The sequence below is a fragment of the Alexandromys fortis genome, unplaced genomic scaffold (genome assembly GCF_014885135.2).
Source record: "Alexandromys fortis isolate MF-2015 unplaced genomic scaffold, M_Fortis_MF-2015_v1.1 scaffold_39, whole genome shotgun sequence".
In the NCBI taxonomy this organism is placed as follows: domain Eukaryota; kingdom Metazoa; phylum Chordata; class Mammalia; order Rodentia; family Cricetidae; genus Alexandromys; species Alexandromys fortis.
The window spans coordinates 5494933-5567021 of record NW_026067918.1 but is presented as its reverse complement, the minus strand read 5'-3'; the positions used below and the strand labels follow the sequence as shown (position 1 = coordinate 5567021).

At 43.6% G+C, this 72089-nt stretch overlaps 1 long non-coding RNA gene across 3 annotated transcripts; it reads left to right on the top strand.

The window, feature by feature from the left end:
- The first annotated feature begins 24804 nt into the window (after positions 1–24804).
- On the top strand, positions 24805–45146 carry LOC126500459 (uncharacterized). 3 transcript variants are annotated; one of them, XR_007591351.1, is made up of 4 exons: positions 24805–24890; positions 39014–39257; positions 41387–41582; positions 43460–45146. It is a non-coding gene; the product is annotated as an uncharacterized lncRNA (long non-coding RNA). The 3 variants fall into 3 exon arrangements; XR_007591350.1 differs by lacking the exon at positions 24805–24890 and adding an exon at positions 36241–36466 and having other exon boundaries at positions 41387–41577; XR_007591349.1 differs by lacking the exon at positions 24805–24890 and adding an exon at positions 36241–36466.
- Positions 45147–72089: the final 26943 nt, after the last annotated feature.

The following is a 72089-nucleotide window of genomic DNA, read 5'->3' as shown; positions in this document are numbered from 1 at the left end:
CAGGCTGCCCAGGAGTGGACAAGGAGTTGTTTACCTTCTCTGTCCCTGGGACACCCCCTATGACTTCCAGGCTTTCTCTCTACTCCAAGAACACCTTCCTCCCAGCTTTTGCTGTACCACCTAATCCTTTGCCCCACCCCAGACCTACGCTTTGCCAATGTCCCCACCCTGCCTGGAGGCAAACACTGGCTTGCATCTGTCTACTTGGTGTACATTAATATTCACCTAAGTCCCAGGGGTCCCCCTGGAATGAGGCATCAGCAAGTCTGGCTCCCTTGCCGTCCACTCTCAGATAGGCTTTCAGGGGATGGGGTGAGCCCTTGGGGTAGGCTGGGTGGTGCCCTGAACACACTAGCTACAGTCAGAACTGTTGTACTCTCTGGGCTGGGGGGGGCGTGCCTTCAGCTATTTTAAGGCCAGTCTGGTGAATGCTGGGTTCCCTTCGTTTACCTAGGCTTTCGATATTTTCCCTGGCAGACACCAAGGTGGTCACAGAATGTGGGGAACCAGGCAAGGGAAAAAATGAGCGCTCTGTGATGACGCCCCTGGTAGCTGCTGCTAAATTCCATGGAAAAGCTGGGGGCTTGCTATCTTGGCCTATGGGTGTCTCCTGAAACTGGTAGCTGCATTGGCCCCTGCTCAAGTCCAGAGACATGGAAAAAAGCAATTCGTCTGCAAAGTTGGTGCTCAGCCTGCCTGGTAGCCCAGCTCCACCCCTTCCCATGGAATGCCTTTGCCCACCGTGAATGCCCCTTTATTGTCAGCGGGCGATACTGGCTTTTCAAAAATACTATGGAGGCCTTGTATCCCACATGCCTGCGGCATGAAGGACCTGTTTCCCTTGCAAGGATGCTGGCTGAAAAACTCACCTAGAAATCTGGAGAAAATATCTTTAGTGGTCAGCTGGGGAAGCCGGCAATAACTGCCTTCTCTTTCTTAGTCCATTGGCCACAAGTGGCCAAAGGGATCGTTGTTGTAAGAGAAAGAGGCGTCTTCAATACTTCAGCAAATCTCCTCAGCCTGTCAAGAAGATAGAATTAGTTACCTTCCATGAGTGCTTTGCAAGAAGGGTGTCCTTCTGACTTGATGCATGGTTGGCCTTCTTGGCTAACCCTTCCTCGTTAGGGCCTCAGTGGAAAGTAAGTGTTTCCATGAGACTAAACTTGGATACATGGTTAAATATCAGCCAATTGCATGGACCACACATTTGCTACACACTTAGATGAGACACTCTTGAGCACACACGATGACCTTCAGCCTAGATAACAGGACTGCTTGGAGGGAGGGGTCTTTGCATTTGCCTTATAGAGGTCAGAGGAGGTAATTTGATAATTTTTTCTTCCTGTACACTAATTCTCTTGAGCGTTTGGTCATCTGCTTGTAACTTCATCCTTTGGGGAAAAAGAAGCCATGTACAAACTTGAAGACTTTGTATTCATTTGACTACACATTCATAATGGTCCCTAGTCACATCTAAGGAATAAATATTTTAACTCTTTTCACATCCAGTTATAAAGGCCACACCCCTAAACAGTTCTGTATCTCTGTGTCTCTGTGTATCTGTCTCTGTCTTTCTCCCTCCCACCCAGCACCCCCCTTTGTGTGTGTGTGTGTGTGTGTGTGTGTGTGTGTGTGGTTGCTTTGAAAGCAGTAGAACCATATGGACTGACTCAAGATCTCCCAACTCTTCCGGTCATAGGAAATGCCCAGGGGCTTATTAAAAGCATTAAGTACCCTCTACTCACAGAAACTAAATCAGATCCTTCGACAAAGACATGGAAAGCTACTTGAACACAGCCAGACATATTTTGGCAGGAAAAGGCAACATTCCAGATTTGGATGTGGGACTCAGGGTCAGTGTACTTCAGAGTCATGGGAAAGTGATAGACAACCCTCATGGGGTAGATATCCGAAAAGGATACTGAGCTGGGCTAACCCCTCCCTTGGAAAAATTTCACAGGATCCTGGATGGTGCTTTTCCACGCATACATTAGACATGCTTGCTACACAGGAATCGGGAACCTGGTAGAGAAGTCAGTTGATTGAGAGCAGAAGCTTGAAGCAGAAACCCACATGGCTCTTTTGCTTCCCATTCATGGAATACACAGCCCTGTAGCTGTTACAGCAAAGGTGCCCCCCCCCCCCCAAATCACATCAGGTTGTGTAGCACAACCTATGTGCCTGACACTTTGGTAGCTGGCCAACCTATATGTCTCATGGTGGTGACCTAGGGTAGGTCATTTTTGAGGCTCCTCAGAATGAAGTAATTTGTAAAAGTCCAGCCATTCTGTCAGGAGGAAAGCCAGGACTGGAATTTGGTTCTCTTGGGTTCTCTAATCCAGAGGGTCACGGGTTTGCAAATGCATCAGATGTGTTTTTCAGAGTGGCGTAGAGAAAGTCACAGGGTGAATGCAGCTCACTGTGGTGAGTTGGTGGGCACGTTTTTACCTTCAGACGAATAACATACTATTTGAGGGGAGACAGATCCATCGGTGAAGTGCTCACTGTGCACACACGAGGGCCAGAGTGCCGTTCCCAGCACAGGTGCTCATATATTTCCAGTGCTTAAGAAGTAGAGACAGGAGGATCCTTGGGGCTCGCTGGCCAGCTAGTCTGCCTGGAATCTTCCAAGTTTAGTGAGAGACCCAGACCAAAATAAAAGTGACAACAGCCTGAAGAAGACCCCGATGTTGATCTTTGGCCTCCTAATGCATATGCCGATGCCCCCCCCCCCCACTCTTCCTCCCATGCAGAAAAAGCCGCAGGATAAACACAGAGAGAGTTATTTTTGACATTTTTACCTTAGCACAGAGGAAAGCTAGCTCTAATGCTAAAGCTTAAAATAGGGTCTATAAAGCACTTTTTGTTGTCAGCTGGCTAATCCCGAGCCTCAGAAATCTCCCTTGATTTCTGTTTTGCATTTGCTTACTTGAAAACTTTGAGGAATACCGTGTTCTGTTCAGTCACCAACATTCTCCTCTCAGCTTGTACACTTAACAGGACATGCCATGAAAAACATTCAGGGCTTGAAAAGGGCATGGTATCAAAACACCTAAAGCAAACATCCTTTGAATATGCAAGAGCAATTTAGGGGAAAAGAAAACACACTTGTAAACCCAAATAAGCACAAAACCACAAAAAGAAGGGAGAGGACTTCTGTTGCAAATGGCTCCTTCACGAATCTCTCTTTCCTTCCTTCCTCAGGTAAGCGTGGTGGGGCCCTCGGAGATACGTGGGAGCAGTTGCAAGGGGCCCCTGTACCACACTGTTCCCCAAGCTGCAGCATTTGTGCCAAGCAAGAAATCTATAATGTTTCACATACTGTGCTGCCGACGTGTAGAGCCGCTTGCTACAGCTGAACATAACTGTGAACCTTTGCCATTCATCCCATGAAAGGAGACGTCATGGAAGATGATGGTAGGCTTCTGTGGGAGGGCTAGCACCTTGTGACCGGCTTCTTTTTTATTTACTTGCTTTGTTTGTTTGTTTGTTTGTTTGTTTGTTTTGAGCTAGGGTGTCTCTGTGTAGCCTTGGCTATCCTGGAATGCTCTTTGTAGACCAGACTGGTCTGCAACTCACAGAGGTCCATCAGCCTCTGCCTCCCAAATGCTGGAATGAAAGGTGTTTGGCACTACTGTCCGGCTTGCTTTTAATAATTTTTAAGAGGATGTAGAAGTATGGCTCGGGCTGGAGAGACAGCTCAGTGGTTAAGAACATTGGCTACTCTTCCAGAGGACCCAGGTTCAGTTCCCAGCACTCCTACGGCAGCTCACAACCCTCTCGAACTCCAGTGCTAGGACTTCCAACATCTTCTTCTGACCTCTGAAGGTGCTGTCCTCAGGTCACATCCATGACTTAGTCCCCTTCCCATGAAAGAAAAAAATGTTAAAAAAGGAAAACAAACAAACAAATAGAAAAACCCCAAAGCCAAGGATGCTGGTCGTAACTTGGGACTGGGGCTGCAGCTGAGTTGCTCCGTGTTTGTCTAGAACACACAGAGTTCTGGGCTCCATCCCTAGCACTGTACAAACTTGGCATGGTGGCACCTGCCTGTAATCCTGGCTCTTGGGAGGCAGAATGGTAGGCTTGGGATACTTAAGACTGTTTCCAAAACCAAACAAAGCAGAAAAAATAACCTTTAGTGTATAGTATGGAGCCACTCCTACGTGCCCAATGAAGAACTGTCCCACCCAAAATACCGAAGGTGTCAAAGCCTGGGTGAACTTACAGCAGGCAGACTGTTCCATGCATTTCACCTTCAAAAGAGCTGTCATGGCATATCGTTGTCAGTCCCATTTTATAGAGAATATTTACGGCTAAGGAAATTAGCTATAATTGTTTCAGTTTCGGGCACACTCAAATTTCTTACTTAAGATGTTTTAGGTCCTGTGGTCATCGCAAGCATTTGCAGTGTCTGGGGAATGGTTCCCTTAAATGTCAGGATGAAAGTGGCTCCACATAAGCCGACCGATCCAACCCCCATTCTATTGTGGAGTCAGGCCGGTTAACAGCTGGTGACTGGAGCGTGGGCCCCAGATATATACTGTCTCTGAAAGTAACGAAAAGTTGACCTAACCATGAGATAACAGCCAGAGAGACAGAGTCGGACTCTATGCTGATTGAGAAATATTTTTTCCATGCGTGATCGCTAGGCTGTTTTCCCACATCCTGAGTTCTTCCTGGGGTCTGATAGTGATGTGGCATACGCGATTGAGAAAACAGGGGCTTGGGTGCCACGAGACCCAGACAGAGGCAGTCCCCCTACCACAACGTTAGACAGAATTAGGTCATAGAATTCCAAGAGTGTTCGGTCCTTTGGAAGACAGCGTCTATTTTTGTTTCTTCTGTTTTGATAAATGCCAAATTCCTTGTCAAAGTGTTTATGACTAGACAGAAAATCAGATTGTGTCTTCTGAGTCATTTCTTTGCTTCTGGCCTGGATGTTTGATTTAAATTTTGGAAAACCAGTGGTGTGTGTGCGTGTGTGTGTGTGTGTGTGTGTGTGTGTGTGTGTACATGTGGAAGTCAAAGAACAACTTTGGGGAGTTGGTTTTCTCTTTCTCCAATGAGATCCGGGAACTGGGACTTGAACTCAGGTCCAGGAGTTGGTTTTCTCTTTCTCTAATGAGATCCAGGAACTGGGACTTGAACTTAGGTCCTCAGCCTGTGTGGCAAGCACTCTTACCTACTGAAAAATGTTGCTGGCCCAGAGCTAGAGGCTTGACCATGTCCTTTTCTCATGCGCTATCAATTTCTATCTGGATATTCTCTATTATTTTTGATTTTTGCGTAGTACTTTCTGTTCGCATTCCTCCCTCTCTTTTATTTCTTATACTCCCCTCTGCCCATGTAAAACTAAAGATTCATGAGAATGGTCTAAATAATTTAACCCCTCACTGGGCAAATCTGTGTATTTGTTCCAAAAGGGGTAGGGCAAAGACATCCTCAGTACAATGAGAGACGGACTTTGAAGTCTTTTGTAAATGGGAGTTTCCTAAAAGTTCTTGAAACATAAAAAGAGGGCATAACCAAGGTCAAATCCAAATATCAATTTTTTTCTTCCTCACAATAAAAAAACCCTTCCTGTCTTCAATAGCTACTTGCTTTACCCTCCTATGAATAAATATTTTAATAAATTGCTATTATTTAAAATAATTGAACTGTGACTCTCACAGACATTAGTTGTTGGCTGAGGTTTCTGTCCCGCCCAGTCTCACAGTCATTCAGTCCCAAAGAAATACACAGAGATCTACATTAATCATAAACTGGTTGGTCTGCAACTTAGGCTTCCTATTAATTAATTGTTACATTGTAACCCATAATTCTTGTCTGTGTTACCACGTGGCTTGGTACCTTTCATCAGTGGGGCATTCTCATCTGCATCCACATCTGGGTGATGACTGCAAACTGAGCTTTCCTCTTCCCAGAATTCTCCTGTTCTCATTGCTCTGCCTCTACTTCCTGCCTGGCTACTGGCCAATCGATGTTTTATTAAAAATAATACAAGTGACAGGATAAAAGATTATTCTCCCACAGCATTTGGTTATCATGGATATGGGGTCAGTTTGTTTGTTACTGTGAGACATACCAAAGTGTCGCCTCTACCCAAGTTGAACTTGACATGTTGTCTGATTATCCTTACATGCAGATGTAGCAATTATGTGTTACCTTCAAGTTTAGAGGCTTAAGATGGTACCTGTTCATCATCTTATGGCCCGCATAAGCAAGGATTCTGACATTGGCACCCTTGGTCCCAAGTGAAAAGATTTATTACAAGGCTAAAGTCAGGGTCTAGGGTCCTAGTCCCATCTGTGGCCTCAACTGAAGAAAGATCCACTTCTGAGCTCATCCCTGTTGGCAGCTGCCATTCTGTGACAGTTCTGGTCAGTGGGTCCTGCTGTCTCACCAACCTACTGCTTGGAGCCACCTTGTTCCCTGCCATGTGGCTCTTCACACTGTAGATTGCTTCATGGAAAAGGAACTCTGGGAAAGCAGTTGAGAGAACTTGCTAACAATATGGAAGGTATGGCCAATTGGCCTGCGTAGTGGGAGGCGAGAGCCGCTTGTTGGTTAGAAAACCACGATTTGATTTCAAGTCTTGGAAGGCTAGCTGCTTCAGGTATAATGCCCCTGTTTGTGATGAAGGATGGAGGTTTCCTCAACCTCCCCAACATCATATTGATAGTCTTTGCCTTAGAAAATATTTCAGATCTAAAAAAAAAAATCAATGAATTATTTATGTACTCTCACCTGTTTTATGTATCTGTCAGTGCTAAATAATGATACTCGGAAGTGATTTGCCTTTGAAGAAGCTACATAATAAAGCTCCACCAGGAGTAAGAGATGCCTTTGTGACCCTCTCCTCTGTGGAGACCAGGAGTGGGTACCATTACGCTCAGAGTTAGGCAGGGTGTTTAAATCCTCCTTTGCCCCTCCCATCTACATTTGTATAACCTAAGGAATAAAGAGCCTGGCTTTTTTATTTTATTAATATTTGAACAAAGGACAAGAGAAGAGTAATATTTTGTGGCACATGAAATAAAAGGAACTTTAAGCTTTAGTTCCAATCAAATGATATCGGAACACAACCCCATCCATCTGCTTCCACCCTGTTCCCTTCATATGTGGATACCTAATTTCCAATGTGCTGGTATTTGGTGGTGGTGGTGGGGTGCTTCCATCGCTTGTAAGATAAGGATGGGGCCCTTGTGAGCAGTGCTACCGTACTTATAACAAACCCTCCAAAGTTGGTTCTTCCCGTTTGCAATGTGAGGATATAGAGAAGCTAGCACCTGGGAAAAAGCAGGCTATGGCAGCTGTAGCAGCTACTGACTCCTTCTTCTTGGACCAATAGGCCACCAGAGCTATGAGAAGGCAATTTATATTGTTTATATATCATCCAGTCTCTGGCATTCTTTCCAAGAATCTCAAATAGAGCAAGCTATTGTTTGTGGCTACTTCAACTAAAATGGCTACATCAAACGGTTGCCATAGAGACTGTATGTCTCAAAAGCCTGAAATTGTTACTACTTGGCCCTTCTAGAGAAGGATCCTCTATCCCTGACCTAAAGGAAAATTAACATCATTGTACCATATTAGAGAATCAGATTGGGGTGTTGGGAGAGCAAAATGCTTTGTGGTCACCTCCAGGACAGATAGAAGAAAGTCTTTCAAAGAAGGAGGAAAAAATAAAAAAAATGTGGTATTTCAAAGGCCAGGTGCTGTTCATCTTTTCTTTTGAGACAGGGTCTCTCATGGACTTGGAACTTACCAAGATGACAAGGCTTGCTGGCTAGTTAGATCTACCTGTCCCTACATCCCCAGCACTGGAATCCCAGGTGTGCACCATCGTCTGCCCTTTGGGGATCCAGGTTAGGTCTTCTTGCTTGTACAGCAAGTGTTCTCCAACTGAGTCTTCTCTCCAGCCACTCTCCTCAATGGGTTTCAGTCGGTTAGGGGGTCATCGGTGCAGGCAGTCATGGTGACCCACAGAGCATCATAAAAATGTAATAGAGTCAACAGTGGTGACAGGGCCATGAGAACAGGACATGTATTTCTTTGGCTAATTGGTAAAAATGTAGCTATAACAAATAGTCTAGCCCAAAGGTTCTCAACTTTCCTAATGCTGCAACTCTTTAATAAAGTTCTTCATGCCATGGTGACCCCCAACCATAACATTATTTTTGTTGCTACTTCATAACTGTAATTTCGCTCCTGGTGACCCCCAAACATAAAGGTATTTTTGTTGCTACATCATAACTGTAATAACTTCTTGATTGGGGGTCAGATGAGATGGTGTGCATTCAGGGTGGTATGGTTGTAGTTTTGTGGCTACTTTATAACTGTAATTTTGCTACTGTTAAGAATCAGAATATAGCCAGGTGATGGTGGCACATGCCTTTAATCCTGGCACTTGGGAGGCAGAGGCAGGTGAATCTCTGTGAGTTCAAGGCCACCCTGGTCTACAGAGTGAGGTTCAGGATAGCCAGGACTGTTTCACAGAGAAACCCTGTCTCAAAAAAAAGACAAAACAACAACAACAACAAAAAGAATCATAATGTAGATTTCTGTGCTTTCTGATGGTCTTAGATAACCCCTGTGAAAAGGTCTGCCGATCCTTTTTGCCACCCACAGGTTTATAACTGCCATTCTAGGCTGTCAGATGAGTCAAAGCTGAGATGGATCTGAGATCTGGGGCTGACTCAACACTGGGTACAGCATTAATGAGCCCAAGGACGCTTATCTGAACCGAATATGACAGGTCGAATCTTTGCTTTCAAGTGATGGGCCCATCAAAAGAGTAGCTAACACTGAGAGAAGGTTCTCTGAGAAGAGGTGAGAACACGTATTTGTAGTTCAGAATAAAAGCAGCCGAGAGGGAGGCATGCACTCTGTCAGCCCACAGAGATAGGACGGCCTGGCGCTTTACTATGTTAAAACGAGAAGGTCTGACCGGACCATGAATCAATCTTTGACCAAAATCCCATCCCATACCCCAGTTCAAACTCAAACAACATGGACTCACTCTGCCTCTGGCTCTAGGAGTATCTGGCCTAGCAACCAACACCCTCCAGCTTACGACCCAGCTCCTTCTTGACAGCCTGAGCCGATAGTTTCTGGAACTCGCTAGGAAAGGGGTCTCTGGACACAGTGCGTGGGGAGGTGCGGCATAGAGGTAATGGTTTTCACCGGATGCCTTTTTATATTTTATTTAGGTTAAGTTCTTCTCAGCAGGGTGATTTCTTAGTTAGAGTCGCCCAGCCAGGCAGCCCTCTAGCTCAGACCCCTCCTCTGCCTTCTAAGGTTTCATGAGGGAACTTGTCCAGCCTTATTTCCTGAGTTCTAATATTTAAATAGTATGCCGTGGATTTCAATGGGAGGAAAAGACATGTAATTTAATCATCTTTATTAGATTTTGCCTGTGGACGGGGAGAAGAGGAGGAAGAAGAAGGGACATGGGTCCTCCCTTAACTTTTCTTTTCTTTTTTTTTACCTTTCTCCCGGTAGTCAAGGAAGGAGGAAAATGGGTGCCCCCCCCAACCTTCTTTTTAAGAATGAAGATGCTAAACGGCAACATTGAGTCAGAGAAAGAAGTCCATAGGCGGCAGCGTGTTTCAAGGTCTGATGGAGCCATTCAAATGGATTATACGGTTACTTTGTTGGTGACCTGGACGCTGGGCATGATGGTTCTAAAGCCCCTTGCCCTCTTTACTACAACAGAAGCTGCATGCAGACTGAACTCAGCAAGCCTAGTGACCAGCATGCCTAACCTGTGGTCCGTGGGCTGCATGTCCCTTAGGACAGCTGTGAATGCATCTTTTTCCGGAGACTGGGAGCTCTATTCTTTTTTTCTTCTTCTGTTTCTGTGTGTAAGAAATTGTTGGCCTGTTTTGATTGCCCCATAACACATAGAATAGTGTTTGCTGCATGAATTTTGGGGCGGCAGAAGGGGGATTGATTTAAGAATATTGATGCTGTCTCTAAACGGGTGATGGGGAGGTGTTCTCCTAAAGAACTCTTGCCAGCACAGCCCATGTATAGGCAGATTTTGGCCCTCACAGTGTTAAAAAATACTTGAACCGGGAGTCCTATTTATATATCAGATATCTTCATTAACTAATTATATGAGCAGGAAAGTATTCTTGTAGCAATTATAATATGTTTGATGAAAAGTTGTCCATGGTCCTATAGATAGCCTACTTATTTTATATCTATGAAGATGGGATTCTAAGAAAACCCAACAGACAGCCCTAATTTTGACAGTTTCTTACACTATCTCTACAGAGGGTTACGATGTCCTGGCCAGAGTTAGCAGGACACTTGTCTCCAGATCCAAAGGAAACTGGAAACCTAGCAGCCTCCTGTCCACCCCTAGACACCTTGGCAGTGCTACAGTACAGTTTGCCTACAGAGCCCAGTGGCTCTGTGTCCTCGTTTGCCGTCCGGTAGCTATGATAAAAGACCCTGGCAAAAGCAACGTGGGGACAAATGGTTTATTTAGCTCCCAACTCCAGGTTACAGTCCATTGTTGTGGAGGAGCCGAAGCAGAAACTTGTAGCTGCTGGTCATCCACAGTCAAGGGAGGAGAGAATGAGTGTGTGCTTTCCTGGACCCAGTTAGGTTTCCCTACTCTTATGCAGCCCAGAACCTCGTACCAGCAATCGGGGCACCCACTATCAGGCTGACTCTTCCCACGTCAGTGAAGACATGGCAGTCCCTCACAGACATGCCCACAGGGCAGCCTGTTCAAGATGGTCGCTCGCTGGGACTGCGGTGGTTAGGTTGAGAATTAAAACTCACCATCACAGTCTGGGATATGGTCTTTGATTTTAAAAAATACTCAAATGGCAAATTCAAAGACAAATCACTCCATAAATCTTAGGAGAGCTCTCCCTCTCATTTCCAGAACACTGTGTGACAGCCTGTCCCTTAAAGATTTGGGTCTTGTGCTGGACTCCACCTGCTTCCCCTATTTTCCTAGGGTCTGAGGCAGATTAGGTTAATGTTGTTTTGGTTAGGAATGGGAAGGGAATGGGATTTTGATCAAAGATTGGTCAATGTATCTTGGTATATTTGAATATTTGATTTACTGACCTAAATATATATGTGTGTGTATAATATTTGAACACAAAATTAATTTATTCTTTCTGTCCTTAGAGAAAAATTCTATTCAAAACTCTTCTACTAAGGAGGAAGTGCTTTTTTTTTTTTTTATACCTCTAGTGTTTGATTCACACCTTGTTGGAAAGAACCAGGAATGATGGTACAAACTGGTAACTCTACCACCAGCCAGTGAACACAGGTTGACCTCTGGGACTTGCTGGTCTGCCTGTCTAGCCTACACGGCAAGCTCCAAGGCAGGGAGAGACACCGTTCCAAAAGCAGTGGATGGTGCCTCAGGAGCATCACCCAAGGTTGATACTCAGCCTTCACATGCACCTGTGCACACATACCACACACAAGTGCACATTAAAAACATACACAAACAACCACAACTACAAAAGAGATTAAATGTGAAATAAGACACAGGGACTTGACCTGAATGAAACTTCAGGGATCTCCATTGTGTTCCAGCAGAGATGACATGGCTCTGGTTGATACCAAGGGAAGTGGAGCATGTCCCAGGCTTAGTCCTATGGATGTACTGAAAAAACCCTTTTATCCTTTCAAAGGTGAATAGTGCAAGTTGCCTTTATGTGCTCATTCTGCCTGTGTCTTACAAACTGATATAATCATGAAGGACTTGTTTGCCATGTTAAAAAGAAAGCTTCGGTAATCAGGATGAATTTTCTCTGTTCGTTTAATTGTAGCTAGGATGCACCCACGGCCTGGCACTATGCAAGGTCTGGCTTAGATTAGCCCCTGGCTGAGAGGCTGAGCTAGTTTAGTGCCTGCAATTATGTCTGCCCCTGATGGCATGCTGCTGTCTGCAGGACATGCCCATCTAGTTGTTTTTCTCAGATAGAAGCCCTGACTGTATTGGGCCATCTATATTTTCTTGCCCCAAGCCTCTTATGATGCAAATTGGTGAGACAACTGGCTGGGATTAGAGATGTGATCTATGACCTTGAAACAGCTTGAAGTTGATTGACATTGAGGGGGTCCATCCTAGGAAAATTCTAAGTACAGAAATGTATGATCGCCCTCCCCTCAACTGTATCAATGTGGTCCCACTACTACCAGAATCAGAAAGACAAACAAATAAACAAGCAAACCTTTTAAAGGTGCAGTGCTTTTCTTGGGGTGCTGCCCAGCCTTGGGGTTCAGGGTAACAGTGTTCGTGCTGTGAGAGGACTGAGAGACCAGCCTGGGATTCCATTCTGCAGAGACTGGTTGGCTGCCTGTTAAAACAAACCACTGTGTAGTTATAAATAAGAGTGTGATGGGGCTGTAGGTAAAGTGCTTGCTATGTAAGCGTGAGGACCTGAGTTTGATATGTAGCATTCATGTTTAAAGACCAGAACAAAGCAAAACATAGTGTAGCAGTGTAATTCACCTGTAAGTCCAGCCTTGGCCAGGTGGAGACAGAACTGGCCACCCAGGTTAACTGAATCATTGTGCACCTGCTTCAGTGAGAGACCCTGCTCATTGGTTTCCTAGCTTCCCTAATCTGGAATAATCACACAAAAACTATATTATTTAAAACACTGCTTGGCCTATTGGCTTAGGATTCTTATTAACTAACTCTTATATCTTAAATTAACCCATTTCTATTATTCTGTATATTGCTACAAGGCCATGGCTTACCAGGTAAAGCTTTCTGTGTCTGTCTCCTTTGGCAACTATATAGTATCTCTCTGACTCTGCCTACTTTCTCTCTATATCTCTGTTCATATTTCCCGCCTGACTTTACTTTACTAAGCCACTGTCTGAAAGAGCTTTTTAAATAATCAACGGTAATAAAACATATTCATAGCACACAGAGGGGAATCCCACATCATGAAATTGCCACAGACTAAACTTAATAGTAGAAAAGAATGTATGAGGACCCTTCCTCTTATATTTCTTGGTTTCTGCAAGTCTGAAACTATACCAAAATAAACTGCTTTTAAAAAGTAAGATTTAGAAGGTTGAGGTAGACATTCATTGTTGACCTCTGGCCTCTGCATGAAGAAGCGTACACACTACTACACATGTGCGCACTCCCACACACATACACACCCAAATAAGAGTGGGTGATGGGCAGTGGTGCCCACCTCTAATCCCAGAATTTGGGAGGCAGAGGCAGGCAGATCTATGAGTTCGAGACCAGCCTGGTCTACAAAGCTAGTTGCAAGACAGCCGACACTGTTACAAAGAGAAACTTTGTCTTGAACCCTGCCTCCCCTCAAGAAAAAAAAAAAAAAAGTAAGTGGCTATATTAGTACATTGGTAAGGGGATGGGTTTTTTTCCTTTGCTGTTAAGACAGCCACAGTCCCAGATTTGGGTTTATGTTACTGCTTGACCCCAGAGAACCACAGAAGAAATGATACATTGAAGATAAATCGATCCCAAACAATTTGAAGGTATATGTTATGAAATCCTTCTTGCTAATGCGAGTATGGATGTTTTCTATCAGCAGAGAGAGGCATATGTCACGGCTTCTTTGAAGTCACTCCGCTTTCAGTGCTTTCAGGGTTACAAACGATACGTGCTAGGCAGCTGCTATGCTTTCCTATTTGGGGATTCGGGGGGGTCTACAGAGGGAGGGCTGGCTGCTCATCATCACTGAGGACCATTTCTCTCATCCTGAGTTGGGGAATTTCGCTGGGAAGCCACAGGAGGCTGGAGGTGCAGCGGGTGAAACAGGAAACAGGAGGAAGTGCACAGTGGGATGATGCCCAGGAGGGCTCCCAGAGAGTAAGCAATCCCATCAGCGGGGGCAGGTGGAAGTCTCCCCGGTGCCTAGGTGACTCTGGCACAGCCTTACAAAGGGAAGGGAGGAAAGGTGATTTCCGCAAGTCTCCAGCATCCCCTCCTGCCTGCATCCCTCCTTTCCCTGGCTGCTGTTTGCAAGAAATAACTGAAAGAAGGATGTATCAAAGCCCAAGAAGAAAGAACCCCTGCCAGTCTCCCCCATGACCCTCAACTCCAATCCTGCCTGGGCTGTTTTTCTTTAACATAACTGACTGAGGTGCAGGTCCCATATCAAAGGACAGAGGAATAACACCAGGTCCTCCTGGACTCGTGGGGGAGGGGTTTAAGTCCCCACAGATGGCAATCAAACACCAGCTAAGATTCCCTACCTCCTTTACTTGGCCCTTGTGGGGAAATACAGAGTACATAGCCAGAAATCCATTAGTACTCTGTGGCTGCTGTTCAATGCGTGTTTCATTACAAATATTAACTATATGTATTTGCTCTGATTATCTCCTGAACTGTAAAGAGTTCCTACTTGTTAATGTGTTGGAATATATCCTTTTTAGGAGCTGGAGAGATGGCTCAGTGGCCAAGAGAACTCTTTGTTCTTTGGGAGGATCTGAGTTTGGTTCCCAGCATCCCTGTTTTGGCCACTCACTAACCCCCTGTAACTCCAGGGAGTCCGATGCTGTTTTTTGGTCTCCACGGGCACCCACACCACGTGAGACATACACTCACACAGGCACATAAACAATTAAATATAGGCACTCTTTCTTTAAAATAGATAAGCCTTATTATAAGTATAATAAATTATTTCAGTGTTCTTTATAAAACGTCCTACAGTTAGCCCAGGGGAGGACTGAGTTAGCAGGAAGGACGGAAGCCTTCTCCATGCGATAGTCTGATGTATCTGGAAGTGTAATGCTTTTGTATTGCTTGCCCTTTGCTTTCGCAGAACACGGCTGTCGAGAGCACTGGGTGTGACGGTGGTGGTGGAAGCATGCAAGGAGAAAGCACCCCAAATCGTTGGCACAAAGGGTTGGTCTCAGAGTAGCTCAGAATTGAGACTGGTACCCATGGTGGATGCTTGCGTTTGTCCTCATTTCTACCTATTGCAGACTTAGGAAAAGTCAAATATCTTTATCCTCCATTTCCAGGTGCAGGAAGAGGGGCCTGGTGAGGGAAAAAGTATTCCCTCTTGATTATTTAGGGAAAGGGAGTCTGATCCCACCATAAATATGTATCTCTTATTACAGTGTGTGTGTGTGCATATGTGTGTGTGTGTGTGTGTGTGTGTGTGTGCATGTGTGTGTGATGCATGGCAAAGTGATGTTTGCAAGGCAGAGGATAACTTTGCAGAGTTAAGTCTCTCTGCTCATCTTCACGTGGATTCTGCAGATCCAACTCAGGATACTGGATCTGTGCAGAAAATTTCTTAACCCACCGGGCCATCTTGCTGGCCCCTTTATCTCTTCATGCTCTTGAAGTTCACCTCAGAAATATCTGAGCTAGCTGTATTGGAACTGAACATTTCTGATGTCTGCCCTATTTCCCGCCTGGATTGACAACATTTTCTTTGATTTTCAGACCTCCCTGGCAGGACCAAGGGTGGCCATTAGACATCTATCTGTGTTTCTGAGTTGTTCTGGTCTACCAGTTCTTGCTAAGCTATTCCTCTGAAAATACCCAGGAGCTCTGGAGAACGGAGAAGGGTAAAAATTCAAAGCCAGCGGAAGCAAAGGCACCTTTAGTTCCTGTTCCTTGTGAGGTCTTGATGCTGAGTTGCCGGTCTTCTTGTTTACCAGATCCTAGCGTTTTTTTTTTTTTTTTTTTGTGGAGGAAGTGGAATCAGGGGCCAGCGGACTATTGGAGGTGGAGGAAATGTGCAAAATTCCAGTTCCTGTCTTTAATTTTTTGTTCATCTTTGCAAATTTTCTGCAAGACAACCTCTAACACATATTAACTCATTGACTGGCTCATTTGGTCATTCAACCATGCATCCACTACATGCTTCAAGTAGAATTAGAGGGAATATTATCCTCACAAGGCACTTTCTTCTCAAGTTTGTCTGCCTCCCCTTCTGCAGGCCCTGCCAAGCATTTTAGGGAGTGTGTCTTTGAGAAAGTGTAGGCAAGGCACAATCTCCCTTTCACCGGAGTCGCCTAAGATCATTGGAAAACATAGATATTTACATTACAATTCATAACCATAGCAAAATTACAGTTATGAAGTAACAATAAAAATAATGTTGTGGTTGGGGTTACCACAGCATGAGGAACTGTGTTAAGAGGTCGCGGCACCAGGAAGGTTGAGAACCATTGCTGTAAGTGCTTTCTGTCTGAGCATTTCCTCACAGTCACAGAAAACAAACATCCCAGCTCATGTGGCGAAGAGCTCTTTAGAGTTCACGATGTTTCATGTGATGTCACAGAGTGAGAACTAGCTTGACGATGGGCAGACGTGATTCCAGTGTTGGTTTCTGAGGCCTTGCACACATGACGGATGCCTTCACAGGAATGACTGCCATATTCACGGTTGCAAATATCTGTGACCCTATCCCAAGTGACCACATGACTTGACATGGCCACTGAGGAAAACACTGGAATCTTGGTCACTTGTTCAGCTTTCTTCCTGACCTTTATCCATAACAACTTGTAACCAACACTCTAAACAAAGAAAAATATCCAAAGTCCATTTTTTGGGAATGTAGGCATAGTTTTCTAGGTTACTTTCTGCTAACTGGGGGTGCTGATAATCTTATGGGGACCTAAGGAAAATTTAGGACTATGGTCAGATCCTGACTGGAGTAGCCTGTGAGGCTTGATCATTTCAGGCAGCATCTTGAAATCTGTTCTGGATGTAGAACTCAGACATCTGGGTCACCTGCTCCTATCGGAGATTTCCCAGGAAGTCTTCCTTGATCAAACCTGATTTTTCTTAGCTAAGAATAAATCCACAAGCTCTCATTTCCTGTGGAGACAAAAATAAAGCCTCTTCTCCAAAGTAACATATTTTTCGACTTAAATTTTGAAATCAAAGCATTTTCAATATATGTATGTTGGATTAATCCAGCAACATTTATAATCAAATGTCTTTTAGCAGCTGTTGCTCCTTCCTCAGCATTCAAACAATTCAAAGAGAACATAATAACATACAGTCTCCAAATTCTCTGTGTTTCCCATCTTTACATGACTTTATTTTCAATTCTATTTCTTTTCTTTTTAATTTTAATTTTTGGCTTTTTTTTTGTTTTCTCTGTGTGTCTTTGGCTGTCCTGAACTCACTCTGTAGACCAGGCTGTCCTTGAACTCACAGAGATCTGCCTGCCTCTGCCTCCCAAGTGTTGGGATTAAAGATGTGTGCCACCACACCCAACTTCTCTCTTTTTTATTTTAAGGACTTTATCCCTTTTCTTTTCTCTTACAAGCCTACATATATTTTTAAACACACTGTAAACAGTTTAGAGATTTTTTTTCCATCTGAATCTATCTTTACTGTATATCAGTCTTTTTCTGACCACATGAGTCTTTAATTTGCTAAGTGGTATGGCTAGAATTAAAATCGTGGCTTTGACGGCTAGATCCAGCCCATTTCTTAGCTTTCTGAGAGTCTAGCCTTATGGTGAAGGTACCAGCCAGAGCCGTGTTTATTTCTACAACTCTATGGAGTTTCAAGGTCCCTGCCACCACCAAAAAGCATGTTATTGGCTGCTCATAAACACCATTTAACTGTTTGGTGGTGGGGCCTCTTAAAAGAGCTGCAAGGTTTTTGCTTCTAAAGCTGAGTCAGGAAGCCTCTTTTAGATGAGACGTGCTTGCCTCCTTTAAACAAGACACACCTGAGAAAATGCTGCTAAAAAGAAGCCAAGCTTAACTCTGTTCTTTTATGTCTAGAATTCCTTTTCAAGCTCTCTCAGGTTTTTAAGTGGATTTAATCAGCCCCATGTGGGGTGAAACAGAAACCACAGTCAATAGCCTGCAAATTTCAAGATGTCATTTTTTTTTTTTTACCATAGTGTAGTACTCCATTGTGCAAATGTACCACATTTTCTTGATCAATTCTTTGGTTGAGGAGCATCTAGGTTGTTTCCAGGACCTGGCTGTTACAAATAATTCTGCTATGAACATAGTTGAGCACATGTCCTTGTGGCATGATTGAGCTTCCTTTGGAGTATATACCCAAAAGTGCTATGCTGGTCTTGAGGAAGGTTGTTTCCTAATTTTCTGAGAAATCACCACACTGATTTTCAAAGTGACTGTACAAGTTTGCAATCCCACCAGCATCCCATCCAGCATAAATTGTCATCAGTGTTTTTGATCTGGGCCATTCTGACCATATAAGATGGAATCTCAATGTTGTTTTGATTTACATTTCTCTGATGGCTAAGGATGTTGAGCATTTTTTTAAGTGCCTTTTAGCCATTTGAGGTTTATCTGTTGAGAGTCCTCTGCTTAGGTCTGTTCCTCATTTTTTTGTTGGATTATTTGTTCTTTTGATATCAAGTTTCTTGAGTTCTTTGTATATTTTGGAGCTCAGTCCTCTGTTCAATGAGGGGTTGGTGAAGATCTTTTCCCATTCTGTAGGCTGCTATTTTGTCTTGTTGACCATATCCTTTGCTTTACAGAAACTTTTCAGTATCAGGAGGTCCCTTTTATTAATTGTTGCTCTTAATGTTTGTGTTACTGCGGTTATATTTAGGAAGTGGTCTCCTGTGCCATTGCGTTCAAGTGTACTTCCCACTTTCTCTTGTATGAGGTTCAGTGTGATTGGTTTTATGTGAGGTCTTTGATCCATTTGGAATTGAGTCTTGTGCATGGCAATAGATATGGATCTATTTGCATTCTTCTACATGTTGATGTCCAGTTATGCCAGCACCATTTGTTGAATATGCTTTCTTTTTTTTTTCATTTTAGATTTTAGCTTCTTTGTCAAAAATCAGGTGTTCATAGGTCTATTGGTTGATATCTAGGTCTTCGATTTGATTCCACTTGTCTTCTTGTCTGTTTTTATGCCAATATCTGGATGTTTTCATTACTGTAGCTCTACAGTAGAGTTTGAAGTCAGGGAGTATGATACCTCTAGAAGTTTTTATTGTACAGGATTGTTTTGGCTATCCTGGGTTTTTTGTTTTTCCATATGAAGTTGAGTATTGTTCTTTTGAGGTCTGTGAATAATTTTGCTGGGCATTATATTGAATCTGTAGATTGCTTTTAGTAAGATTACTACAAGCAACCTATGGGTTCTCAAGTCTTGACCCTTGATTTATTTACCATAAGTTGTCATGGGATTCTTAATTGAGCTTATCTTCAGTGGACAAATTGGGTTCTGCTTTACTTTCAAGGGCCCCTTCAAACCTGAGTAACTTTGTGAATGATGTCTTCTCTTCTGTGTGTGTTTATTTAGTTTTGTCTGAAAAAGAAAAGACAGGTCCGGTGAGTGGGACTCCACACATCTACAGTTTGAGCTTGCTTTAGCTGCTGCTGAGACCTAATCACAATTAGCAGGCCCGTGACATCTCCCAGCCAAATTGGTCAGAGGTTGGGAATATTACTCACTCTTTCTTAGGCATACACATACTCACATTCTGGCTTTGAAAAAAGTCCAGAGCATTTTTTCCATTAATTTTTTAAAACCCAGCATTTATGTTGAATGTAATTTAATACATAGGGTTCTGAATCATTTACAGTTACATCCTCAAAATACGATTCTCTAAGAAACAAGACATCTTAAGACATACACCTATACACGCATGTATATGTATGTGTGTGCTTGTAAATTTCTTTGAAACATTAAGAATCAGATGTTGGAGTCTCTGCAGTGCAAACAGGAGTGAACCCTACCCCCACCATTGCAGGAAGGAAGACATGAAGGTGGAGCCAGAGAGATGAAGGGGCCAAGAGGCACTAACCTCAGCCTCCACAGACATGAACATAGCCAGGCTCCCAGGTCTCTATTTGGTTAGCAATGTCTCATCCATAGTCAGGGGAGCAATGGGTGACCACGGCTTTTCCATTCTAAAAGTGTGCTGAGGTTGGCAGAGAGAACTCACGCCACCTTCTGCAGAGAAGACCCACACAGGCAAGACCATTCCTCCCATCCCCTCCTGCCCCCCCTTTTCCCCTTTAAGGAAAGTGCTCACAGTACATCCTTTCACTTATCATTTCATGGCAGTCTCAACTGAACGTGTAGAGAGAGTGGAAAAATGCTAAGTGGCCATGGACGTTTGGCTCTTTGCTTGCTATACTACAAGCTGCTCTCTCCCCTAGAGCAAAATTATTTCAGAGGTTCTGATAGAGGAAGAATGTTGTAATAAAAGTGGCAAGGCTGCGTCCCCAGCACCCAGCTGCCCGCATGGCTAGCTTATGCCCCGAAATAATTACATGGAACCTGTATTCTTTTAAACACTGCCTGGCCCATTAGTTTTAGCCTCTTAACCCATTTCTAATAATCTATGTAGCACCACGAGGTGCGCTTACCAGGAAAGATCTTAACCTGCGTCTGTCTGGAGTGGGAGAACCATGGAGACTCCCTGACTCAGCTTATTTTTTCCAGCATTCTGTTCTGTTTACTCCTCCCACCTATGTTCTAACCAATAAAATGGGCCAAGGCAGTTTCTTTATTGCTTAACCAATGAAATCAACAGATTGATATATGACACTCCCACATCAGAAGAATGCAGCAGAGAGAGGACAGCGATCAAGAGTCAGGGCCTTCAGGACAAATACTTATTTTCAAATATGATCAGTTTAGCTTTTAACACGGTGAAAGGGAATTCCGTGGCATCCCTGCCATGCTTGTAACTCCCGCAAGCAAGCACTCTCATCTGGCGGCTTCTTTCACTAAAGGGTCTGCAAAGTCACTTCCATGGCTTGTATGTGTTTGTATGCATGTCTGAACACACATGAACATGTGTGTGTGAGGGTGAGCATATGTGCGGAAGAAGGATGTCAGGAGTCATATTCAATGGCTCTGATTCTTTGGGACAAGGTCCTTCAATCCAACTCATAGTCAATTCAGCCAAATGGCTGCTCTTACTGGCCCGCTTGCTCTGTGGGCACCATCTTCTCCTTCTAAGCCTGGAATTCCATGTGGCTGCCACAATCACCAGCATTTACCCAGCCTCTGAGGAACTGGGCTCTGGTCCTCAACTTTTGTGGCAAGTACTTTAGCCAAGAACCCATCTTCCCGGGCCCTACTTTTCGATTTTTAGGGTATGTTTGGTAAGTGTCACGGCATTCTCCAGAGTGCAGGCATCGTGGCTGTGCCTTCCACTCTCTGGAAGGATCTGCCCCCATCTCTAATGTAGCTTTCGCCTCTGGAAATGACTACTAGAGAACAAGGCTGTGCGTGTTTTAAATTGCTTTCTTTCGAGTCAAAATCCCCATAGGCAGATCAATAGATGTTAACATTTGCTGGCACTCATGGAATGATTATTACCAGCTAGCGTTATGTTTAGGGCATTTATTTGGCACGGTCATCCATGTCCTTGCTAAGGAAACTGTGGCTTATTAAAAAAAAAACCTCCTGATGTAGATACTGATCAGAGAAACCAACCACTGCAGTGCCAGGCTACAGCAGAATACAGGCCAGACAAATCCCTGTGCTGATATCTGTATTGACAGCCCAGGACCAGAGATGGGCTTTTCACCCGAGAAGCTGAACCACGCCTATAGCACGGGCTGTTTTATTTTACTTAACATTCTCATTGCTTTTTGAGAATTTCATATACTATATTTTGGCCATATTATTTCCCCTTTCCCCAGATCTCCCAGATCCTCCTTTACCTCCCTACCCATCCAACTTCCTATTCTTTCTTTCTCTCTAAGGAAGAAGTATAGAAACAAAAACATTCTTTTTTCTCAAAAACCTAAACATTTAGGGTCTGATATTTATTAACTGTGAGTGTGCTAAAACATTTTAATGTGTTTGTAAGATATTTATCTCTTTATTGTGTGTGTAGGAGGGCAGGTACGTGTGTATATGTTAGGCCTATGTGTTAGTGTGTGAGTTACTGTGGAGGCCTGATTTTGACATGGAGTCTTTCCATCTTACTTTTTAGACAGGGTCTCTCACGGAGTCCAGATCTCACTGATTCTGTTTGGCCAGTGGGTTCTCAGGATCCTTCTCTCTGTGCCTCCGCAGTGGCCAGGCTACAGGTGTGTGCTAACACACTTAGCGTTTTTATGGGGGTGTAGGGATCTGAACTCAGGCCTTTATGCATGCCCAGCAAGCGCTTGAGCCACTGAACCTGGTCAAAAAAGATATCCCTGTCTCTGCATAGTTATTTTTAAAGCTCACAGAATAATTTCCATACAGCTAGAGGTAGATTTTTGTCCTCATCAGTGTTTGTGGACATTTCTTCTTATTTGCTCATAATGTGCTGGTTCTATGAGCGCTAGCCCTGGGTGGGATGGATAAGGCTGGAAACAGAAGGACCAAGGAGATGGCGTGCCTCATGTTGACTGGCTTAGTCAGGACGTGATAGCAGGGAAACTTTGAAATCCATGGAGAGTTCCTAATGCATGCTTCTTGAGTATTATGTAGCTTTGCCACGTCGCTTTCAGCTTGGACTTGATGTTCTGTGAGGAACGCTGGGAAGGAAGCTCCTCCATATACTCAGACACCTCTTGTCATCCCTATAAACTCTTCCCTGGGTTTTGCCACAAGGCTTCAGACTAGTTCAATTTGTGCTATCATGTGAACTTCTGCTGATTAACACTGTAAATGATGCAGGACCACCTAGCCCTATTTTTTGGTTCCTTTGTGGCTTTAAGCACCGGAAGAGGGGAGAATCTATTCACAGTTTCCCTGTTTTGAGCATTTTAAAAACACTTTTCTCTTTTATTATACTGAATTACATTGACTTAAAAAGGTTATTGATTTTTTTCATATGATATGTTTTCATAATTTTTCTGCCACCTCCCAATTTGTTTTGAATAATTCCAGTATATTACAGACACTTCTCCCAGCTTGTGGCAGTATTGAAAGTTCCACCCTCTGTGTGGCTCTCCTCTGTAAGGACCATAAAGACTGAGCAGAAAACACTAATTAGCTGATCATTAGCAGGAAGGTGAAAGATCGTACTTAGATTTACACGTTGCCTTCTTGTTCAAAGAACGGTGTCAGCATCCACTAATTAATCCGTCGGCGGAGGATGCTGCCAGCATTACCCCATCATCAGCCAATCTCCAGAAGAAGCCAGAGGACTGCCGGTGGGCATCAGATGGCTTCGGACGCCACTGTGCAATTCATCTGTCAGCCATCAGGTAAACTGGCCAGGCCTGAATCCAATTTCCAACCCATTACTTTTATTTACAGGTAAATTGTCATTTTATATATAAAAAAAAAGACCCAAATCTATATAACAGACTAGGCAATGGACATAAAAACCAACTAATAACCAGAAATACCACCTTTAATTTCAGCCTTTGATGAATTCGCTATCTCCCATAAACAGTGAATTTGAACATGTTTGTTTTGTTTTATGATACATAGTAGGGTGTTCCTTCTTTTTATGACTTTTACCAATGTATTTGTTTCTATAAGTTTTGTGTGTGTGTCTGTATGTCTTTGTGCCTGTGTGTGTGCGTATGTGCATGTGTGAAGGCCAGAGAACTAATGATTCCCTTCAGGCTGTGGCTTTCTGTATATCAAAAGGTTTCTGCATAACAAATAATTAATCGAGAATGAGAATTTTGTGCACACTTTTGTATCCATGAGAATCATCATCCATTCACCTGATTTGGGAAATTCCTTTCGTAATGATGGGTATAGTGAACATGTTTAAATTTGTAGGGAAATTGTTTATAAAAACACAAAACAAAACAAAACAAAAACCCAGTCACTTTAAAAACGAGGACAATCAGGGGCTGGAGAGATGGCTCAGCAGGTAAGAGCAGCTACTGTTCTTATGAAGAACCAGACTTTAGTACCCAGTACCCACAAGGGCTGCTTCACAGCTGCCGGTGATTCCAGCTCTAGGCTGTCCAGTATTTTCTGCTCATGTGCATATACTACCCCCACTCCTCACCATAAGTGTGTGTGTGTGTGTGTGTGTATGTATGTGTGCACTCGCATGCGCACACATACACACTAAACAAACGAGAAACAATCTTATAAAAAAGAAACGAAGGAAGGAAGGAGCACACACACACACACGGGGGGGGGGGGTATTGCTGTTGGGCATCCAGCCTCTATATCAAAACGGGTATTTACTTTCTTTTCTCTGAAGCATAGCCAGTCTCCCTAGCTTCAAAAGATAGACAAACAGGAAGTTAGCTCATTTTCTATTTCTGTTTTGGGATTGTACTCAATGACAGAAATCTCCCCAGTTCAGTAATCTAGATGGCCTGTGGAAATCATTTGTAGGGGCTCTTTTCTTCCTATTCACTTTTTCTGGAAATCTGTAGCTCAGCTCTGATGTCTATCAGCCCCCCTTCCACCCTTTGCTCAATCACAGTAAACGGAAGTCACGATATGTTTTTTAATTAGGACTTGATAAGTTTATTTTCTCACCGTGAGTGGGGAGAGCCCGCCGCCTCTGAGAGGAAAGCTAGGAAGCACAGATCACACTCAGGTGGACAGAGGTACACAGAAAACATACTTTTAAAAAAAGAAAAAGAAAGCAGAGTTGCAGCGAACTAATGGACTCCAGCCTAGATGGTGGCAGAAGCCAGAGTGGAAATTCACAGCCTGCAACACCACTGCCTCTGGTACTCAAGAGGACAACTGTCTCCAAGAGCCCTCTCCTCTGATGGTAGTGGAAGCCCCTCTAGAATTTCATCCATTACCGGGATTCTTAACGAAAGGCTGGAATCTTCAATGCAGTGTGGCTTTTCTCCAGTAATTGTGTGTTTTCTTTTTTTTTTTTCAATGAATTCATTAAAACTTTTCATCTTCTCACCCCTAAGGATTTCCCTGTGTTCATTTTGCAGACCTGTCCACTGCAGACAAAATGAACAACAGTCAATGAAACCCCCGCCGCCCCTTCCTTCGTCACGTCAAGAGGATCACTGTTTCCTTGGGATTTTAGAGTGGCCCTAAGCACCCTGTAAGTCCACTGTGTTCTTGCAGCCACACTTAGTGGCTCATTTGGAAAGGTACTTAGGCTCTTGACTAAATCAATTCATTCAGGGACAATTATTGGGGACACTGGGAACTGCTTTTCCATGCGTGAGTCTTTCTTTCCTTCCACGGCTTCTGCCTAATGAGTTGGTGACTCCTCTCGTTCACACAGCAATATATATCTGATTCATTCTAGGAGTCTGTTTTATAAGCTAGTATAACAGGTGACGTGTAGCCTTAAAATACCTTGGGAAGTATATAGGAGCTAAGAAAATACCCTTGAGAGTCACTGGTGACTTTAAAATTCTAATTCATAGAGAGTCGCTCGATAGCTAGAATCACTTACTGAAAGAAAAGCATCACGAAGTATGAGCAGCTTATATTCCACAGGCTCAGGAAAAAAAGCACTTCAGATCTTAGAGATTTCCAGGGTTCTTTTTTTTCTTTTTCTTTATCTTTTAATTCATGTAATCTTTACCAGTTGAATTCCAGTACACTCAGTGTTGGCATTTAGAGTCTCTGGGAATTTGCATTTTTCAGGTTAGAGATATTCCACCTGGAACTTCTGAAGAAAGCAAGTCTTGATTATCTTAGAGTTGACAATGCTCACACCGTCCTTCTCTCCAAAAGATAGACTAGAAAAATGAAAGTATATGGATGAACGGTTCAGGGTATACCCCCAAACCCCACGGAAGAATAGCAACTATAAAACATGAAAACCAAACCAAAAAACTACTAAAATGGAAAACTAACACCGACAACAAAACAGTAGTCCAGGCAGCAAAGGAAGGCACAGGTAGCTTGTTTGCCAATGGATTGTCATTTTCCCCCAGAGGAAAAAACTCCAGCTAGTGGTGTTTACAACTTAAAAGCCCGCATTGAACAATCCCGCCTAGCTGGACCAGCTATGAGGCCTTTACTCCTCATACTAACTAAAATCCTTTCATCCATAAAAATAAGACCAATCTTGAAAAACAAAAACAAAAAAAAAATAAGACCAATCTAGATCAACTTTGGAGGTTAACCAACTCTCTGGGCATGCCCAGGACTCTCTCAATTTTAGGTTTGAAAATACAGCTAGGTGACCCTTGAGTCCTAAACAAGCCAGTAAAGTGAGTTGGTCACTTAAAAAAAAAAAACATGAGTAAAGACCACACCCTACATACATGAGATCTCAATTTAGTAAGGTGTCATGGTATGTGTACAGGTTTCAGTCTCTCTCTCTCTCTCTCTCTCTCTCTCTCTCTCTCTCTCTCTCTCCCCCTCCCTTTTCCCTACCTCTTTCTCTCTCTCCCCACACACATTTTGGATGTGTCTTTGTAGAATAAGCAGGAAATAGAACACCTTTCACAACCACTTGTCAAACCAGGTGATGCCCTTCTTGGTGGCCTTGAGGAACCTGGAGGCAATATATCAGGTACCTTCCTGAGGACAGAGTAGAGATTTCCCAATGTCCCCTGTGATTGTTTATGAGAAGATCTACTTAAGTCAAAGCCTCAGTACCTTCCAGCGAGATGAGAGGTGGGATGTGGCACACAGATGGGATAAGCATTGAGCACACACACACACACACACACACACACACACACACACACACACACGCCAAGGCTTCTTATTGTTCTGTCTGATGTGCTGGGATCCTCTGGATTCATCTGAGAGTCTTTCCTTCCTACAGATATTTTCAGTTCCAAATCTTCAACTTCTTTCTTCTCTCATAATCACAGGCGCAAACTCTTATAAACACCCCCATATCTCAGAGGAGCTGTCAGTGCTTTTACATCATTAGGTATCTTAGTGCCCCATGAAACCCAACAGTGGCAAGTGTTGTCTTTTCCATTTGGTGGATGATGGAATGAAGAAGACCCAGGGTGGAGAGATTTGCTTGGGGTTTAAGTATGGGTTGACAGGAGTCAGAATCCCAATGACAAAGCATGATGGATAAAAACTCAGAGAGAGAAATTGGGGTTCAACCTGATGATCCAAAAAGCAAAGCAGCCAGTCACTGGCTCTTACCTTGACCTCAGTCTGAAATGACCATCCTGCCTCCAGGAATCTCAGAATAAGACTGTGAACAAGAGCTGTCTCCTCCCATTTTATAATCATCTCTTGTGCTGGGATTAAAAGCATGCACAGCCTGGTTTCTATGCCAACTAGTGTCGCTACTGGGATTAAAGGTGCGTGTTACCACTGCCTGGCTGTAAAACTGACCAGTGGGGCTGTTTTCCTTTCCAGATCCCCAGGCAAGCTTTATTTATTAAAATACAGTTGAAATGCCTCCACAATGAAGGTGAGCGGATTGTTTAACAACTCTTTACCTAGCTCAAAGGCCGACTGGGCTCACAGGGCTGCAAGGATTCGCTGCGGTTTTTCAGCTGGAAGCCAGTGTGTTCTCATTACTCTCTGGTCACTGCCACTTGCTCCTTCTTGCCTCATTTCGGACTACAAATGCTTTGGGGGATAACATGCCTTTCCTGAGCAAGTGGGTCCCCTCTTTCATCAAGAAAACAAAGCCATATTTCCTTGGGGATGCAATTTAGAGCAAAGAATTGTCCCCAGGTTTTCAGGTCAACTATGGCTCTGTCCTTCCTTTCCTTTCTGATGGGGGTTCCTGTATCCCTGTGCAGTGTAAAGGTGGACCCCGTAGCCTTGAAAGTGGGAAACAGTTGATGAAGGCTGTCTTAGGATTGAACTGCCATTATGCCTGCTCAAACTGCAGATTAGTTAGCATTCAGGCCTGCTTCTCAAAAACCCCACTAAACAGGGATGCCCTTAGCACACAAAATAAAAGGAGCCGAGCGTTCGAGCATTCCAGCCTGGGTTTCCTTTGGATTAGAAACCTCACCAAAGGGTGTGTGTTCACCTTCAACGTTCCTTATTTAGCTGGACTCGCCCGCTGATGAATGGAGGCTGTAGACTCGAAATGACATCCTCATCGGGGCAGCAGAAGGGGCAGCAACCTCACCAGGTGTGGCTAGTTTATGTTCAGGTGTGGACAGGACAGTCATTACAAGATGAGCCTGATTTCATCTCCTACCTAAACTCAACACTTCTACTACCCCACCCCTGGCAGCATTTCCTTGCCTGCACAGCCCTCTTTTCCTTGTTGGGCATGCAAACCTTTACTCGTAAGAGGCCCAGAGCACTTTGGAAGGCTCGGATGTGTCAGTATCAGTAAGCTAATGGGAGCCATGTGTTCCTGGAGTGGGAAAAAGCCGGCCTCTCAAGCATCCCGACGTGGCTTGCTTTGAGTCTGAAGCCGAGACTCTCTGCTGGAGATTATCCTTTTCTTAGTAGTTGTTAGTCACTCTCAAGATCCGCTTGCTGATGTTCTGCCTAATGGCCCGGTGCTTAAACATAAACGACTCATTCAATAAGGGCTAGGGAAGCTGCTAGATTTATCAACTAGGAATAGAGGTTATGCTGTTCAGCGATGTGATGATAATCAGAACCATCATCCCAGCTGGCTGTGTGTTCATCGCACATAACTGCCTGCTAAGTGTCCCATACTAATGGACATATTTAATCCTGACTCCAAGTCGGGAACTAGGCATTGCCATCTTCATACTGCCCATTGATGCCTTTGTACAGGAGGGCAGAGGAGTGTCTCAGACCATGCACACAATGGCATTGGATTGTCAACTTAGTCTTTATTCTTTCTCCAAATGGTACAATGGCCTGGAAAGGATATTTCTGATATTAACATTCCAACTAAGGAAAATGAAATGTAGACATTATCTAAAATTTCAAAGGATACATGGTAGGGAAAGGACAAGAGACATATGTTAATGTAGGGTCAAAAATTCAATCCATGTAGCCTGCCTTGCCAAGAGTAGTAAGGCAAGGAGGGTTAGGGTTCCCAATAGGCCGACAAGATATGGGCTTAATATGCCCCACAATGACATTGATATAAAAGGAGGGAGAGACATTTTGGGGAGAGGGTTTAGTTATTTGGTGAACATCTTGGTTTAATTTCCACTGCTGTGATAAATGCCTGAGAAAAGAAACTTAGGAGAGAAAGAGTTTGCAATTCCAGGGTACAGTCTGTATTAGTTACGCTCGATTGCTGTGATAAAAACAACGTGGCCCTCTTCTTCTAAGAGGAAGAGTTTCTGTTGGCTTGTGGTTCCAGAGGGAGAGTTCATTTTGGTGGGGGAGAGGGGACATGGCAGCAAGAGGTGGGAGCAGGAAGCCGAGAGTTCACATCTTCAACCACAATGAAGTAGAGGAAACGGATTGCAAGTTGAGCAAGGCTGTACGTTCTCAAAGCCTGTCCCTAGAAGCATACTTTATCTGGCAAGGTGCTACCTCGTAATGGATCCGTGACCTCCCCAAATAGCTCCACCAACTGGAGACCAGATATTTCATTACCTGAGTTTATAAAGGACATTTTTCATTCAAACCACCACACAGTCCACCATCGCAGGGAAATCAAGGCAGTTGCAGTTTGAAGCAACTCGTCACATCCATGGTCAAGAGCAGAGGGAGGATGTTTGTAGTCAGCTTGCTTTCTCCACTCATACAGTCCAGGATCCACATTCAGGAAATGATACCCCCCCCCACAGTCTTCCCACATCAATTGCCATGAATGGGATCAAGGCAATCACCCAGTTTTCTAGGTAATTTTTCAAAGCAATGAGAAAAGAAATTCATCTTATATTTCTCTGAAGGACATAGGCTAGAACTCCTCATATTTTGAAATCTGGTATCCATGGAGTTGAAGCATTTCTCCCCACTTTTCAGAGGGGATGTAAAAGAGCATCCTTTGGTTGGTGAACTAAGTAAGGTGTCTTACGTAGAAGAAATGACTTTCTATCAGGGCGAAGGAAAACATGACCGGAAAGCAGGCCAACCTGAGTCTTCCTTGAGTCCTAATGAGCCTCTCCAGGAGTGAGTTCTGTCTCAGGAGAAAGCATTTGCATATATGAGGAGGGAGAGTTCTCACAAGCAGAGTGATCAGGAGTTTCAGAAACAGTCATCAGAAACCAAAGAGGGTGAATAGCAGCTGAAACATCAAGTTCAATATTGGATGAATCTAGAGTTGGACCTCTCAGAACCCAAGATCCCGGTGTGGCTGTCCCTGAGAAGCGAGGAGGCAAGTTCTAGGGCTTTGACAGTGCTCCCCGTAAGCAAAGGGTTTCTTCCCTCCTCTCCCCACCCCTCTTCAATCCCTTTGAACCTAGCCTTGAGATTACTTAATAAATGCCCAAGACTTTGGTGTTAAGAACATGATCTACTCTATAGGAGGACCTTGATTTCTGTGCCTAGCACACACATCTCACTTTTATTTATGTGTATGTTTTTGTATTTATGTGTATGTGTATACCACGTGTGTGCTGGTGTCCACAAAGGCCAGAGAGGGCATCGCATGTGCTGGATCTGGACCTGTAGGTGGTTGTGATCTGCCAGGGTGGAGGCTGAGAGCCAAATCCACGTCCTCTGAGGAGCATCAAGTGCCCTTAACCATTGAGCTGTGTCTGCAGCTCTGAACAGGAATTCTCACTTCAGTGGATGCTTCACGTCCCGTGGATTCTGGGGTTGCTATGCAGCTGACTTCACTTCCTCACAGATGTCATTCCCTAATGTGGAGGGTGTGGGTAAGTGGATAAAATGCTATATAAACAAGTTCTCCCCACTTTTAGAGCTCTCTGCACGTGCCAGGGAACTATCCATATAAACTGCTCCAGTAGCAAACACCAGAGTTGCCCAAGTTCTGGGTTTTCTGATGAGGTGACTTGGAATGGGGGTGGATGTGTGGTTTGATCCCAGTAGACAGCAACAGCTGTTTTGCCTTGGGACTGAGGTGTTTTGGCTCTTGGTTGAGAATGATGATCACAGAGGAACCCAAGAGCAAAGGGATGATGCTGGCAGTACTAGTGGAATTCAAAAGGGTGGGGATGGGGAAGGATGCTTATACCCTACAAAGGAAGCTCTCGTCAAGGAACTGGGCAACTGTCTGCCTGAGTCCCTGGATTCTGTTCTCAGCATCCAGGCTGAGTCATTCTGTCTTCTTCCTACGGTTTTTAGTGCATCTTCCGGAGTTATGCATTGCTTCATCTGCCAAGGCAGATGTGGGCTTGTTGGTATCAGGGTTCCTGATCATTGATAAGTGGCCTTGAGATTTGGGGAAGAACACAGAGATACTAAAGCATTTATTTAGGCAACCTAGCTCTTTGTTCCAGGTATCCATTCTCTCTCTCTGAGTTATTAATGAGTCAGACATGCAGCATTGCCTACCGATGAAGTGATTGCAGCTATAAACGATGCAGGTGAATAGCCCAACTCCTTTTACACGTACTGACACAACATACTTTTGGCTGCTATGTGTTAACCGTGTTTTCTCTGAATTCCAGCCAGCTTCTGTGATACATGGAGATGAAAGGTAATGCCATGGAAATATCAGGATAATGCGGTAGGGACTAGTGTTCAAATTTTTGATCTATCACTCACCAAGGGTGCCATCTGAAGAAAGCTAGCCAACTTCTATGAAGTCAAAGATGCTCAGTGGAAAACACACTAAGATGGGATGCCATGGCGGAATACACAGGAGAAGCACAGGAAGGTACCTCTGGGTAGCTGTTGCCGTTGCCTGTAGGTCACCTTTGGGTAGCTGTCTTTTTCAATCGCATTAGATTATAAAAGAATCAGCCACCCCCTAGCTATGATGCTCAGTGGGAGGAGCCATGAGTTCTTTTGTACATATATGGGTATGAGTGCCCACTATTATTATGGAGGCTTGAAGGTGACTTTGGGTGTCTGCTTTCTCAGGCACACTCTACCCTGTTTTTTTTGAGACAGGGTCTCTCTTATTGAACTGGGAGCTCCCCGATTCAATTAAACTCGGTTGGCTGATCAGCCCCAGGGATCTTCCAGTGTCTGCCTTCCCAGCACTAGAATTACAGGCATGTGGCACCTTACCTGGTTTTCTGTGGAGTATTGAAGATCCGCATTGCAGGTCCTCATGCGCACATGCCAGGCAGTACTAACTGAGCCTCCTAGGGCTGTGCATTCTCATGGTTGATCATAAACACCAGGAGAATAAAGGTAGAATTTAAGGTTGTCTTGACAGAGCTATTTCTCGCCCATGCCTTCAAGAGCACCTCATCCCTTTCCCAGGCTTTTCTGCAATCTCTCCTGAGATTTACTCATTTTCCTTAAGATCTTTTTTTCTAAGTCCCGGGTAATCTATTGGGTTTCTGGCGGTGCTGCGATGACTTATAGATTTAGTGCTCTGTAGGAAAAGAAGTTTGTTATCTTTTCTGGTGGAAAAAGTTTCATTAGGCTAACACAAAAACATCAATTGGGCCATTTCTTACTGGAAGCTCTGGGGAATTGGTCATTTCCCACGTTCATTAAAGCTTTTCAGTTTAGTTCCTGTAGCAGGTCTTTCTTTGGATCACCAGCTCCCATATAAAGACATGGAGACTTCTTATTAAGTATGAAAGCTTGGCCTTAGCTCAGGCTTGTTCCCAACTACTTCTTAAAATTTAAATTAACCCATTTGTATTAATCTATGTTCTGCCACGTGACTTCTTATTTGTCCTCAGTACAGTGTATCCGACTTCCTCCAAGTCTGGGTGGCATATCCCCCAGCTCTCAGATTCCTTCCCAGAACTCCTATCTCTGCCTGGAAGTTGTACCTATCCTCCCCTGCATAGCAATCGGCTGTTTAGCCTTTCATTAAACCAATCAGAAGGCACCTTAGGCAGATCAGGTGAAAGAGAGACATATCTTCACAGTGTACAAAAAGAGACTATCATTTTGAGTGAGGTAACCCAGACCCAGAAAGACAATTATCACATGTACTCACTCATAAGTGGTTTTTGAACATAAAGCAAAGAAAACCAGACTACAAATCACAATCTCAGAGAACCTAGACAACAATGAGGACCCTAAGAGAGACTTACATAGATCTAATCTACATGGGAAGTAAGATCTCCTGAGTAAATTGGGAGCACGGGGACCGTGGGAGAGGGTTGAAGGGGAGGGGAGAGGCAGGGAGGGGAGCAGAGAAAAATGTAGAGCTCAATAAAAATCAACAAAAAAAAAACTATCCCACAAGTTCCTTATAGGTGGGACAGAGATTCCTCTTCACTTGCTAGCTCTCAGCCCGATTGTCTTCATTCCTTGGTTCATCCTCCCGACCTTCTTCTTCAGTGCTAGCAAAGCAAGTTATAATTTATATTTTGACCCGTCCTTTGGCTTCCTTTCTGGTCTTTACCTCTTTTGCCTTCCTCTTTTTATTTATTTGTTTTTACAATGTTTAAGTCAGTTTACTCTTATTTTAAAAACGTATTCATTCAGAATTTCATGTATGTGTCCAATGAAACACGAACACACTCACCCCTCACCTCCTTCAACTTCCCTAGGTTGACTCCAACATATACGCTTTCCAACTTCATTGTTTATTCCTCCTCCTCTTTTCCTCCCTGCTTTCCCCTTCTGCTTTCTGACCTCCGTTCTTATAAGATAACCCAGAGTCCAGCTAATGCTGTCTCTCTGTGCGTAGATGTGGGGCCGTCTACTGGAGTAGGGGGAAGCCACCAATGGCCACAGCCCCAGAGAAGAGCTGCTTTTCCTCTCCCAGTAGTCCTCAGTGCCAAGGTTCCTCAGCGAGGGGTGAGGCCTCCTGAGCACCTACCATCTATTGTGCTTCTGTGAGTAATCTAGGCGACTTTCCCTGCCTGGAGGCCAGCTGATTAGCCAATCTGATTGCGTCTTCAAAACCCCTTCACAATACCTGGGTTAATACTTGATAGGAGAGTCAGAAGGGGAATTTGGAGAGTAGGGGAAAGTGTCATTCTTTCTATGACATCTTCCCACAAGGTAACACAGGAAGCCATCCATCACCAGTCATCAGCTCCTCTGGGATATGGTTTCCCTTTAAATGCTTCAGAAGACATTCTGGGGGCGGGCTTTTTAGATCTAGGGGATCAGGGATTAATGGGTTTTGTGGAGAAAGCTTGTGAGACCATGTTTGAGGGTGAGAAGTATCTCCTGATTGCTAAATAATAAAACGTCTCAGAAATACATGTGGTCCTCATTAGTAACATAAATGAAAAAACTCTTAAATATCTTGAAAATATTTGGAGAGATTTACATAAACCAGAAATGGGGCACAGGAGAGATGGTTCCACTGTTAAGATCATATACTGCTTTTGGAAAGGACCCAAGTTCAGTTCCCAGCACCCACGTAAGGTAGCTCACTGCCACCTGTAACTCCAGCTTCTGGGGATCCAAGGCCTCTGGCCTTTTCAGGAACCCTTTCTCACAAGAAAATACGCAGACAGCCACAGACATATAGTTAAAAATAAAATGAATCTTAAGAAAAATCCAACCTGGAGATAGAAGGAACACCCCTCTTCTTATTTTACTTTTTGAGTTATGGCATTTGCCTCTTAAGCCTTGTGAAATGAACTCTATAGTTACTATGTTAACAATGTTAGCCATTATAATAAATATCAATTTATGGATAATACCTGTTAGTTCAAAATATGAAAATCATGAGATAAGATTCTATTGCCTTGCGTGGTAACATAATGTAAAATTCTATCTACCTATCTATATCTGTATCTATACATATCTTGCTACGATATAGTCAAGGTACTTGGTTATCTCCAAAGAAAGTCCGCAAATGCCCAAGTTTCTTCCATGAGATGGTGTAGTACATACATATAAGCTAGGCACATGCCCCCTGTATTTTTAAGCCTCTAGACTACAGATCCTGAACAATATGTCAACACTGTGTAAGTAGTTGCCATCCTGCATTTCTTAGGAATAAAAACAAGAAAACAAGTCTGTGTATGTCCACTACAAACACAAGTATATTCTGGGATATAATCAGTCTTTAGCTGGTAGTGTCCACGGACAGGAAGGGGTGTTTACACATGGGTATGTATAGATATACAACAGGAGACAGGGCCAAATGTAGGCAGATACAGTATATTCTTTCTTATCACTCTATGGCATGGATACAAGTTTTTGCACTCTTGAGCAAAATCAATTGTAGTACTACACAAGGAAAAGGAACGGCTATTTATCAAATTTGTTTCCACCCACATTCTATTGTTACATGGTTCTCTTTATCTCTCAGGCACCCTTGGATGTGGGTTCTGTCATCCTAATATTCACTGGAACCGTTTCCCACTGCCAGGACTTCTCCTTTGAACACTCACGTTCAATCTGAGGTCATCTGTTTGCTTGCGTGGTCTTTCTGTGAATCCCCTTTGGCTTGGCTCCCATTTGTAGGAAGGACTAGAAGACAGTTATGCTTTTGATAATGGCCTATCATTTCATCAGGTCTGACACATTCAGAATTCCACCGAGCCTTGGCATGGAACCCCGGGCCCTTTCAAATCGCCCATTAATCTGTGTCAAGTTGACCATTGTCCGGTGTGCAGGCCTTTGACTGGAAGAAGCCGGACTGAGGGAGAAAGGAAATCATATCCTGTCAATAAGCGCTGAAAATATTTAGTGTGGCAGGCTGTGTGTTTTCTTTCTTATGAAAAGCTGATTAATATTCAGCGGTTGGAGGTTAATGCCCTATTCATTTTATTCGCTTTACATCCTGCACACAGCAGTGGTTGTTCCAATTTCAGCTCCTAATTCATACAAGTCTGTTTCCAATCAGGAGATTAGTAACTTACTGCCTAAGCAGAGACAAACCACACAATTGCTCAGCTTACCTCTCCCCTGCTCAGGCATTCATGTGCACTTAAAACAGACTCATTCGTGGATGGATGGGGATGCTTTGAGACCAGCAAAGTTTCTTCAATGCGGGTATATCTAGGAAATTCTGTTTATGGTGTAAGCACGGGAAAGACCCAGACAGATGGAAGCAATGGGGGGGATTGTCTAAATACAGTCCCAGGCACCGAGGTCTCCAGCCTTGCTTGCAGACTGTATATATTTTTGGAGTTTTCTCGGTCCCAAATGCTCTTCCGCTGAACTCTGTTTCCACTCTAGCATGAGTCACGACAGACAGGATTCTTTCTGCTTCCTCCTTTTGCAGAGAATTGCATCATTTTCTAAGTGCATCGCAGCACAGTTTATCTATAAACTCTTCATGATTATTTTCGTTTTGGGGGCAGGGTCTCCCTTTGGAGATCTGGATGGCCTCCAGTTCACAGAGATCCACCTCTCTCCCTCCCATGTGTTGATATTAAAAGTGTGGACTACTACATACACTAACTTATCTTATAGGATCTTTGATATGATTGGAGCCCTCCCCCTCTTTTTCCTCTAAGGAAGTAAAATGCCAGGTAGATGAACTCCAAGAGGAGTGGTAATGATGACTTTTTTTTTTTCTTTTTTTTTGGTCATGCAAGGAAAACCTATGAATGGATCAGCAAAACAGAGAGAGATTGCCACTTCCTGGAGCACATTTGCAATGTTATCATATTTGTCTAGAAAGGATTCAGAGTAGAGCTATGGCTCACCCACTTCATTTGCAGTTATTTCGTCACTGTAGGGAAGGATAGGGGAGGAGCCACGACAAGGAATTTACGTGCAGGATGGTTGGCTGAAAGAATTTACCAACACGGTGGTTGTCTATCTTGGTACTAGGTGAGTTTTTGTATGCATTGATTTCTTATCTAGCCATATTGCGCTCCCAAACATTGGGCGCGCGTTTAGAATGGGGGGGGGGCTGGAAAGACAGCTCTGCTGGTCGAGAGCTTGCCTAGCATGCATGAAATCATGACCGATCCCCAGTGTGACATAAACTGGGCATGCCTGGACATGCCAGTAATCCCAACTGCCACTAGAGAGTGATTTTGAGGCCAACCTGGGAAACATGAGACTGTCTCAAACATAAATGAATTTTTATAGAAAAGGGATTAAGAAAAAGTCGTATCTCGAATGATTTGCTCAGAGATGTTGAGTTTGATTGTGATTTCTTGCCCAAAGAGTTTTCTACAGATGTTAATCTAGCTTATTTTGAGGCTTGAAATCCACCTCTATTACCTAGATACCACTAACATACCATCCTTCCCTTTTTTCTTCGATTGATGTACTAGTAATAGGACAAAGGATATTATTTTGAATAAAAACAAACCAATCAATCTGCTACTGAAAACATTTACTTAATCTTAAGTTAGAATTGACTCTGTTTTAGTTACTAGTGAAATGGCCCTAGTCGCATGTCTGTAAGCCTCATAATCTTTTAAGAGACCTAAGATAAAATAATTCAACGTACAAAGGCAACAACAGGAGGCTGGAACAGTGAGAAAGAGTGCTTACAATGTAAGCATGAGGATCTGAGTTCAAATCCTCAACAGTCATGGGAAAAGCCAGGTGTGAAAAGCTGTGTGCCTACAGTTGTAACCCCAGAATTGTGAGACGACTGAGATGGGAGGGTATTTGGGGCTTGCTGGTTGTTAGCCAAGCTCCAGGTTCAACCAGAGACTCTTTCTCAAAAGAATAAAGCAGAGAGTGATTGGCGAGGACACACATGTCTCCCCATGGCATCCACAAGTGTGCACAGGTATAGTGTGCCTGCACTTATAGGGTGTATCCACTACACAATATCTCCCCACACAATTGGTCTATCCCAGGCTACAATAGTATCGGTTCATCAGAGGTTTGTTGTGAGTACGGCATGATTTGTATCCGTAAAAATACTTGTAAATCTATGCCTTACTAAGCAAATCAGTCACCACAGCCAGTTCTCTGTGCTGTTTTTAATCTGTCCTTGTCTACCGATTCCCCAGCCGGTCTTCCAACTTCGGTCAACCACCTGCTGTGTTCTGTTGGAACTGGGCGAAACACAACTGTCTTAACTTCTCAACTCAGTCTTAAACATCTTATTCTCCACTCGTAAAGGGCTTGGCCAGCAAAAGCCCAAGGGATTCTGGGTGAAATTTCTATTGACTACAACTGTGCTTCTTATAGAATGCATCATGTCCTGTGAAAAACTCTTCAGCGTTGGTAACCTTGGGTCCAAGCACCAGCCCCTGGAAGCTGCATGCGAGAAAGTCCTTGGAGTTTTATCTGGGTGCTTCCTATGCCCTTTGTGATCTGATGTCGCCTTCTTGTCTTTCTTTAAACAGCACTGCAAACCCCAAAGTTGCCATCCTCATCAGTTCCAAATGTTATCATTGTTGATATCAAATACATTGCTGTGTGATTATCCCCACCCTGTGTAATTCTTTATCTGGTGACACCAAAACATTGTCCCCATCCACCATCAATGCCCTTTGACCCCCTTTCATCTTCTTCTAGGCCCTAACCCCCATGCCAGTCCTCCCTGTATGAATCTTGTCTCTCTGGGTACCTCTTATAAGTTGAGTTATCTGATACTCCTTTTGTGACACTCTTATTCCATGCAGCATCTAGACTCTCAAGCTCACCCCTGAAGGATGCATAAAGCCTTTTTTGTGTGAGGAAGGGTGGTGCCTACAGTATTCCGAGGCATGGGAAGGTTGCTGGGGAACCAATCTGCTTGGAGACTCCATAAGCCTCTAGATATTGGTAACGATCCAACGCGTGGTAGTAACATTAGCCTCAGTCTTAACTGGTGCTGATAAACGCACCCACTGACCAGGCTTCCTTGAGTCTCTGGGAAGAACACCGGGGGTCCAGCTCTCTGAGCAGCTCTTAGGAGGAGGCCATGACTTCCTGGACACCAGGAAAGCCTCGTGCGTGGTCAAGTTTCTCAGCACAGCAAGGTTTGCCTTTAAACTTTCGCATTTTTTTTTCCGTTCACAGATGCCACCAGGAGGGATTCCTTGCCTTGTGAAAATACTATTTTCTCTTCCTGCCTTTGGGTGACCATTAAAAAAAAAAAAAAAAAAAAAAAGCCGGCGCTTGAGCAGCGCTCCGCACGGGGTGTCTGGCCAAAATGCAAAGCTGTAGGGCAGTTTGCAGGCAGACACTGTTTTTCAAGAGAGGGAGCAGAGCGCGGTGCCTTTCAACACCTCTTCCGCCACTTCTTTAAAAGATGATTTAAATTTGAGGCAATGGGCCCGAATGCTGAACCTCTGACACCCAGACAAGACCTAATGAATCATACCCTTGACCGGCATTGCTCCCCTCCCGCCACTTCACTTGGCGGCCATGGTGGCGTTGTGTTTTGTTTTTCCTGCCCTCACAAAAACAGTTTTTCTTCCACAGACCACGTGCTTGTTAGCGGTGGCCAGGGCACCTCTTTGTATTTGTGGCATGGACAAGGCATCCAGCAGAGCCTGCGGACCCAAGCGCTCGCTTCTTCTCCGTGGGTCTGAGTTGCACAGGGAAAGGACAGTGGCGTCCCTGAGAGACTTAACTGAGTACCGCATCCCTACACAGCCTGGCTACATAATCTGTGATCTCCACAGCCAGATGCTCTCAACTCTGTAGCATCCAGCTTTGCCACGACGTAAGTGACTCAAAAGGACAGAATGTTGGCAGCTGTGTGGACGGAAGTGTTGGTGTTGGGGGCAAAGGCCCCAGTTCTAAGTATTGAGTAGAAGCAATAATCCCCGGTGTGCAGAGTTTCTCCCCGAGGGGGTGCGGGATGGCAGACAAGTGCATAACTTGCCCGAAAACTGAAGGATTCTCATGGGACATTGTTCCCGGGGAAGTAAATACATTATCTCTTCACCCGAGACAGGGACCCTATAACGGAGCAATGTAACCATATCGTCACAGTCCAGCCTGGTGAATCTGAGTTTGCTATGGTTACTTAGAGTGCACGGGGGAGGGGCTATATGCAGGAGTGTGGCTGACTCAAAGACAGCTGGGTCTCTGAAAACCTACTCCAGCATGCTAACAACTCGAGAAAGCTGGGACCCTGGAGCTCTCTGTATGACTCGCAGGCATTTCAGCAACTCTAAGAGTCTCCTCTCCTCTGCAGGCCTTCCTGCTTACATAACCTTGAAGAGGCAGGGGCTTTGTATATCTGGTAAATTTTAGGGACTTCCTGAAGCTTGTAAGTTAATCACTTCCTGAGTCTGGTAAGAGCTTCCTTTCTAGATAGAATATTTCTATCAGAGAAATCGCTACACTTCAAGGACACAGGCTGAATAAACCCGGGCTTCCTGTCTTTTGAGTCAATCCTGCATTGGGCCTCACTCACCTCTGTGAGGGCTCAGATGGTATTGTTCTGATGGTTCTTGTCCGATTGCTATTTTTCAGGTACTCAGAACAATACTTGCAGAGAGTTGGCGGGACTCCTCCCTCAGTGGCTGTAGCATATGCGAACAATTTAATCCTCCAGTCCAATCTTTAATGTAAATGTTTAATACAAACCTGATGTTAACATGATGTACAAGAAGTTCTGGCAGGAAAAGCGGGGCTTTACATTGTTCTACAAATCAGATATTCCCAGCTGCAGGGCCAGTGATGACTTTTAAGGATGGCAAGGGTTTCCCTTCACAGTGACAGTTGAACCCCAAAGTGCAAATGCCTAGTATGTCATGGGGGGTGTCAGTTACTCTCAGTTGCTCTCTGTGGTCTGCATGTTCAAAACCCAGGGTTCATAATTAGAATTTAGCTAATGTCAAATGAGTGAGGGAGACAGAAAGGGAACAGTCCCAGCTGTGACAGGACACCCCATTGCTGATGGCTCCAGGAATGGCAACTTTATCTCTCTATGTCCGAAAAACTAAGGTTTTTGTACAAAATTGGCCCCAGAGCCTGTTTTTGTCCAGCCTCAAGGTAAGAATGGTATACAAATAAGTTCATGTGTGCATCCATATATATGTATGCATGTATGTTCGTATGTTTGTACAGACATAAAGGGGGCCATGTGCATGCCACAGTACATGTTTAGAGATCAGAAAACAACTTGGAAGCATCTGCTCTTTCCTATCGCATAGGCCTCGGGGATGAAATTCAATATTCAGGCTTGGAAGCAATTTTTCTTCACCTGCTAAACCATCTTGCCAGCCTTTCTGGCTGTTGTTATGAAACACCATGAATTCAGCCCAGGCTTTCCTTTAATTCCTAGTGATCCCCTGCCTCAGATTACATATATGTCTTTGCACGCCAGGCTATGTTTTTATATATATTTTTTAATGACCGGAGAAAACATCTTTATGAAATGTAGAAGTGGTATGATTATTCCAATTTTATCCTTCATAGATTTTCATTAGAATGTGGCTACAGCCGTTCATTTACTGGCTAATCACTAGTGAGCTATGGTACTACAGTAGAAGAATTTGTTTGAATTGTGACTACAGGGTCCATACAAGATACATATACATATATATATGTATATATATGTATGTATGATACATTATATATGTTATATAATATGTATGTTTGTATATTATATATAATATATATTTTTAATAAAAAATGCTTCTTAGCTTGGCTCTCGCCAGCCCATTGTCAGTGACACCTTGTTGCCTGATCTTTAGCTCTAGGTTTCTGTACATTCACCACGCCATCTGGACATGGCTCACTGCACAGTAATTTTTCCCTTTTAAAGCATTCACTGACAGGACTATCACACTTAAAGCTGACCACTCTAAAGTCTCTTATTCTTTCACGCCTCTCCCCAAGGTCTGAGGCTCCTCAAGGAAGAGGGGGCAGAAAGAGCATAAGAGCCGAAGGTGGTGGATGGCTACAAGCAACAGCACTCTTCAGTCCCAGAAGGAGGAAGCTTTATACGTGAACACACAGATGGTGGGACAGCATACCCAGGCCTGTGCGAGCTCAAGCTAGACAAAGCCAATGACCTTCCTCCATCACTGGTAAGGTAGGTGGTGGTGGTGGGGCGTCGACCTGGGAGGAACTGGGAAAGATGGCAAATGTGATAAAAATACATTATATGAAATTCTCAGAATTAATTCAAAATTTAAAAATTGCTGAATATTTGTGGCATTGTCACCTATCTTTCTCTGCTTTAGACATTTTTTCCATGTTAGTGGTTATTCATAAAGCCAATAAAAAAATCCTTAAAGTTTGTGCCACATTGCCAGACAGCTGATGTTTTATAAAGTAGATAAGGAGTGGTATATATTTCAGAGTGTACAGGATCCACTTAGCATGAAGACATCCTTGGATTTGATCTCCAGTACCACGGAAACCCATCTGAGGGTGCACTTGCCATCCCAACCCTCTGTTGGTGGAGGCTGGAGGATCAGAAATTCATGAAACCATAAAAAGATCTGTGCATATGCGTGTGCACGCGTGCACACACACACGAACACATGCACACACATGCACACATAATACATGACATGAAAGTAGGAGCAAGTCATATTAGGAAGGAAATTGGGGGACTATGGGAGTAGAAGGGGATAGGATAAGAAAGGCTCCCAGCAGTGAATATGCTCACATTATACGTCTACATGTCTGAGCCTGTAAAAAAAACTTAGATTTAAGAAGTTAATAAAGGAAAACAAAATAGCTATTTAATGAAACTGGCTAATCACCAAGTGTTTGCAACTGGGGCTTAACAGGTGCCTGTGCTTAACAAAGCAACCTGAAGATGGAACCCGGAATGTGCATGTGTTTGGGTTTTGTCTTTAACTCCCACCCCCATGGTAAGGTTCAGGTTGATTTGACAACAACCAGTCAGGGGATAATTACTCTTGGTTTTACACTTTCTCCCCCCCCTACCCCCCTGAGACACTGCTTTTTTTTTTTTTTTCAGATAATACCCGACTTGGCCTTCCTTCAAAGCAGTTCTGATTCCCCTTATCTTAGACATCTCTCACTTTCCGTCTCCCACAGCTCCCCGCCCCTGTTCCCTATAGCAAGTGGACTTTGTACGGTACAGAAGTGTCTAAACCTTGGCACTTGAATGTTAGCTAGCACAGATCCCGATAACGCGTGTGTGCTGCCTCCCTCCCTTCCTCTCCTTGGGAAAGAATGTCCTCCTGAAAGTGAAATTGCACCCAAGCGCACCGAATTCCTAGCCGGAATATATTGAGGAGTCTGGGATTGGCCAGGTGACAGCAACCCTTTTGTTCCCAGCCAAATATTTACAATGGGGCCGGATTGACGTTAATTGTCACCGAACATTCCTGACCCTGGTGTAACCTTCTCAGAAGGTGAGGAGAAACCATTTAATCTCTGTGCTTTTATGGTGGTATCTTGAGTTTTTTTTTCACTCCAAGCTTAGAATTAATTTCCCTAGTTTACAGGCCGCAGGGGAATGTCCCGAGGTCCCCTTGGCCCCTCGGGATGAGGTAATTAGCAGCACATGCTGTCCAATGTGCTCGTAGAGAGAGGCCCCTCATTAGTTTCAAATCGTGGTTTGATTTCCAGCAGAAAGAGCTCAGGGTTTCCTGAGACTTAGCAACGGAACCTGACCAACCACAGGGGGGTCTCCTACCCAGCCTGCTCCTTGCCATCCTTCCCGAGGGTCAGATCTCCTTCAGGTGCCTTGTTGCTGCTTTTGCATTGGTGAACTGTCTGTCCAGATCAGACATCATCGCCTGAAAACTAGTGCTTCCCTTTCTGCCTTTCCCGGTTGCTCGTCTTCATTGGAATCATTTAGCTTTCTGGAATAGGTTTATTCGAGTCTGTTCACGGTACCTGGAGGCCACCGTAGCGGAGCATCCATTCTTCCCAAGGAGAAAAGCTCATGATTTTATTAAACTACCTTCATCATTTTTGGATTCGCAGGTAAAGAAAGGAAGTGATGAACAAAAGACAGCCTGGGGCTGTAGAGAGCGATGGCTCACAGGAGCCGTGAAGAAGGATGTATGCCCTGTAGAATGATGGGCCTTGGAAGTTGCTGATGGAATGCTTTCTCCAGATCCCGGACAGAACCATCCTGCTGGAGGATGCCCAGATTCGAAGGGCTTCAAAGTCAATGGAGTCCTGACCTGAAACACTTGGAGCCGTGAATCTAGACAAGCGGGCTTAGAATTCTATGATGTTTGATTGCAGCACTCTTTCTCTTTGGATCCCGGCTCTCCTGTTTCCCTAGCCGGTCTTCCAGGAGGTGGTGCTGGAATCGTCTGATCTGATGCATGCTACTGAATCTTGTGTGTTTGTTATATCTCTCCCACCCCCAGAGACTTAACGCCAATAGGAGAAGCAAGAGTCGCTTGCTTTAGGAGTAAAATTTGATTAATGCCAGAACCTTAAACAGAGAGAGAGGAAGGGAGAGAGAAGAATTGAGAAGAGGGAGGTTTTCAGACATTTGGCCCTCGTGTTGAGTTGTTTTTATTGGATGGAGTGACACCCTGATTATTCCCCTCTGCCTGGAACAGAACATGATCCCACATTTCTTTACAATTAAATTAAGGCTAAAGAATGGCAAAGACGTTATCTTTCATATGATATGTCTGAGAGACACTGGTTTTGGTCTACTGGAAGCCCTTGACTCGGTTGCTTTCTGAAATGCCAAGTTTTCTGGGCAAATCCCATTAGGGGGTTTGTGTAGCTTCTGTCTTTTTGTTTCCATCTGCTGGCTGCCACTGTTGGAGATGACTCAAGGACTGTTCACGCCAGGCTTGGAAATACTGAAATGGGGATATCTGTCTGGTCATTGTGGCCCTTATCTGTTTATCCTGCAAGCAATGATCATATCTATAATAATTTCATTATAGGTGCTTGGCCAGTTGTCAATTTTCTTCACTAATCTGAATTGTAGTGATCTTGTTTTCTTAGCTTCCTCAACACGTAGATGGGTATTTTTTTTTTTTTTTTTACCAAGTCGGAAAAATACTTGAACATTTCTTTTGGGATAGATTCGTTTATAGTCCGGGATGTCTTTGAACTTGCAATGTAACCAAAGCTGTCCTTGAACTTCTGATCCTCCTGGTTGCACCTTCCAGATACTAGGATGGCCAATGTGTGCAACCACATCTGGCCTCTGTGCATTTTAAAAAAACCATTTTTCACAATTCCTATGCTGTGTTCTCCTTTCAAGATGCCGTTTTGATTTCCTCAGAGTTTTTCCACAAGTCATTAAGGTTCTATTTTTATGTATTGAAGTTTGCCTGCATGTATATAAGCATGCCACACGTATGCATTGCCCATGGAGGCCAGAGGAGGCTGTTTGAGTCCCTGCAAGTTGCAGGTGGCTGGGAGCTACCATGTGAGTGCTGAGAGCTGAGTCCTGGTCCTCTGCTGCAAGCGCAGTGCATACCGCTAACTGCTGACCCATCTGTCCAGCCCCCTGCCTGTTTATTCTTAATGGTCTTCTCTCATTCCCTTAGTTCTCCAATTTGGATCTAACTCATCTCTGTTAAAATCTCTCTCTTCTCCCTCTCCCCCTCTTCTTTCTCTCTCCTCTCTTCCCCTCCTCTCCCCTCTTTCTTTCTCTTCTTTATCCAGTCTTTTGTACATTGCAACTCTCCAGTTCTCCATGACTTTTTTTTTTTTTTTTAAATCCTAGTCTGGCAGTCCGGTTGTTTCTTGTGACTTCTGTTTCCCTGACAACGATCTGGTAACCGTTTCTTTATTAAAACCCTCAAATTCTTCCGAGAGCTCGACAAACTGAAGCCACTGTAAATCTCCTTATGGGAGCAATTCCATCACACAGGAGATTCCGGGCTTGTTGATAGTTTCTGTCCTGCACACCCCTCCCCCAACCTGTGAGTGATTATGGGTCATATTTTCCTTCTTCCATGAATTCTTTTTTTTAAATTTATTTATCTGAGACAGAAGATCTCTATGTAGCCCAGGTTGGCCATAAATTATGATCCTCCTGCCTCCCCCTCCTGAGTGTTAGCATTGTAAGCATGTGCCATCATGCCTTGTCCATGTTTAGTGTTTTCTGATTGCCTGCTAATAGCCTGATGAATAGTCAGGAGTGCAGAGTAGACCCGCTTTCCTTGAGCGAGGTTGGATTCTGGGAGACAGCGCAGCACTGCTTCTCCTTGAGCCCACTGGACTTTGGTTTCAGCTTCGGTTGTGATACCCTGGAGTAGTATTTACTGTAGGCCACAGTTTCCCCAACTGTTCTTCAAGGGTATAGTGGCAAATGTTTTTGGTTTCCAGGTGGATTTTCTTCTGTTGAACTAATAACTGTACTGTACTTTACTGTAACATGTAACATGACTGTAACATGATGACAGCTATAGAAATCTATTAGCAAATAGGTATGCCTGTGTACCAGCAAAATGTGATTTATAAAGGCAGATGATGAGGTGATGGGCCCCAGCTGACTGATCCTGATCTAGGCATAGCATCTTCTTCCTAAGCAATGGCTTCTTTGGTGTTTAGTTTCGGGCTTAGCAAAGGGACAATATCTTTCCTTTCTAAATGGGACATCCAATGTCTTCCAGCCTTGTACTGTCTCAAGCTTCCATTCCGTTCTCAGACTTCACAGTTTGCATTCTCTACAAGGTCACAGGGATCAGTGAACTCACACCCCAATCCATGGTTGCCGTTCTACAGCAAGCCTCACTACACTCATACCTTGCGCCCTCCTCATTTTCCCAACCATGACTTCTGTCCTTTCCTGTGTCCTGCCATGAAATCTCCATTTGCAATGGTGTTTGTGAAGGTTGCTTTTGTCAACTTGACACAAGCTGGGAAGAGGGAGCTTCAAGGGAGGAATGGCCTCCATCAGATTAGCTTTTGGACAAACCTTTTGGGAACATTTCCTTTACTAATGATTGATGTGGGAGGGCCCAGCACACTGTGGAACGCTGGAGATGGTCCTGAGAGCATAAGAGCCATGGGAAGCAGGCCAATAGGCAGCATTCTTCCATTGTCTCTTTTTCAGTTCCTCCCACCTGTTTCTCCCTGAGTCTCTTCCCTGACGTTCTTAGCAATGGGCTGTGACATGGAAGTGCGAGCCAAGTCAACCTTTCCCTCCCCAGGCTGCTTTTGGTCAGAAGGCTTTGTCATAGCAATAGAAAGTAAAGCAGAACAGTGTTCCTGAGCTTTAATCTCTGTTTACTGCATCGAGAAGGATGGGCACACACTTAGAATTCTGTTCTGTGGAGTGCCACTGTTGGGAAGTGGCCCCAGAAGAACATCCCAGTGAGCAGAGAACTTATTTCATGCATATTTTTTAACTCCAAAATTTCAAGGGCCAGAAAGATGGCTCAGCCATTAGGAATGCATACTACTCTCCAGTATAGGACTAGAGTTTGGTTTCCAGCTCCCATATTGGGTAGCTCACAACTACCTGCAATTCCAGCTCTACGAGTCCCAACACAGTCTCTGGTAATGGCAGACAGCTGCACTTGTATTCACGTACCCCAACAGAGACACACATATTAAAGACAAAAATAATTCTTGTTTATAAAGTGAATCCTCAAACTAGCGCAGCTAATAATGCCCCCAAACAAGCCCTTTATATGTTCTGCCCAGACTTATCATCCTTTACAGAAGACGGTAACGAATTCTAGGCAATGAGGCTCAAAGCACAAGTCTTCTCGCTGTGTTAAAAAAAAAAAAAGCAGTGCTTATGGAGTCTTAGGGAGCCTGAGGACGTTCAAGTTGTCCTTTAAGTGGTTAAGCTGGGAGGACTCATGCACTGCAGATTGTGGGTGTGTCTTCTTTGACCACACTCTTCAGTGATTCTTGGCTCCTATGGGAATTGTCATTGCTTCAGCATTTGAACCATGCCTCCTAGTCAGAAGCCAAGATGCCAGCAAGAAATTCTAGAAAGATTATAATTGATTAAACCTCACCACAATGTACTATCTATCCTATGTTTATTTAGATTTTTTCATATAATATATTTTAATATCATGCTCTTTCTCAACCCTCAGCTTCTCCCACATTATCCCCAACTCCCTGTCTGCCCAGCTTCATACTTTTTCCCTTCAAAAATAGAAAACCAAAGAACAAAAATAAAAACAAATAATCATCCCCAAAGTCAATAGGGTAAAAAAAAAAGGCCAAAACAAAACACAAAGGACACAAAAAAAACATGGTTTCCATTTTGTATCTTTGTTGACTGCTTCTGGGCATGGAGTATGTTCCCTGGAGTATGGTTGATACACACAGTGACACTTTAATAGAGAAATCTTTTTTTTTTTTTTTTCCTTTCCCAGTAGGTATTAGTTACAAAAACTTCTTGCTTAGGGGTGAGATGTTTTGCTCACTTTCCCTTCTCAGTGCGAGGGTTTTGTTTGGTTTGAACCTGTGCATGTTGTGTGCATGCTGTCACAGTCTCTGTGAGTTCATCATATGTGTATCACTTCTGTTGTGTCTAGAAGATGCTGTTTCCGTGTAAGAACCACCACATCTGGGTCTTACACTCTTGCCTCCTCTCTTCCTTGTAGATCTCTAATCCTTGATAGGAGGACTTTGACAAGACGTCCTATTTAGCGTTGAATGCTCCCAAGTCTCTTCCTAGCTGCACCTTATCTATCTGTGGGTTTCTGTGTTAATTACCATTTGCTGCAAGAAACCTCTCTGATGAGGACTGGGAGAGACACAGATCTATTGGTAGAGTAACATGCTATTGGGAGTTACTTTATTGCTATGTTCCTCTAGCAGAATTATAGTAGTTGGTTTTCCTCAAAGGCTTGTGGTCTATCTTGTCTCAGGTTCTTAGCCACTTTAGCATGGTCAAGTGTGGGTTCTGTCTCATGCAGCAGGTCTTAAAACAAAATTTAAACACTGGTTGGTTACTCCCACAATGTTTGTGCCACTATTGTGCCAATATATCTTGTAGGCAGTTTGCTCTTGTAAGTCACTGGGTTGGTAGCTGACTGATACTGATGATTGTTTTTCTCCTTGGGTAACATGAAGAATACTTTCCAGCATCATGGATGATAGTCAGTAGGACTGAATGGTCTGTCTGGGTACCAGCTCAACTTCTCCATGTTTGATGATGTAAGTAAGTAGTGTCTTCATGAACAGGGCCTCCCCATCTGGTTGTAGAGAATAAACAATAACTTTGGCAATAGTCTGTGATGTTTGGAGACCTTTTTGAGACCCCTTTAGCCAACAACTCAACCAGTATTACACCATCCCTGGCACTGGGGAATTTTACTTTGCGGCATAAAATGTCTAGTTGGGTTGTTCTCTCCCCCATTCTAAGGTGACTATATTTAATGGAGTAAAAAGTTTTCATATGTGCATAAACTTTAGAAAGTTTCTGTAGTAGTGAATTTTCATAAGGCTTTTCAAAAGGCCTCTAGAGTTACTTGTCCCTGCCTTTTTGCTTCCTTCACATTCTCCCCAGTTAAGCCTCCTTTTCTAGTTTCCCCTTTATCATCTCGCTATAACACTATATCGGGTCTCTCATTCCTTGGAAGATTCCTCCTGCCCACCAGTCCCTTACCAGCTACACAACCTCTGTAGTTATTCCAGTTGAAACACACATATCTAAAGTTTAAAAGGGAACATCTACATTTAAGAGAAAACATGACATGTTTTCCCTTTGGGGTCTGAGTTACCTCATTCAGGATGGTTGTTTCTAGCTCTATCCATTTACCTGAAAATTTTATAATAATTTTTATGGGCATTGGTGTTTTGCCATGGGTGTTGAATTCCTTGGAAATGAAATTACAGACAGTTGTGAGCTGCCATGCTGCTGCTGGGAATTGAACTTGGGTCCTCTGGGAGATCTTAACCACTGAGCCATTTCTCCAGCTCCATAAATTTTATAATTTTTTTTTATCATTTTTCTTAACATCTTAATAGTATTCCATTGTGTGAGCATAACATATTTTCACTATATGTTTATTGGTTGAGGGACATTTAGGTTGTTTTCAACTTCTGGCTATTATAAATAGAGCCATAAACATGGATGAATCTCTGTAGGAAAATGTAGAGTCCTTTGGATACAAGAGTGCTGTGTCTGGATCTTGTGTTCTATCAATTTTCAGTTTTTATGGAACCTCCACTCTGATATCTATAAGGGCTATGGCAGTTGGTACTCTCCAGCAATATGATGTGGGATGTCTTTCTGTATATGTGTTGCTTTTATTGGCTAATGAATACAGCTGTTTTGGCCAGTGGCTTAGCAGAGTAAAGCCAGGTGGGAAATCTGAGCAGAGATAAATAGAGAGAGTAGGCAGAGTTAGGGAGATGCCAATAGCTGCTAAAGGAGACAGACACTGGAACCTTACTGAAGGCCACAATCTCATGGTGATACATTGATTAATAGAAATGATGGGTTAATTTAAGATTTAAGAGCTAGTTAGAAATATGCCTGAATCATTGGCCAAACAGAGTTGTAATTGATAAAGTTTTTGTGCGATTATTTGGGTCTGGGCTGCCAGAATGAAAGAACAGTCTCCATTTACAAAACGGTGCCTACCGTCTGTGGAATGGATCCACATAAGACCTAAAAAAGAAAAAAAAAAAAAAAGCTTAAGAGAGAAAAAAAGAGGACTTCCAGATCCACAAAAATGGAGCCAAGTACAGCTTCTTGGTAGCCACAATTTTTTCTTCCAGATAGACTTTGTTTCCAGGCCGCAAGCAGAGGCATGACTCCTTTAAGAAACGGCTTCCTGGTTTGTGCTGGCAGTGCAAACAGCTCTGGATCTTTTAGGAGGCCAAGCACTCGAATGGGGTTTATGAGCAGAGCGCTACAAGTTGCTCGATGATGACACAGATCTGCTGCCTCCCTGCAGCTGGGGCAATGAGCATGGATAACAGAGCTGATGGTAAACACACCTCTGCCATATTAAAAGGCCAAGAGAGGCAGAGCGAGCATCCACAGCCTGGGCGACCAAGCTACTTTTCATTCTAAAAGTGCACTTGGCCGGAAAATGATTACAGAACTGCAATAAAGACAGATTTCTGTTGGGGTATTGATGGGGATTGTATTCAATCTGTAGCTTTCTTTTGGTTGGATGGACATTTTCATAATATTAATCTTACTGATGCATGAGAATAGGCAATCTTTCCATCTTTTGGTATCTTCTTCATTTTTTTCTTAAATGTTTTTGACTAATTTCATTTTGTCAACTTGACACAAGCTAGAGTCACCAGAAAGGAGGGAACTTCACTTGATAAAATGCCTCTATAACATTCAGCTGTAGGGTATTTTCCCAGCCCACTGTGGGAGGTACTATTCTGGGCTGGTGGTTCTGAGTTCTATAGGAAAGCAGGCTGAGCAACCCATGACGAACAAGCCAGTGAACAGCACTCCTCCATGGCCTCTGCATTAGCTCCTACCTTCAGGTTTATGCCATCTTTGAGTTACTGTCCTGGCTTCCTTCAGTGAGGACCTACATTGTGGGCCAAATAAACCCTTCCTCCCAAGCTTGTTTTTTGCCTATGGTGTTTCACATTGCTGTGATAGACCTGACCATGTTAATTTGGCATGGCTATGGAAGGACTTTGGGACTTTGGGCTACAAAATCCATTGAGTGTTGAGAGCTCAGTGGGCTGTTCTTTAGGATCTTGGAAGATAAGAATGTTGAGATTAGCACAGACGACGGCGCCTGCCTGACTTGTGAAGTTTCAGAGGGAAGCAAAGACTCTACTAAGCCTTTTGTGTGACGAATCTGTGGGGTTTAGTCGGCTGGAGATAAAGAATCAGCTACGATTAGCAAGAGACCAGAAACACTAAAGTAAAACCTTTGCTTTGCTGGGATAATGAATGCTGGTCAACGGGGGCTGCACAATCAGCTGTGATTAAGAATCGACTAGCATCTTTGAGGTGAAGTCTACTGGGAAGTGTTTCCTTGGGGTCAGCACACAAAAGCTGTGTTCCGGAAGCGGCCAAGGTTATACCTCACGCTGGCAGCCGAACTTGGTAGAGTAAGACTCACCCAGGTGATCCTGGCTTTGAAGGCATGAAGAAGCCATGGAGAGCAGCTGGGGCTTGGCACTGTGTGGCAGAGCTGAAAGACCTGCATTAAAGATCAAGGGAGCCTTCAGGTGGAATAGAGGGCCAGCTCCTGCAAGGGACCCCAACAGTTTTGGAGATGTAATGACCAAAACCAGCAGCAGTGGCGGAGTGGAGTGAGCCACAGCCTGGAAGGCTAGCTGTATGTGCTGCAGAGGGCAGATCTGGAGAAGTGACCCGTGACCCTTGGAGGAGGCCAGAACCCTGTGAGTGAATCTCAGATAACTGAGCATTAAGTTTTTTTTTTTATGCTTTTTGGAGTTTGGTTTTGCCTCTTGAAGTATTTAACTTGTTTCTTGACTACTGGAACACAGAATTGAGAGAGTGAATTTGAAGAGTTTTGTTTTGTTTTGGTTTTGGTTTTAAAAGAGTCTTTGGATATTTAAAGACACTGAATTTCAAAGAGTTTGAATTTGTGAAGAATGTGGGACTTTTAAAGTTTATAAAATGTTTTATATTGTGATGTTGATGTTAACGTGTGATCTTGGGAATGAACAAGAAAGCAAAGCCCTGGCTTAACAATAATATGTTTGTCTGTCAAATTGACCAGGGCTCAATTATCCTGGCTAGTTTTATGTCAACTTGACACAAGCTAGAGTCATCTGAGAGGAGGGAACCTCAATTGAGAATATGCTTCCGTAACATCCAGCTGCAGGCCATTTTTCTTAATTTGTGATTGATGGGGGAGGACCCAGCCCATTGTGGGTGGTGCTATCCCTGTGCCGAGATGGTACCAGGTTATATAAGAAAGCAGACTGAGTAAGCCATGATGAGCAAGCCTTAAGCAGCATCCCTTCATGGCCTCTGCATCAGCTTGTGACTCCAGGTTCCTTTTGTGTTTGAATTTATGCCCTGGCTTCCTTTAATGATAGACGTGTAAATATGGAAGTGTAAGCCAAATAAACCCTTTCCTCCATGACTTACTTTTTGGTCATAGTGTTTCATAGCAGCAATTAATCCTATCTAAGACAAATGTCTTGAAGGTTTTTTTTATTATCATGCAAGTCTTTCACTCGTCAGATTAGAGTTATCCCAAGATATGTTTTAGAGACTGTGGTAAATGGTGCTATTTATCTTATTTATTACTATGCTTGTCATTTGTTTATAGGAAGGGTACTGATTTTTGTGTGCTAATTAGGTGTTATACTACTTCGCTGGAAGTATTTATCAGTTGTAGAGGTTTCCTGGTTGAGTCTTTTTAAGTATAAAATTATATCACCTATGAATATGGAGGCTATGACTTCTTCCTTTTTTATTTATATCCTCTTGATCTCTTTCAGTTGTGTTATTACTCAAGCTAGCACTGAATACCATTTTTAATAAGTATAAGGAGAACAGAGATCCTTGTCTTATTCCTGACTTTAGGGGAAATGCTTGGCGTTGCTCTCTGTTGAAGATTGTGTTGGCTGTTGACTTGTAAATTGCCTTTGTTGTTGAGATATGTTCCTTATATTCATAGTCTCTCCAAGACTTTTGTTGTGGCAGGATATTGGATTTTGTCAGTTTTTTTTCTGCATCTAATGAGATGATCATGTGTTTTTTTTTTTTTTTTGTCTTTTAGTCTGTTTATGTGGTGAATTATGCTCATTTATTTACATGTGTTGTGCCATCTTTGAAATTCTGGGATAAAACCAACTTGATAGTGGTGGATAATTTTTGATGTGTTCCAGAATTTAGTTAACAAATATTTTATTGAGCACATTTATGTCTATATTCATAGGGTAGTGGTCTATAATTTTCTTTTCATTTTTTTTGTTGTTGTTGAGTATGTGTGATTTTTGTAACAGAGTACTAATGGCTTTGTAAAAAAATTTGTAAATGTTCCTTCCATTTCTATTTTGTTAAATAATTTGAGAAGCATTGGAATTCTGTGCTTAATCCATCTGACCGTGGGATTTGGGGGACAAGTTGGGAGATTTTAATTACTGCTTCTGCTTCTATTTCACTAGGGGTTATCAGTCTGATTAAATTGCTTATTTTATTTTATTTTATTTTAATTTATTTGACATTGGTAGGTTATATATAACAATAAATTTATAGTTTATGTTATATTTTCCATTTTGGTGAGCTATAGATTTTTAAAGTGTATCTTCATGATTCTCTAAATTACCTCAGTGACTTTTGTAATGTCTCCCTTTTCATCACTGATTGTATTAATTTAGGTTTTCTCTCTTTGTCTTTTGACTGCTTTGTTTAAAGGATTGTCAATTGTATTGATTTTCTCAAAGAACCAACTGTTTCATTTCATTAAGTCTTTGTGGGTTCTTTTTTCTATTACATCAATTTTGGCCCTGAGTTTGGTTATTTATTCCCATTTACTCATTCAAGGTATTATTGATATTTGTTTTTCTACAGCTTCCGTTTTGTTAAGCTATTAATGTGGGGTATCTCTATTTTTAAAAAAAAATATATAGGCACTTGGGCTATGAACTTGCCTCTTAGAACTGCCTTCATTGTTCCTCATTTATGTATCTGTCCTATCCTTACACCCATCTTGATTCATTAGGAATAAAAATTCCCAAGCACCTTAAAGGGGTTAGCTCCTTGGGTTGGTGCTGAACACAAAAACTTGCAAGAGACAAAGCCATAATAAGACCTGATAATCTCAGAGGAGAGAATAGAAATGGAAAATATTACATATAGTAATAAGAAACAAATCATATAATGGAGGAGTGTGATGGTTGGTATTGTCAATTTGACAGGATCTAGACTCACTTAGAAGATAAAACCACTGGGCACACCTATGACGAAGTTTCCAGATTAGATCCGTTGAGGTGAGAAGGCCCACTTTAAAGGTGGGTGGTACCAGTCTCTGGCTGAGATCCTGGATTGAGTAGAAGGTAAAAGGGAACTGAACGCCAACATTCATCTTTCTGCTTCCTGACTATGGACAAATGTGACCAGCTGCCTCATGTTTCTGTAGTCATGACTCCTCTACCACGATGGACTGTACTCTCAGAAGTGTGAGCCCAAATGAACTGTTCCTTCATTAATCTGATTTTGCCCCAGCAATGAAAATGGCACTTTATACAAGGGAGATTGCATTAAGCATATTTATGTGTATCTAGTGAAGCTAGCAACTCCTTGAGCTCAGCTTTAACTGGCTAGTAGCAATTTGTCACTTAGCGGGTCATGCGTGTGTGAAGGATATCATCAAGAAGAATGAAAAATCAGTGTTCAGAGCCAGTCAGGCAGTAATAGCACACGTTTTGTGTCCTTGGGGTTAGGCAGGAGATGGTAGGAGAAGAAGGTGCACTGGCAGGTTGGAGCTGGTGTAAGAAAGATCTTACAGGGCACAATAGAGAACTTCCATGGGATCCTCAGACTATGGGCAGCTACTGAAATGTTGTTGAGGAAGGCTGCAAGATGATCATACCTAGGCTTCTGCAAGATCTAGGTGGCCAACTGGAAAGAGTTAGTGGGCAGGGGTTAACAGGAGGAGGAGGAGAAGGAGGAGGAGGAGGAGGAGGAGGAGGAGGAGGAGGAGGAGGAGGGTGTACAAAGAAAGATCCTTCCACCAGAGCAAGGGATCTGAGCCAAGAAGAGTTAGAATTGAGAAATATGCTGGAAGACAATTTTAGGGGCTAATTCAATGATAGGTTTAAGTTGGAATGGGGTATGTAGGGTGGACTTCAGAGTGCCATTTTTGAAGGAATATAAAAATATGCTAAGTACAGTTCAATGGAGAATGGTGATTGGTGGATTTATTCTTTATTTATTTATTCAACAAGCATTCATTGTATGCCTACTGCATGGCAAATATTGCCACAGGTAAAGTTGACACTCTCATGGGAGTAATTTTTAAGTACATAAAAATTTTAAATCTATACAATAATAAATAAATAATTGAAAATTAAAGTAGTACAAAGAGAAATTCTTTAGTCTAGGAGAACCTGCTTGGAGGCCCTTACATTTGTCCTCCCTCCCTCCCTCCCTCCCTCCCTCCTTCCCTTCCTCCCTCCCTCCCTCCTTCCCTCCCTCTCTCCCGTCCTTCCTTCTTTCTTCCTTTCTTCTTTTGTGAAATAATCCTCTTGTACACTGTGAAGATGTGTAACTCTGACTGGTTTAATAGAAAGCTGAGCAGTCAACAGCTAGGCAAGATTTCCAGGCACAGAGGATGCTGGGAAGAAGGGAGGAGCCAGGAGATGCAGAGTGAGCAGCATGGATAGTATAAAGTAAAGGTAACTGAGCCAAGGAAATGAATGTAGATTAAAAGATATGGGTTAATTTAAATTATAAGAACCAGTTAAAAACAAGCCTAAGCTATCAGCTAACCATTCATAATTTCATTACTGGGAAGACAACATTGCCAACAAAAAAGTTCAACAACAAATTTCTTCATTAAATTTTGAGACAAAGTCTCATTATGCAGTCCAGGCTGTCCTGGAGTTCACGGATATCTACTTGCTCCCGCCTTTGAAGTGTTGGGATGAAAGACATGTACCGCCATACCTAACCCTCCTTCATTTATTTTTTAAATTCCCTTCTCTTTCTAGTATTAATGATCTTTCATATCCTGATATCAAAATCCTTCCCTGTGTGTACATGTATGTGCCACAAAATTTTCCCCAGCTGTATGATTTAGATTTTGATATTATAAACACAGGTCCAGATCACTAAGAAATAAGTGGTTTCTATTCAACTCTATCCACAAGTCTTTCTATAGAGGCAGTGGGAGTTTCCTCTGAGCTAAAAAGCACAGAGCTACACTGTAGCTCTACTCACTTGGAAAGATCCAGAAGGTTATCTCTCAATTATTAGTCCTCTGCCTCAATTGTGTCTGCAACTCATTCCAACAAAAGAATTAACATATCTCATCAACTAAAGCCACATAACACACCAAATTAAAGCCATTTTTTCTGTATTAAAACTTGCCTACAAGACGTTGCTGTCATTTTGGATTCTATGCACTTCCCTAAACATTGATGGTCAAGTAAAAAGCAAGTAAGATGTCATGCCATTAAGGAAGGCAGATGGTAAGAGTAACACTTGTAAGCCTGCTATGGATGAGAGGGACAGATTCTCCCTGTCTTCAAAAGAAAAGGTAAGAGAAACCGTGCAAGTGCATTACCTTTGGAGGTGGCAGAGTCTGGTAGCAGCAGAGTACTTCTAAGGTGCCTTGATTGACAGGCCTTGCATCTTTGTCTAGGAAGTGCTTCTTAGACCAGGTGGGTTGGCCAGTCTGAGGAAAGTCCTGAGCTTCCCACTAAGACCTTTGTTGACTCTGGCATGGAAGCAAATTCCAGTGGCATTTCAAGTCCCTGTGTCTGGGAACAGGATTCCTGCAGGGACTCTCTCTGCCTTTGGCTATGGCACACCCTTTGGCAGATACTCTCGGCAGCTGTCAATCTTAGGCTCAATGTGGAAATAGATGATCCCTGGATGACTGGTGGTGGTGGTGGTGGCGGCAGTGGTGGCAGAGGCAAGGGAGAGTTTAATGCGCAACTCCCTACTCATGTAAGAATACAGAGTGTTCATGAGTGAGGAAGCTAGCCTTTGATTTGCTTTACTTTGGGGGGAATATAAGACAGATAGAAATAGAAGACACAATGAAGTCTTGTCAGGAGAATATCTAAGAATATCTGAACATTTTTAAACACAGTAAGTGCTTGGCCTATCTTAATGTAAGATTTTAAAAATCAGTTCTTTGAAAAGTTCATGCGATGTATTTTGATCATATCAACCTCCTCCCAACTCCCCTCAGATCTACTCCCCACTTCCCTACCCACCCAACATTGTGGCCTCAGTTCTTTTAAACCTGTCAAGTCCAGTTTGTGTCACCCACATGCTCTCGGATGGATGACTGTCCACTGGAGCATCCTAGGACTATAAAGGGCCACCACACCCTCCAATGAAAAAGATTCTCCTTCTCTGAGAAGCTATCAGTTGCCAACAGCTCTTCAGCTAGGGCTGGGACTTCATGCTCACACATTTCCCTTCTCCATGCTGGGATTTTGTCTGGCTTGATGGGATTTGAACGAGGATACAAATAATCTCAATGAGACAGATTTATTTTTCCCATGTATAAGTATTCCTTGTATATTATTCCTTGGATAAGTGGCACTGTATTGGGCAGAGTTCAATGCAGTTAATAGTTGTCTGCATAGAAATGCCTTCTCTTCATTGTGAATTACACAGCAGGGGCCTTATCTATAAGACTGGATAAAAGAAGGCTCAGGGAAGGAGTAGCATTCAACCAGATGATAGAGCCATCCTTTTGAGAATGCCAATTTTTATCAAATGTGGTTAGTTACTCAGGATTTTTAAGTGAGTTCAGTGACTTACAGGAATCCATGTCAGGCATTTAACTTTAGATAAACAATACCGAGTCAGGATTCTCTGTGGTTAATGTGGAATGCTAAGTGGATAATTGCAAGTTGGAGGACTGTATTCAGACCATCTGAATGTCATTCAAATCTAGGTTCATCAGACTTTAAAACTGGAAAGTATGTTATGGACCACCTATAACTATTGTATAGAGTTTAGCTTTGTGTGTGTGAATACATAGTAAATGTATGTGTATCTGTGTAGCACGAGCGTTCATGCATGTATTTATAGAATCAGAAGTCAACTTTATGCGCCATCCCTCAGGACACTGCTTACCTTGGATTTTTGAGTTAGAGTTCCTCACTGGCCTGGAACTTCTCAGGTCAGTTGTGGTTCTGGCCAGTTAGCATCAGGGGTCTTCTGCCCTCCTTCCCCAGTGCTGGGATTCTAAGAATGTGCTAACATGCCCCACTTTTCTATGTGTACTGTGTGACTGAACTCTCACGCTCACACTTTCATGGAAAGCACTTTACTGATTGCATCATTCCCTTAGCCCTAGTGCAGCTTCTTGAAGGCACCATAGATGAGAAAAAAATGAAGGATTGTGAGGAGACACCACAGTGTATATTATTCATGCCATCCTGCTTCTTCTTTGTGATGTCTCTGGATTTTCTTGTGGGGCTAATTAAACAGAGGTACTAAAATAGAAACCAGGTAACTATGCCTTTGTAGATGTCTCAAAATGGATGTAGCATTCATCCACCTTCTTCCACCGAAGGAAAAAGACAAGCAACTCCAAGAGATGAAATGAACACCAGGTATCCAGTGAGTCAACCACCACCACCTTCTTCTTCTTCTTCTTCTTCTTCTTCTTCTTCTTCTTCTTCTTCTTCTTCTTCTTCTTCTTCTTCTTCTTCTTCTTCTTTTTCTTCCTCCTCCTCCTCTTCCTCCTCTTCCTCCTCCTCCTCCTCCTCTTCCTCCTTTTCCTCCTTTTTCTGCTTCTGCTTCTTCTGTTTTTCAGGTCCCTCAGTCTAATGTCTCACTGGAACTGGGCTTGAAATGGAGTTGAAAAACCATGCCTGGAAATTTTATGGCCTTATCTGACAAGTTTTTCTAACTTGATTCAGACCACCCAAAAGTCACCACCTTCTCTAAATCTCCTCTGGATATGGGAGTGTCTGAACACAGAATGACAAGAGTTCAAGTAGGGTGGAGGGTAATGGAGATGACAAACCTTCACACTGACACCCGACATCAGTGTTTATAGAATCAGGATGGCAGGTAAGTATCACTTGTACCCTATGTGTGGAGAGTTCCAAACAATGCTGCACCCTTTGAAGTAGGTTGAAAGCAGTTGCTATGTGTCCATCTCTTCTTTTGTTTCCTACTCTTTCACCTTGAATGACCTGTCAGTACAGCTTTGCTTTATCTATCTTTCTGTGTCTGTCTACCATCTATCTATTATGTATCAACTATCCAATTATCTCTATCATCTATCTATCTATCTATCTATCTATCTATCTATCTATCTATCATCTATAAATAAGTCGTCTATATACCTATCAATTACCTCTCTATATACTATCTTCAAATACCTCTTTATCATCTACTTAGATATATCAACCGTCTGTCATTTATCAGTCATCTGTCTATCATGTATCTGCCAGTCCCCCCTCCCTGCCTCCCTCCCTGCCTCCCTCCCTGCCTCCCTCCCTGCCTCCCTTCCTGCCTCCCTCCACTTTCTCCCCTCCCTCTCTTATCTCTTTCTCATCTGTCTATCTGGTTTTATTCTCAGCTCCTCAAGTTGACTCTGTCTTCTTTAATCTTTAATGCTGCTTGGATATTGGCTTAGGAGAAAGTGTTGATAACTCAACAGAGCTGTACCTGGGAGTTCCTATTGTTTTGCTGGGAGTGCTGGACTGACATTTGGGACAAGCTAGTCTTGCTTGTGATTTTATCTCCAGGATGAGAGGCTTGGGTTCTGAGTTTTGATATATCTCTCCAGCTACAGGACACTCTACAATATACAGAGACTATGCTATAATATATGCATGGCTATACTGAGATCACTTGAGCAGGGCCCTCAGGAAACTGGCTGTCCTGATGTGATGTCAGGAGGTACCCAGCAGCCCAGCACAGGCCTCCCTCCTACCACTGTGCTGGTTTACTCTGCAGTTCTTTTCTACTGTATCTGGGTTGTAGAGTGTTAACCCTACTTAGGAAGGCCTACCTGGGCCAGGGAAATGCTTGAAGCTTTTCAAGGAGTTGCTCAAAGAAATGTGGTTTGATTAGGGCAGATTTATCTCAGCAGACACACCCAGCAGTCTAGTGAGGGCAGGGGCCATCACTAAATCTGTCCCTAGGATTCCTGCTACTGTACATTACTCTTCATGTTCTTGATGAGAGAGTGTAGGGCTGACGAGGCTTGCTGACGAGGGCCAGCAGACACCACCTGGGTGGAGTGATACTTACCTAACCACACCTCTGGTATGCTGAGACACCCCAAGGAGAATGTGTGTGTAGAGAGGCCCTCAGGGACACCACACCCTGAGTCTGCTACCCTCCCTGCTGTGAGAAACTGAGGGAGAGCTTCTAGACATCACCCTTACTTTCCCAGTGCACAGCTGCCATCCCCAGACCTGCCAGAGAGGGAGAAGTTGTCAGGTGGAAGAGTTGTTCTGAGGGCTGGTCCATGTTCTCTCTAGGTGTTTATCTGAAAAGAAAAGCCGCCAGTTTACAGAGTGAGCGCTCATGTCGTCTAGAACACATTGGCATCTGAGACATGGACAAGTCAAGTGTTGCCTTTTTTGAGATGAGTCCCATATATTGTCCTGTAAATACGTGTGTTTCCAAAAAGTATCTCTCCTCCCCTCCCCTCTCTTCCTCTCTTCTCTTTCCCTCCTCTCCCTTTTCTTCTCTTAGCTCCCTTCCCTCTTCTCACTTCCTTTCCCTCCCCTCTCTCCCCTCCAGTTGTCTTTTCTCCTCCTCTCCCCTCCCTCCTGCCCTCCTTCCCTCCATCCCCATCCCATCCCCCTCTCCTCTTCTCAGACATAAGTTGAGACTATTTGTTATGCCAACTGCCAGTTTGCTTCATGTTATCTGGATAAGAAAATCAGACTGCAGGATGATCTACATGGTGCATATTACATGGCAGTCTCATTGGTAAGCATTTTATTGGCAATATATTGCTAAAATTTCCCTCTAAATGTTTGATGTTGCAAATGAGGAAATGAATATTCAGTGTTAGGGAGCTTGTCTTGACTGCTTGGCTAAGATACTGTATTTTAAGAATAATCTCAGGGGCTGGATCGATGGCTGAGCAGCTAAGTGATCTTCCTTCTCTTTCAGAGGGCCCCAGTTGGGTTTCCAGCATGTACATCAGGTGGAGACTGTAACTCTAGCTCCAGGAGATCTACCATTCTCTTCCAACCTCTGGACACTCACCTGGTGTATACACACACACACACGTACACACACACATACCTTTAAAAAATAATAAATGTATAATCTGTGTCATACCATAACAATCAAAGTTCCCTGATTCTATGTGTGTGTCCATTTTTTGAAATACTACAGGAACCATGATTCCCTTAGTTGTGCAGATAAAGAAGGAAGTACTGGGGAGTCTCTCATTTGCAGTTCTGTTCTGGACATGACATACGTCACTTCAGCTCATCACCAAATAGCAAGCTGGTGAGCTATTTGTCCCCCTCCCTACACCTTATTAAGAAGTAAAGCCCAGTGACTGACTAATAGGAGGAGCGAACTCAGAGGTAGGCACTAGGCTCTTCCCTTTGTGATCCTGCTTTTCAGAAGAATGGTTGGGGATGACTTAGAATGTATAAGGGTCTTGTTTAGCAGTGCGTTCCACCCCCTTCTATCCATGTTAACGCTATTGTACCTACTCCTAAGTTCCAAAGATGCATAGTCTTAGGGCCCTTCTCTGATGTTCTTCTGGGTTTGACCCAGCTCCCGTGTGCTCCAGACCAATACTCAGTGCCCTGTGGCCCATGCTTAACCTCTTGGATGCATGTGATCATGCACCCACACAGCTAGGAATCACTGAGTCACGGGGCTGAGTTGCTGCTTGCATGTTTTGAGCCTGGAAATGAGATCTATAGGGCAGAGTGTCTCTTGCCTCCCACACTCCTGGCAGGTTCCCTGTGCGTTCCGACTGCAGAATCATAGAGCTTATCTCTCATACCTCGAAGAGAAGCCTTGAACAAGGGTCACTGTCCACAGATGATAGAGTCTGGTAGATTTAGGCCTACAAGCCACAGCAATGAATGCCTTGCTCCATCCTAGGTCGGGACAAGTGAATTAGGGGATGTGCTCATTCATCTGTTCATTTCCCTTTTACTCTCTCAACTTACCCTCCAGGAAAGATGTGTAAGTGAGGGGTGGGAAGAGCCAAAGAGAACTCCAACACGGAAAATGTTTGCAATGCTGCTTTGCAGGTTTAACTTCTTTAAGAACATGAAGAGGGGGAAGGAGGAGGGAGGGACAGAAAGAGAAAGAGAGAGGGGGAGGAAGGGATGGATAGAGAGAGGAACGGGGAGGGAGGGAGAGAGAGAGAAAGAGGGAGTGACAGAAAGAGAAAGAGAGAGGGAGAGAGAGAAAGAGAGAAAAGAGAGAGACTGAGAGAGAGGGAGAGAGAGGAAGGGGGATGGAAGGAGGGATGGAGGGAAGGAGAGAAAGAGAGAGAGTGAGGGAGTGACAGAAAGAGAGGGAGAGAGAAGGAGAGGGAGGGAGGGAAAGAGAGAAAAGAGAGAGACTGAGAGAGAGAGGAAGAGAGAAAAAAGGGGATGGAAGGAGGGAGAGAGAGAGAGAGAGAGAGAGAGAGAGAGAGAGAGAGAGAGAGAAACCAAGGAACAGAGAGTCTGAGGCATGCATAAGCTGAGATACAGAGTAGCTGTCGTCAACAGAGGCAGAGCATCACAGAGGCTGAAGGTCAAGAAGGACAAGCATCATAAAGTAAGAGAGTGAGAAGCAGAGAAAGATAAACCAAGGAACAGAGAGGCTTAGGGGCACAGAGGCTGAAGGACAGAGAGGCAGAACGTAAGTTAGGGAGGGTAACAGAGGCTTAGGGTCAGGGAGGGCAAAGTTCCATAGGGAGAGACAGACAGACAGAAACACACACACACACGAGAGAGAGAGAGAGAGAGAGAGAGAGAGACCTAGAAAGAGTGAGGCTGAGGGGCACAGTGGCCAAAGGACTAAAGACCAAGTACAAGATAGGCAGATGATCACAGAGTTTTAGTGTCAAGGATGCCAAGGTTCACAGAGGCAGAGAGAGAGAGAGAAGGAGAGAGAGAGAGAGAGAGAGAGAGAGGGATGGGGGGAGAAACCAAGGAACAGAGNGAGGGAGGGAAAGAGAGAAAAGAGAGAGACTGAGAGAGAGAGGAAGAGAGAAAAAAGGGGATGGAAGGAGGGAGGGAGGGAGAGAAAGAGGGAGTGACAGAAAGAGAGGGAGAGAGAAAGGGAGGGAGAGGGAGGGGAGGAAGGGAGGGAGAGAGAGAGGAAGGGGGAAGGGAGAGAAATATATATAGAGAGGGAATGACAGAAAGAGAGAGAAAGAGAGAGAGGGGGGAGGAAGAGAGGGAGGGAGGGAGAGGGAGAGAGTCAGTCTATGGAAGAACTAATATGAAGAAAATGTTACTGTAGCATGAAAAAGAAAAGTACAACTTCTGAAAATGATTTCTTTGAAGAATCAGTATAATTTAAATAAAAATTATAAAGCCCCTCTCATTCCTTTTTCCTTTTTGTTGACTCTCTTCTCTCTTTTTGGATTTTCTTCTATTTCACAGGGTATACCTGAAAAGAAACAACACATGATGTGAGCAAGAGCATCAATAATGGAGAGGGAGAGAAAACAGAATTGATACTGAAGGCAGCGGAACTGATGGGAGAAGGGAGATGGCTCAGCCATGCTTTGGAAGCACGTGCACCTGAGTTTGATTCCCAGGATGCCTGGGAAAATGTCAGGTGCACACCTGTAACTTCAGAGGTGGAGAAGCAGGGATAGGTGGATCTTAGGGGCTTGTTGCCCAGCCAGCCTGGCATATTTGGAGAGTACCAGGCAAGTGAGAGACTCTGTCAAAAAAAAATGGTTGGTGGTACCTGATAAATGATACCCAAGGTTGTCTAGTGCTATGTACACAGATCACACTCACACAAACACACATAGCCATACACATGCATGCACCTGCACACATATGAACAAAATTATACATGCACACACATGCACACACACACATGATGTGGGGGTATGGTATCAATGACATAGAACAATCCAAAGAAACTCCCAGACTACAAAGAGAATGAAGAGAGATATAAAAGGAAAATGACTTTCAGAGAGGGGAGAGACTAAAGACTCAAGAGAAATGTAGACATTTTTAATGTGCGAAAATAAATCCCTTTATGCTGACATAAAGCCACTCACGAAAATCATGCCAGTTGCACATATAAACTCACAGCGATTTTGGCAACAGCTGCATCGCTCCAGCCAGACACCTGCCCTATCTGGGGAGCTTTTGGCCTTTGATAGTTGATGGGAGAGGGAGTCAGTTCTCTTCAGTGGTGTGACTGCCAGTAGGTGGACCACAAGCCAGGTCAGGCCCAACACCCAAGGGTAGTTGCACAACACAAGGTGGACTTGATAGGGAAGAAAAAAGAGGAGAAAACTCAAAATTAGGTGGGTAATGTAGAGAAGGTGGATATGGGAGGAGTTGGGGATATGATCAAGATATAATGTACAGAATTCTCAAAGAATTAATAAAACTGCTTCTAAAAAAAGAAAAACGTGGTAGAATCTGTCGTTGTGGTATCAGTTGCTAACACATTTTGGAAATTCTCAATTCAGACAGAAAACTAAGATTTGAAAACTATTATAATACATGGTGATGCTTCCCCTCCCCTGAAAAATAAAGAAAAAAAGAAAAAAAAAACCCTTCATATTTTCCTAGGTGAAAATCAGTTAGAAAGAAGACTACTGTCCTGTATGTATTGTAGTTTGATTCGAATGATTTCAGCAAAATCTTAATACTTATAAGCTGAAAGGACCGCTTAAGAAGTGAACATAACTGTTACTGGGAAAAAAAGAGAATACAAGGCAGTCAGAAAACATTTGAGAAGACGGTGATGATAGAGTTTAATCAAAAGAGCGTGGTGATGGGGAAGACCCGATAGGCAGAGAAACATTCAGGGCAGATGTCCCAGTGTTACTTCATGATTCTTTCTCCTCTGATTTCAAGCACCAATGTTAATCACAAACTGACTGTCCTATGTACCCTAGACTCTATTTTTAGGATAAGTGGTTGAGTATGTGAAATAAAGTTGGCATCTTTCCTGAAATCCCACACCACAATATAGAGACCAAAGGGATCAAATAAGTAGCCGGCTGTACAAAAAAGAGGCAAAAATAAAAGAGTCCTGGGCTGGGGAGAGTCTCTCGTCTTGATTTTGAACTGGTATGCCCGTGTGTAATGAGTTGGAGAAAGTCCAATCCTTCAGTTTCTACTTCTACATATAAATGGAACGCATTAGCTGGAGAAGTTTCCTGAAGGAGAAAAGGAGGCAGAAGCAGGGACTGTGTGATAAACATCACACTCTGGAGAGAAGGAAGGAGTTTACCTCATATTCTAGAAGGAAGGGAGCAATGGTGGTAAGAAAAGAAATTGAAGACACTACATTTGTGGAGGGGAAAAAAAAGAATCCTGCCCGTGGGACACAACATACGTTATTTCTTCCTGCTTCTAGACTATAATGGCAGTGTGGAATAGGTGGTATAGAGAACATGTGACCCATAAGTCTGGCAGCCTGACCCCAGGATTACTCTCTGAGTCCCTGTCTTTCTATCTGATGATTCTCTTCCATGTGTGCTTCTGCCATTGTGACATTATCTGCCAGGAGACCTTCAGCAGACTCAAGCAGATACCTTGGAATCTATTAAAAAAAAAACCTGTTGTATTGATAAACTTTCCAGCCTCCAGTATTTCATTGCATCAACAACAACAACAAAAACTGGCTCATTCGTTATGGGGCTAGCAAGAAACCTGGCACAAGGGAAATGCCCAGGATGCCACAAGGATGACCTCAGTTAAGACCCTGAGCAATAGTGGAGAGGGTGCCTGAACTGGCTTTGCCCCAGTTCAGATTGATGACCCAGTAATCAGATTGATGACTACCTTAATTGTCATCATAGAACCCTTTTCCAGCAATGGATGGAAGCAGATGCAGAGATCCACAGTGAAGCACTTGTCTGAGCTCCCAAAGTCCAGTTGAAAAGAGAGAGAAAGGGGGGGGGGGGGGGGGAGAGAGAGAGAGAGAGAGAGAGAGAGAGAGAGAGAGAGAGAGAGAGGAGCGATAATATGAGCAAAGGGATCAAGACCATGATGGGGATACACACTGAAACAGCTTACCTGAGTTAATGAGAACTCATGGACTCCAGACTGACAGCAGAGAAGCCAGCATAGGACCAAACTAGGCCCTCTGAATGTGGGTTGCATTTGTATGGCTGGAGCAGTCTGTAGGGCCCCTGGTAGTGAGACCAGGATTTATCCCTATGGCTTTGAAGGGATACCTTGTTCAGCCTAGATATAGTAGGGGGAGGTCCTTGGTCCTTTCTCAAAGTGATATGCTAGACTTTGTTGACTCCCCATGGGAAGCCTTGCCCTCTCTGAGGAATGAATAAGAGGTAGGGTGGGAGAGAAGGTAGAGGGAGCAGGAGGAGAGAAGGAAGTGAGAACAAGGTTGGTATGTAAAGTGAGAAAAGATTTTTTAAAAAATTAAATAAATTAATTAAAAATAGACTCATTCACACTAATCTTTAAGAAGTGAAATAATAAAGTGAATTCTGTTATGTCCTGATGCAGGAATATTACCAGCCATTAATTACCATTAATACTATTGTTACCAATTAATTATCATTTAGTGATGTGGATTCCCATCTGTATGCTGTGAATACTATTGGTTAATAAAGAAACCGTCTTGGCCTGTGATAGGGCAAAAGAGTAGAACTAGGTGGGGAAAACTAAACTGAATGCTGGGAGAAAGAAGGTGAAGTTTAGAGACACCATGTAGTCTCCAGAGGGGAAAAACAGGAGCTGCTAGCTAGAACCTTGCCAGTAGGCCATAATCCTCATGATAAAATATAAAACACTGGAAATATGTTAGTTTTAAATATAAGAGCTAGCTAGCAATACACTTAAGTGACTGGCTAAGCAGTGATTTCATTAATACAATTTGTGTAATTATTTTGGGAGTCTGGGTGACCAGGAAACAAACAAGTGGCCTCCTACTACAATTTAGGAGCTTAAAGAACATTTACAATATAGAAAAAGCACCCATAGTGACAATAAATCTGGGTATAAAATTCCATATGAAAATGATACCAATAATGAATAGAAAAATAAATTAATGTATAGACACATAAATATATTGAAATATCAAGGGTAATTTTGACCTTCATTCAAGGGTAAAATTTCATTATTTTTTACATTCAACCAAAAACTAAGCCCAGACATTTGCTGATACCATTTAGGACAGGTAGGAAGTCAGAAAAAAACTGCTATTATTACATTGAGTCATTTGATGAGAAACAAGTTACTTGGGTTCTTTGGAAGAATTTGCCTCTTACATAGTTTCACACAAGTCTTCTATGTTTGAGGTCATATATGTGAGTGAAAAAGATGGTTGGAAGTAGAGGGTCCAGGTTTCTCTTAGTTCTCCCATTCTGTGTTTCTCAGTACCTAAACTCTATGTCTGAACCAGGGTCTTGTCATGCCTCTGGGATGCTCACAGCTAAATCGGCCTGCTTCCTCCTCTGCACCTCCAGCACAGTCCTCCCACACACATGTTGGGCAAGGTGCATCCTCCGCTCTAGCACACCAGCCTCCCCATCTTGCTCTAGGGCATCTGCTTAGACCTGAGCACTTCCTAGCAGAATGTCTGTCTTTCTGGGAGGGAATGAAGAAGCTGTTGTCAAGGAAACTGCCGTACACGCTGTCTCCATGAATGACCATAATGTATGGTGACAAGCATTGCTATTGAAATACACCAGGCCTATGTGAATTTTCACACTTCCTGCTTGATACCTTGTTCTCTTCTAATCGTCACATGGTGCCCACCACTCTTCAATCAGCATCTGCCCCATCACAGTTCCTGAGTTAATTCCCTGTCACCTGCCATTCAAATGCAAGCTATGTCTCCCTTCTACCCTTCCTCCCAGGACCCAACCTAGTGTGGTACCTAGTAAATATGTATTCACAGGTTATTCTTTCTAGCCACCATACCTCATCAAGGGTTTCCACCAAGACAGACCAACAACTAATGCTGGAAAGAAGAATCCATTTACTAAAACACAGATAAAATGACTTTGCAGATAAAATAACTTAACTCCCTTAGTTCTTTCCTAGTGTCTCCATTGGCCATGAGATGGCTCAGAAGATGAAAGGCTCTTGTCAAACCTGATGGCCGAGTTCAGTCCTCAGAATCCACTAAGTGGAAGTAGGGAACCGGCTCCTGTGAGATGTCTTTTGTCTTCCCAATGTGTGCAGTACTGCACACATGAGCACACATATGTATACTCACACATACACAAAGATACACATCTAAGTAAATAAACATTTTACATACATTAACATCAACATATATTAATAAAGGTACCACCATGATATTGTAAATAGATTAAACCATACAGGTCATTTGATTTTGCCCAAGGCATTTTGCAGAGGAGGGAGTAAGACCTAGAGAAGTCTCCAAAGAAAGATGAACAGAGCCATTTCCCGAGACAAGCCTGTGATGACTTGGGAGGACCCTCAGAAGGTCTGAAGTCTACAGCACATCCTCTCTGTCCACCCATTCCTTCCTCCCTCTGCTGTTGCTGGGAATCCTTGGAGAATGCATTCACTACAGAGGGTGTTTAGTTCCTGTGCTGGGTCCTAAGCTCCAGCACTTGTCTCTACCCACTGTGGCAAGAGGTTGGGAACTGGAAGGGAAGGCCTGCCAGGTTCCTGCCAGGGTTTTGGGTTTCTGCCTCCCAGGCCAGCAAACATTTTATCAGATGGGAATGACACGGAGTCATCTGACCTGGCTCATGTTTGAGATGCAGGAGCACTGGGGTGAATGTTTCTGGAACATACTTGGCTAATGAAGGCACCATGACGTCCTTTGGACCTGTGGGTGGACAGAGAAGGAGCATGACGTAGGGACTTGGTGAGTGAGCCTTTTCCACACATGGTATTGGATGCGAGGATGTGAAGGCCTGGGCATTAGCAATTCAGTCACACACGAGGAGTCCCCAAACCAGTATCCACTGGACATGGAGGATGCATTCATGGGCATTACAGAGCTGCATTATTTGTGTAAAGGTGGGAGGCCATCTGTTTCACTGTTGCTGGGGACAGTGGGAAAACAAATGGATGTGTTCTGAGGGAAAGGGGCCACAGGAAACTGTAGAAAACATGCCATGAGCCTTTAGATGCCAAAAACATGCTAGTTTCTCTCATCTGGGAAACGTTATGATTATTTCTGAAGGCAGATGGTGAGACGGCTGCCAGGTGCAGGATCAGGACCATCTATGGATAATATACCATTTTGTAACCTACGCAAGCAGAGTGACGTGAGAAAACGGCTCTTTATTGGTTGCACATGGGATGGTCAAATGTAAGCATTTTCAATCCTCCGCTCATTTTCTGAACTACGCTATCCGTTCGATGCTATCTCCTCCTTTTTCAAGAAAGTAGCTGGAGTTCAGGGAGTCCGAGGAGACCCATCACCAGGAAAAGGGACAGAAGGGAAGGTACTTTGAGCTCTTTGTTTGAGTTCCGCTGAGAACGGAAACTGCCCCACTCTCAACTGCTAAAAATGCACTTTGTCTTAAAGGGAAGGGGGCAAAGGAAAGATGGAAGAGGCAGGAAGGGAGGGGACCCTCTGGGTTGCAGTTATCCGCTAAAGACCATTGTTGAGATTTGAGTGTGAAACATGCTACACAGGCTTGTGTGAGTTAGGAGGCTGTGGAAGCTTTGGGACACAGGGCCTGGCAGATGTATTCAGGTGGATCCTGAGGTGGATATTTGAGGATTATGGTCCACCTTTTTTTTTTTTCTGGTCCATGTTTCTATTTTTTGACGTGCTCAGCTGAAGCAAACCATCGTGCAAGCTTACTGCCACAGGTAGGGTCCCTTCACAGCCACCGTCCCATGTCTTCCCTTGTGATGGACTGATGCCCTCTGAACCCTGAGTCAAAAGTAAACCCTGCCCCCTTAAGTGGCTTCTGTCAGCCCTTGTGCCACAGTAATAAGGACCCCAAGGCAGCCAGAGTCCTTCCCTGGCATGACTTGCAGGGTGTCTCCAGGGCCTTTCAGACAGAATCTGAGGCCCTTTGCATGATCTCCACTCACCCACCTTTACCCCCATTCTTTCTCATTGAGTTCCACAGACATGGCTCTTGTGTCTTGACTTTCAAGTAACACCACACCAGGGAAACCATTTATTCATTAAGGTTGGCAGGACCACATGTGAGGAGTCTGTGAAGGTCCCAGCAAACCTTCCTATGGGATGCCTATGGTCCTGACCTCCTCATGGGGCCCTAGGCTCCTAGTGGTACCCAAGTGAAGTTGCATTGCAACAATAAGCTTAAACCGGAAGACTACTTGCACAGCACAGCTAGCAAGCATTTGGCTGATGGACTCCCACATCTGGGCCTATAAACTGGCCCTGGCCTCAGCAGGAACAACGATTAAGTAAGAGGGTGTGACATAGGAAGTATCCAGATTTACTGAAACTGATGTGGCCATGGCCAAGAGAGACCCTAGGAGGGGCCTTGGAGAACTGGCTATGCAGACCTCATCCTGGCTGTTATTTGATGTTTTGTGGATAGAGATGCGCATGGGTGCAGACAAAGAGGCTCAAGCAGGGTGGTTGAGACTGCAGTCTATCCATGCGTATGCGTTTTGTGCGGTGCTGTGACAGATAATGACGGATGTGGTGACTTGAACAACATAGATTGGTGATGTTATAGTTCTGGCAATCAGAAATCAACACCAGTTTTCACAGGACTAACAATTCAATGTCCTGGAAGCTCTGAGATACATTCTGGATGCTCTGGGATGAATCGGGTTCCTTGTCTTTTCCATCTGAGGCCTGCATCCGTGAGCTTTTAGTCCTTCTCCATATTCAGAGCCCCTAACAGTGAGCCTGGCTTGCCTTTCTGTTGTTGCCATCTATCTCTCTGGCTTTTAGTGCAAGCTTCATTAAGATCTGGGTCTTTCAGATTGTTCTTTTATGTCTTCCCAAGGATGTGATTAGGAAAAACAAAAGGTAGAATGGTAGAATCATAAGATATTTTTTTTCCTCTTTTAAAAGAATGGTTGTGTGTGAATTGGGTGTGTTAGTGCACTTGTGTGCGTGTGATGCCTAGAGCTTTGTATTAGGTGTCATTCTTAATCACACTCCATTTAATGAAGTAGGCTCTCTCACTGAGCTTGGGGTTCAGCCCTTTGACTAGTTAGCCAGCATGCTCCCAGGATCCCTGTCTCTGACTCACGGAGCACAAGGATTACAGGTAGGTGAGCTGAACTTTACTACCTGGGGTATGGGGGGTGATCTCAACTTTACTCCTCATATTTCAGAGATAAGTTCTTTGTCCCCTGAGGCATCTTCACAGTCCCCCCCCCCTCCTGCCTTGGCCATATCACTGATTTTCAGTACTGGGGATTAAGCCCAGTGATCCTGCAGGACCCAGAAACCCCTTTACAACCGAGCTTTACAACAACCTCCTAGCTTCAGGTGAGCTTTCATTGGTCTGCTGCAAGTGCTGGAGTCCTTGGGTGACAATACCGAGCCTGAGAGGGCGCTCCCTTTCCTGCTTGCTGTGTAGTGATCACTAAAATGCCCAGCGCTCAGCTGTATCCAGACTTCATCTCTCTTCATGATGGATGCAAGTCACTTGGTCCAACCTCTTAGGGACAACTGTGATGGACATTATGAGATAATGAACGGTGCTAAAAAAGGATGTTGTTGTTTAATCAAGCAGTTTCTGTGACCTCACCCAGACAACTAGAAGAGGGACCTGCGTGTGTTCCCACCCACAGGGCAACAGCCGTGACTCAGCCCACTCGTTCCTCCCCTGGCCCTGTGAGCTGCTCTGTTGTCACCGTTTTTTACATGTGTGGTACTCATTAATGCTCTGTAACGTAGAGGGCATCAAATATCATTACAAGGAGCACTGGGAATTTATTTATGTTTATTATGCCAAACGAAGGG